Consider the following 72,089-nt stretch of genomic DNA (forward strand, 5'->3'; position numbering starts at 1 on the left):
GCTTCTTTCCAGATTTCATCTGAGGATATTTCCTTTTTCACCATAGCCCTCTATGGGCTTCCAAATATCACTTGGCCAATTCCACAAGAACTGTCTTAGCGAAAGGCTTCTTGAGGGGAAAACTGTATCTCTGTGAGATGATTTCACAGAACACAAAGAAGTTTCTCAGAAAGCTTCTTTCTCTTTGTTATCGGAGGATATTTCTTTTGGCCTTATAGTCTTCAAAGGGATCCGAAATATCTGTTCTCAGATTCCACAGAAATAAGGCTAGCAAAGAGATCCACGAAATACAGATGTAACTCTGTGATTGTAAGTCACACATCACAGAGCAGTTTCTCAGAGAGCTTCTTTCCAGATTTCATCGGAGGATATTTGCTTTTTCACCATAGCCATCTATGGGCTTCCAAATATCACTTTGCCAATTCCACAAGAACTGTCTTAGCGAAATTCTACTTGTGGGGAAAGCTGTAACTCGGTGAGATGATTTCACAGAACACAAAGAAGTTCCTCAGAAAGCTTCTTTCTCTTTGTTATCGGAGGATATTTCCTTTGGCCCTATAGTCTTCAAAGGGATCGGAAATATCTGTTCTCAGATTCCACAGAAATAAGGCTAGCAAAGAGATCCAGGAAACACAGATGTAACCCTGTGAGTGGAAGCCGCACATCACAGAGCAGTTTCTCAGAAAGCTTCTTTCCAGATTTCATCTGAGGATATTTCCTTTTTCACCATAGCCCTCGATGGGCTTCCAAATATCACTTTGCCAATTCCACAAGAACTGTCTTAGCGAAAGGCTTCTTGAGGGGAAAGCTGTAACTCTGTGAGATGATTTCACAGAACACAAAGAAGTTTCTCAGAAAGCTTCTTTCTCTTTGTTATCGGAGGGTATTTCCCTTGGCCCTACAGTCTTCAAAGGGATCCGAAATATCTGTTCTCAGATTCCACAGAAATAAGGCTAGCAAAGAGATCCACGAAATACAGATGTAACCCTGTGAGTGGAAGTCACACATCACAGAGCAGTTTCTCAGAGAGCTTCTTTCCACATTTCATCGGAGGATATTTCCTTTTTCACCATAGCCCTCAAAGGGCTTCCAAATATCATTTTGCCAATTCCACAAGAACTGTCTTAGCGAAAGGCTTCTTGAGGGGAAAGCTGTAACTCTGTGAGATGATTTCAGAGAACACAAAGAAGTGTCTCAGAAAGCTTCTTTCTCTTTGTCATCGGAGGATATTTCCTTTGGCCCTATACTCTTCAAAGGGATCCGAAATATCTGTTCTCAGATTCCACAGAAATAAGGCTAGCAAAGAGATCCATAAATACAGATGTAACTCTGTGAGATGAATTAACAGAACACTAAGCAGTTTCTCAGAAAGCTTCTTTCCACATTTCATCTGAGGATATTTCCTTTTTCACCATATCCCTCTATAGGCTTCGAAGTATCACTTTGCCAATTCCACAGGAACTGTCTTAGCGAAAGGCTACTTGAGGGGAAAGCTGTAACTCTGTGAGATGATTTCACAGAACACAAAGAAGTTTCTCAGAAAGCTTCTTTCTCTTTGTTATCGGAGGATATTTCCTTTGGCCCTATAGTCTTCAAAGGGATCGGAAATATCTGTTCTCAGATTCCACAGAAATAAGGCTAGCAAAGAGATCCAGGAAATACAGATGTAACCCTCTGAGTGGAAGTCGCACATCAGAGAGCAGTTTCTCAGAAAGCTTCTTTCCAGATTTCATCTGAGGATATTTCCTTTTTCACCATAGCCCTCTATGGGCTTCCAAATATCACTTGGCCAATTCCACAAGAACTGTCTTAGCGAAAGTCTTCTTGAGGGGAAAACTGTATCTCTGTGAGATGATTTCACAGAACACAAAGAAGTTTCTCAGAAAGCTTCTTTCTCTTTGTTATCGGAGGATATTTCTTTTGGCCTTATAGTCTTCAAAGGGATCCGAAATATCTGTTCTCAGATTCCACAGAAATAAGGCTAGCAAAGAGACCCACGAAATACAGATGTAACTCTGTGATTGTAAGTCACACATCACAGAGCAGTTTCTCAGAGAGCTTCTTTCCAGATTTCATCGGAGGATATTTCCTTTTTCACCATAGCCCTCTATGGGCTTCCAAATATCACTTTGCCAATTCCACAAGAACTGTCTTAGCGAAAGGCTTCTTGAGGGGAAAGCTGTAACTCTGTGAGATGATTTCACAGAACACAAAGAAGTTTCTCAGAAAGCTTCTTTCTCTTTGTTATCGGAGGATATTTCCTTTGGACCTATAGCCTTCAAAGGGATCCGAAATATCTGTTGTCAGATTCCACAGAAATAAGGCTAGCAAAGAGATCCACGAAATACAGATGTAACTCTGTGAGATGAATTAAGAAAACACTAAGCAGTTCCTCAGGAAGCTTCTTTCCAGATTTCATCTGCGGATATTTCCTTTTTCACCATAGTCCTCTATTGGCTTTCAAAAATGACTTTGCCATTTCCGCAAGAACTGTCTTAGCGAAAGGCTTCTTGAGGGGAAAGCTGTAACTCTGTGAGATGATTTCACAGAACACAAAGAAGTTCCTCAGGAAGCTTCTTTCTCTTTGTTATCGGAGGATATTTCCTTTGGCCCTATAGTATTCAAAGGGATCCGAAATATCTGTTCTCAGATTCCACAGAAATAAGGCTAGCAAAGAGATCCACGAAATACAGATGTAACTCTGTGAGTGGAAGTCACACATCACAGAGCAGTTTCTCAGAAAGCTTCTTTCCAGATTTCATCTGAGGATATTTCCTTTTTCACCATAGCCCTCTATGGGCTTCCAAATATCACTTTGCCAATTCCACAAGAACTGTCTTAGCGAACGGCTTCTTGAGGGGAAAGCTGTAACTCTGTGAGTTGATTTCACAGAACTCAAATAAGTTTCTCAGAAAGCTTCTTTCTCTTTGTCATCGGAGCATATTTCCTTTGGCCCTATAGTCTTCAAAGGGATCCGAAATATCTGTTCTCAGATTCCACAGAAATAAGGCTAGCAAAGAGATCCACGAAATACAGATGTAACTCTGTGAGATGAATTAACAGAACACTAAGCAGTTTCTCAGAAAGCTTCTTTCCAGATTTCATCTGAGGATATTTCCTTTTTCACCATAGCCCTCTATGGGCTTCCAAATGTCACTTTGCCAATTCCACAAGAACTGTCTTAGCGAAAGGCTTCTTGAAGGGATGCTGTAACTCTGTGAGATGATTTCACAAAACACAAAGAAGTTTCTCAGAAAGCTTCTTTCTCTTTGTTATCGGAGGATATTTCCTTTGGCCCTATAGTCTTCAAAGGGATCCGAAATATCTGTTTTCAGATTCCACAGAAATAAGGCCAGCAAAGAGATCCACGAAATACACATGTAACTCTGTGAGTGAAAGTCACACATCACAGAGCAGTTTCTCAGAAAGCTTCCTTCCAGATTTCATCTGAGGATATTTCCTTTTTCACCATAGCCCTCTATGGGCTTCCAAATATCACTTTGCCAATTCCACAAGAACTGTCTTAGCGAAAGGCTTCTTGAGAGGAAAGCTGTAACTCTGTGAGATGATTTCACAGAACAAAGAAGTTTCTCAGAAAGATTCTTTCCCTTTGCTATCAGAGGATATTTCCTTTAGCTCTATAGTCTTCAAAGGGATCCGAAATATCTGTTCTCAGATTCCACAGAAATAAGGCTAGCAAAGAGATCCACGAAATACAGATGTAACTCTGTGAGTTGAATTAACAGAACACTTAGCAGTTTCTCAGAAAACTTCTTTCCAGATTCCATCTGAGGATATTTCCTTTTTCACCAGAGCCCTTTTTGGGCTTCCCAATATCACTTTGCCAATTCCAAAAGAACTGTCTTAGCGAAAGGCATCTTGAGGGGAAAGGTGTAACTCTGTGAGATGATTTCACAGAACACAAAGAAGTTTCTCAGAAAGCTTCTTTCTCTTTGTTATCGGACGATATTTCCTTTGGCCCTGTAGTGTTAAAAGGGATCCGAAGTGTCTGTTCTCAGATTCCAAAGAAATAAGGCTAGCAAAGAGATACACGAAATACGGATGTAACTCCGTGAGATGAATTAACAGAACACTAAGCAGTTTCTCAGAAAGCTTCTTTCCAGATTTCATCTGAGGATATTTCCGTTTTCACCATAGCCCTCTATGGGATTTCAAATATCACTTTGCCAATTCCACAAGAACTGTCTTAGCGAAAGGCTTCTTGAGGGGAAAGCTGTAACTCTGTGAGATGATTTCACAGAACACAAAGAAGTTTCTCAGAAAGCTTCTTTCTCTTTGTCATCAAAGGATATTTCCTTTGGCCCTATAGTCTTCAAAGGGTTCCGAAATATCTGTTCTCAGATTCCACTGAAATAAGGCTAGCAAAGAAATCCACGAAATACAGATGTAACCCTGTGAGTGTAAGTCACACATCACAGAGCAGTTTCTCAGAAAGCTTCCTTCCAGATTTCATCTGAGGATATTTCCTTTTTCACCATAGTCCTCTATGGGCTTCCAAATATCACTTTGCCAATTCCACAAGAACTGTCTTAGCGAACGGCTTCTTGAGGGGAAAGCTGTAACTCTGTGAGTTGATTTCACAGAACTCAAATAAGTTTCTCAGAAAGCTTCTTTCTCTTAGTCATCGGAGGATATTTCCTTTGGCCCTATAGTCTTCAAAGGGATCCGAAATATCTGTTCTCAGATTCCACAGAAATAAGGCTAGCAAAGAGATCCACGAAATACAGATGTAACTCTGTGAGATGAATTAAGAGAACACTAAGCAGTTTCTCAGAAAACTTCTTTCCAGATTTCATCTGAGGATATTTCCTTTTTCACCATAGCCCTCTATGGGCTTCCAAATATCACTTTGCCAATTCCACAAGAACTGTCTTAGCGAAAGGCTTCTTGAGGGGAAAGCTGTAACTCTGTGAGATGATTTCACAGAACACAAAGAAGTTTCTCAGAAATCTTCTTTCCTTTGTTATCGGAGGATATTTCCTTTGGCCCTGTAGTCTTCAAAGGGATCCGAAATATCTGTTCTCAGATTCCACAGAAATAAGGCTAGCAAAGAGATCCACGAAATACAGATGTAACTCTGTGAGATGAATTAACAGAACACTAAGCAGTTTCTCAGAAAGCTTCTTTCCAGATTTCATCTGAGGATATTTCCTTTTTCACCATAGCCCTTTATGGGCTTCCAAATGTCACTTTGCCAATTCCACAAGAACTGTCTTAGCGAAAGGCTTCTTGAAGGGATGCTGTAACTCTGTGAGATGATTTCACAAAACACAAAGAAGTTTCTCAGAAAGCTTCTTTCTCTTTGTTATCGGAGGATATTTCCTTTGGCCCTATAGTCTTGAAAGGGATCCGAAATATCTGTTTTCAGATTCCACAGAAATAAGGCCAGCAAAGAGATCCACGAAATACACATGTAACTCTGTGAGTGAAAGTCACACATCACAGAGCAGTTTCTCAGAAAGCTTCCTTCTAGATTTCATCTGAGGATATTTCCTTTTTCACCATAGCCCTCTATGGGCTTCCAAATATCACTTTGCCAATTCCACAAGAACTGTCTTAGCGAAAGGCTTCTTGAGAGGAAAGCTGTAACTCTGGGAGATGATTTCACAGAACAAAGAAGTTTCTCAGAAAGATTCTTTCCCTTTGTTATCAGAGGATATTTCCTTTAGCACTATAGTCTTCAAAGGGATCCGAAATATCTGTTCTCAGATTCCACAGAAATAAGGCTAGCAAAGAGATCCACGAAATACAGATGTAACTCTGTGAGTTGAATTAACAGAACACTTAGCAGTTTCTCAGAAAACTTCTTTCCAGATTCCATCTGAGGATATTTCCTTTTTCACCAGAGCCCTTTTTGGGCTTCCCAATATCTCTTTGCCAATTCCACAAGAACTGTCTTAGCGAAAAGCATCTTGAGGGGAAAGGTGTAACTCTGTGAGATGATTTCACAGAACACAAAGTAGTTTCTCAGAAAGCTTCTTTCTCTTTGTTATCGGACGATATTTCCTTTGGCCCTGTAGTGTTAAAAGGGATCCGAAGTGTCTGTTCTCAGATTCCAAAGAAATAAGGCTAGCAAAGAGATACACGAAATACGGATGTAACTCCGTGAGATGAATTAACAGAACACTAAGCAGTTTCTCAGAAAGCTTCTTTCCAGATTTCATCTGAGGATATTTCCGTTTTCACCATAGCCCTCTATGGGATTTCAAATATCACTTTGCCAATTCCACAAGAACTGTCTTAGCGAAAGGCTTCTTGAGGGGAAAGCTGTAACTCTGTGAGATGATTTCACAGAACACAAAGAAGTTTCTCAGAAAGCTTCTTTCTCTTTGTCATCAAAGGATATTTCCTTTGGCCCTATAGTCTTCAAAGGGATCCGAAATATCTGTTCTCCGATTCCACAGAAATAAGGCTAGCAAAGAGATCCAAGAAATACACATGTAACTCTGTTAGTGGAAGTCACACATCACAGAGCAGTTTCTCAGAAAGCTTCCTTCCAGATTTCATCTGAGGATATTTCCTTTTTCACCATAGCCCTCTATGGGCTTCCAACTATAACTTTTCCAATTCCACAAGAACTGTCTTGGAGAAAGGCTTCTTGAGGGGAAAGCTGTAACTCTGTGAGATGATTTCACAGAACACAAGAAGTTTCTCAGAAAGCTTCTTTCTCTTTGTTATCGGAGGATATTTCCTTTGGCCCTATAGTCTTCAAAGGGATCCGAAATATCTGTTCTCAGATTCCACAGAAATAAGGCTAGCAAAGAGATCCACGAAATACAGGTGAAACTCTGTGAGTGGAAGTCACACATCACAGAGCAGTTTCTCAGAAAGCTTCTTTCCAGATTTCATTTGAAGATATTCGCTTTTTCACCGTAGACCTCTATGGGCTTCCAAATATCACTTTGCCAATTCCACAAGAACTGTCTTAGCGAAAGGCTTCTTGAGGGGAAAGCTGTAACTCTGTGAGATGATTTCACAGAACACAAAGAAGTTTCTCAGAAAGCTTCTTTCTCTTTGTTATCGGAGGATATTTCCTTTGGCCCTATAGTCTTCAAAGGGATCCGAAATATCTGTTCTCAGATTCCACAGAAATAAGGCTAGCAAAGAGATCCACGAAATACAGATGTAACTCTGTGAGTGGAAGTCACACCTAACAGAGTAGTTTCTCAGAAAGCTTCTTTCCAGATTTCATCTGAGGATATTTCCTTTTTTACCGCAGCCCTCTATGGTCTTCCAAATATCACTTTGCCAATTCCACAAGAACTGTCTTAGCTAAAGGCTTCTTGAGGGGAAAACTGTAACTCTGTGAGATGATTTCACAGAACACAAAGAAGTTTCTCAGAAAGCTTCTTTCTCTTTGTCATCAGAGGATATTTCCTTTGGCATTATAGTCTTCAAACGGATCCGAAATATCTGTTCTCAGATTCCACAGAAATAAGGCTAGCAAAGACATCCACGAAATACAGATGTAACTCTGTGAGATGAATTAACAGAACACTAAGCAGTTTCTCAGAAAGCTTCTTTCCAGATTTCATCTGAGGATATTTCCTTTTTCACCATAGCCCTCTATGGGCTTCCAAATATCACTTTGCCAATTCCACAAGAACTGTCTTAGCGAAAGGCTTCTTGAGGGGAAAGCTGTAACTCTGTGTGTTGATTTCACAGAACACAAAAATGTTTCTCAGAAAGCTTCTTTCTCTTTGTTATCGGAGGATATTTCCTTTGGCCCTATAGTCTTCAAAGGGATCCGAAATATCTGTTCTCAGATTCCACAGAAATAAGGCTAGCAAATAGATAGACGAAATACAGATGTAACCCTGTGAGTCGAAGTCACACACCACAGAGCAGTTTCTCAGAAAACTTATTTCCAGATTTCATCTGAGGATATTTCTTTTTCACCAGAGCCCTTTTTGGGCTTCCAAATATCACTTTGCCAATTCCACAAGAACTGTCTTAGCGAAAGGCATCTTGAGGGGAAAGGTGCAACTCTCTGAGATGATTTCACAGAACACAAAGAAGTTTCTCAGAAAGCTTCTTACCCTTTGTTATCGGAGGATATTTCCTTTGGCCCTGTAGTCTTTAAAGGGATCCGAAGTATCTGTTCTCAGATTCCACAGAAATAAGGCTAGCAAACAGATCCACGAAATACAGATGTAACTCTGTGAGATGAATTAACAGAACACTAAGCAGTTTCTCAGAAAGATTCTTTGCAGATTTCATCTGAGGATATTTCCTTTTTCACCATAGCCCTCTATGGGCTTCCAAATATCACTTTGCCAATTCCACAAGAACTGTCTTAGCGAAAGGCTTCTTGAGGGGAAAGCTGTAACTCTGTGAGATGATTTCACAGAACACAAAGAAGTTTCTCAGAAGCTTCTTTCTCTTTGTTATCGGAGGATATTTCCTTTGGCCCTATAGTCTTCAAAGGGATCCGAAATATCTGTTCTCAGATTCCACAGAAATAAGGCTAGCAAAGTGATCCACGAAATGCAGATGTAACCCCGTGAGTGGAAGTCACACATCAGAGAGCAGTTTCTCAGAAAGCTTCTTTCCAGATTTCATCTGAGGATATTTCCTTTTTCACCATAGCCCTCTATGGGCTTCCAAATATCACTTTGCCAATTCCACAAGAACAGTCTTAGCGAAAGGCTTCTTGAGGGGAAAGCTGTAACTCTGTGAGATGATTTCAAAGAACACAAAGAAGTTTCTCAGAAAGCTTCTTTCTCTTTGTTATCGGAGGATATTTCCTTTGGCCCTATAGTCTTCAAAGGGATCCGAAATATCTGTTCTTAGATTCCACAGAAATAAGGCTAGCAAAGAGAACCACGAAATACAGATGTAACTCTGTGATTGGAAGTCACACATCACAGAGCAGTTTCTGAGAAAGCTTCTTTGCAGATTTCATCTGAGGATATTTCCTTTTTCACCATAGCCCTCTATGGGCTTCAAAATATCACTTTGCCAATTCCACAAGAACTGTCTTGGAGAAAGGCTTCTTGAGGGGAAAGCTGTAACTCTGTGAGATGATTTCACAGAACACAAGAAGTTTCTCAGAAAGCTTCTTTCTCTTTGTTATCGGAGGATATTTCCTTTGGCCCAATAGTCTTCAAAGTGATCCGAAATATCTGTTCTCAGATTCCACAGAAATAAGGCTAGCAAAGAGATCCAAGAAATACAGATGTAACTCTGTGAGTGGAAGTCACACATCACAGAGCAGTTTCTCAGAAAGCTTCTTTCCAGATTTCATCTGAAGATATTCGCTTTTTCACCGTAGACCTCTATGGGCTTCCAAATATCACTTTGCCAATTCCACAAGAACTGTCTTAGCGAAAGGCTTCTTGAGGGGAAAGCTGTAACTCTGTGAGATGATTTCACAGAACACAAAGAAGTTCCTCAGGAAGCTTCTTTCTCTTTGTTATCGGAGGATATTTCCTTTGGCCCTATAGTATTCAAAGGGATCCGAAATATCTGTTCTCAGATTCCACAGAAATAAGGCTAGCAAAGAGATCCACGAAATACAGATGTAACTCTGTGAGTGGAAGTCACACATCACAGAGCAGTTTCTCAGAAAGCTTCTTTCCAGATTTCATCTGAGGATATTTCCTTTTTCACCATAGCCCGCTATGGGCTTCCAAATATCACTTTGCCAATTCCACAAGAACTGTCTTAGCGAACGGCTTCTGGAGGGGAAAGCTGTATCTCTGTGAGTTGATTTCACAGAACTCAAATAAGTTTCTCAGAAAGCTTCTTTCTCTTTTTCATCAGAGGATATTTCCTTTGGCATTATAGTCTTCAAAGGGATCCGAAATATCTGTTCTCAGATTCCACAGAAATAAGGTTAGCAAAGAGATCCACGAAATACAGATGTAACTCTGTGAGTGGAAGTCACACCTAACAGAGCAGTTTCTCAGAAAGCTTCTTTCCAGATTTCATCTGAGGATATTTCCTTTTTTACCACAGCCCTCTATGGGCTTCCAAATATCACTTTGCCAATTCCACAAGAACTGTCTTAGCTAAAGGCTTCTTGAGGGGAAAACTGTAACTCTGTGAGATGATTTCACAGAACACAAAGAAGTTTCTCAGAAAGCTTCTCTCTTTGTCAACAGAGGATATTTCCTTTGGCATTATAGTCTTCAAAGGGATCCGAAATATCTGTTCTCAGATTCCACAGAAATAAGGCTAGCAAAGACATCCACGAAATACAGATGTAACTCTGTGAGATGAATTAACAGAACACTAAGCAGTTTCTCAGAAAGCTTCTTTCCAGATTTCATCTGAGGATATTTCCTTTTTCACCATAGCCCTCTATGAGCTTCCAAATATCACTTTGCCAATTCCACAAGAACTGTCTTAGCGAAAGGCTTCTGGAGGGGAACGCTGTAACTCTGTGAGGTGATTTCACAGAACACAAAGTAGTTTCTCAGAAAGCTTCTTTCTCTTTGTTATCGGAGGATATTTCCTTTGGCCCTATAGTCTTCAAAGGGATCCGAAATATCTGTTCTCAGATTCCACAGAAATAAGGCTAGCAAAGACATAGACGAAATACAGATGTAACCCTGTGAGTCGAAGTCACACACCACAGAGCAGTTTCTCAGAAAACTTATTTCCAGATTTCATCTGAGGATATTTCCTTTTCACCAGAGCCCTTTTTGGGCTTCCAAATATCACTTTGCCAATTCCACAAGAACTGTCTTAGCGAAAGGCTTCTTGAGGGGAAAGCTGTAACTCTGTGAGGTGATTTCACAGAACACAAAGAAGTTTCTCAGAAAGCTTCTTTCTCTTTGTTATCGGAGGATATTTCCTTTGGCCCTGTAGTCTTCAAAGGGATCCGAAATATCTGTTCTCAGATTCCACAGAAATAAGGCTAGCAAAGAGATCCACGAAATACAGATGTAACTCTGTGAGTGGAAGTCACACATCACAGAGCAGTTTCTCAGAAAGCTTCTTTCCAGATTTATCTGAGGATATTTACTTTTTCACCATAGCCCTTTATGGGGTTCCAAATATGAATTTGCCAATTCCACAAGAACTGTCTTAGCGAAAGTCTTCTTGAGGGGAAAGCTGTAACTCTGTGAGATGATTTCAAGAACACAAAGAAGTTCCTCACAAAGCTGCTTTCTCTTTGTTATCGGAGGATATTTCCTTTGGCCCTATAGTCTTCAAAGGGATCCGAAATATCTGTTCTCAGATTCCACAGAAATAAGGCTAGCCAAGAGATCCACGAAATACAGATGTAACTCTGTGAGTGGAAGTCACACATCACAGAGCAGTTTCTCAGAAAGATTCTTTCCAGATTTCATCTGAGGATATTTCCTTTTTCACTATAGCCCTCTATGGGCTTCCGAATATCACTTTGCCAATTCCACAAGAACTGTCTTAGAGAAAGGCTTCTTGAGGGGAAAGCTGTAACTCTGTGAGATGATTTCACAGAACACAAGAAGTTTCTCAGAAAGCTTCTTTCTCTTTGTTATCGGAGGATATTTCCTTTGGCCCTATAGTCTTCAAAGGGATCCGAAATATCTGTTCTCAGATTCCACAGAAATAAGGCTAGCAAAGAGATAGACGAAATACAGATGTAACCCTGTGAGTCGAAGTCACACACCACAGAGCAGTTTCTCAGAAAACTTATTTCCAGATTTCATCTGAGGATATTTCTTTTTCACCAGAGCCCTTTTTGGGCTTCCAAATATCACTTTGCCAATTCCACAAGAACTGGCTTAGCGAAAGGCATCTTGAGGGGAAAGGTGCAACTCTCTGAGATGATTTCACAGAACACAAAGAAGTTTCTCAGAAAGCTTCTTACCCTTTGTTATCGGAGGATATTTCCTTTGGCCCTGTAGTCTTTAAAGGGATCCGAAGTATCTGTTCTCAGATTCCACAGAAATAAGGCTAGCAAACAGATCCACGAAATACAGATGTAACTCTGTGAGATGAATTAACAGAACACTAAGCAGTTTCTCAGAAAGATTCTTTGCAGATTTCATCTGAGGATATTTCCTTTTTCACCATAGCCCTCTATGGGCTTCCAAATATCACTTTGCCAATTCCACAAGAACTGTCTTAGCGAAAGGCTTCTTGAGGGGAAAGCTGTAACTCTGTGAGATGACTTCACAGAACACAAAGAAGTTTCTCAGAAGCTTCTTTCTCTTTGTTATCGGTGGATATTTCCTTTGGACCTATAGTCTTCAAAGGGATCCGAAATATCTGTTCTCAGATTCCACAGAAATAAGGCTAGCAAAGAGATCCACGAAATGCAGATGTAACCCCGTGAGTGGAAGTCACACATCAGAGAGCAGTTTCTCAGAAAGCTTCTTTCCAGATTTCATCTGAGGATATTTCCTTTTTCACCATAGCCCTCTATGGGCTTCCAAATATCACTTTGCCAATTCCACAAGAACAGTCTTAGCGAAAGGCTTCTTGAGGGGAAAGCTGTAACTCTGTGAGATGATTTCACAGAACACAAAGAAGTTTCTCAGAAAGCTTCTTTCTATTTGTTATCGGAGGATATTTCCTATGGCCCTATAGTCTTCAAAGGGATCGGAAATATCTGTTCTTAGATTCCACAGAAATAAGGCTAGCAAAGAGAACCACGAAATACAGATGTAACTCTGTGATTGGAAGTCACACATCACAGAGCAGTTTCTGAGAAAGCTTCTTTGCAGATTTCATCTGAGGATATTTCCTTTTTCACCATAGCCCTCTATGGGCTTCAAAATATCACTTTGCCAATTCCACAAGAACTGTCTTGGAGAAAGGCTTCTTGAGGGGAAAGCTGTAACTCTGTGAGATGATTTCACAGAACACAAGAAGTTTCTCAGAAAGCTTCTTTCTCTTTGTTATCGGAGGATATTTCCTTTGGCCCTATAGTCTTCAAAGTGATCCGAAATATCTGTTCTCTGATTCCACAGAAATAAGGCTAGCAAAGAGATCCACGAAATACAGATGTAACTCTTTGAGTGGAAGTCACACATCACAGAGCAGTTTCTCAGAAAGCTTCTTTCCAGATTTCATCTGAAGATATTCGCTTTTTCACCGTAGACCTCTATGGGCTTCCAAATATCACTTTGCCAATTCCACAAGAACTGTCTTAGCGAAAGGCTTCTTGAGGGGAAAGCTGTAACTCTGTGAGATGATTTCACAGAACACAAAGAAGTTCCTCAGGAAGCTTCTTTCTCTTTGTTATCGGAGGATATTTCCTTTGGCCCTATAGTATTCAAAGGGATCCGAAATATCTGTTCTCAGATTCCACAGAAATAAGGCTAGCAAAGAGATCCACGAAATACAGATGTAACTCTGTGAGTGGAAGTCACACATCACAGAGCAGTTTCTCAGAAAGCTTCTTTCCAGATTTCATCTGATGATATTTCCTTTTTCACCATAGCCCGCTATGGGCTTCCAAATATCACTTTGCCAATTCCACAAGAACTGTCTTAGCGAACGGCTTCTTGAGGGGAAAGCTGTAACTCTGTGAGTTGATTTCACAGAACTCAAATAAGTTTCTCAGAAAGCTTCTTTCCCTTTGTCATCGGAGGATATTTCCTTTGGCCCTATAGTCTTCAAAGGGATCCGAAATATCTGTTCTCAGATTCCACAGAAATAAGGCTAGCAAAGAGATCCACGAAATACAGATGTAACTCTGTGAGATGAATTAAGAGAACACTAAGCAGTTTCTCAGAAAACTTCTTTCCAGATTTCATCTGAGGATATTTCCTTTTTCACCATAGCCCTCTATGGGCTTCCAAATATCACTTTGCCAATTCCACAAGAACTGTCTTAGCGAAAGGTTTCTTGAGGGGAAAGCTGTAACTCTGTGAGATGATTTCACAGAACACAAAGAAGTTTCTCAGAAAGCTTCTTTCTCTTTGTTATCGGAGGATATTTCCTTTGGCCCTGTAGTCTTCAAAGGGATCCGAAATATCTGTTCTCAGATTCCACAGAAATAAGGCTAGCAAAGAGATCCTCGAAATACAGATGTAACTCTGTGAGTGGAAGTCACACATCACAGAGCAGTTTCTCAGAAAGCTTCTTTCCAGATTTATCTGAGGATATTTACTTTTTCACCATAGCCCTCTATGGGGTTCCAAATATGAATTTGCCAATTCCAAAAGAACTGTCTTAGCGAAAGTCTTCTTGAGGGGAAAGCTGTAACTCTGTGAGATGATTTCAAGAACACAAAGAAGTTCCTCACAAAGCTGCTTTCTCTTTGTTATCGGAGGATATTTCCTTTGGCCCTCTAGTCTTCAAAGGGATCCGAAATATCTGTTCTCAGATTCCACAGAAATAAGGCTAGCAAAGAGATCCAAGAAATACAGATGTAACTCTGTGAGTGGAAGTCACACATCACAGAGCAGTTTCTCAGAAAGATTCTTTCCAGATTTCATCTGAGGATATTTCCTATTTCACCATAGCCCTCTATGGGCTTCCAAATACCACTTTGCCAATTCCACAAGAACTGTCTTAGAGAAAGGCTTCTTGAGGGAAAAGCTGTAACTCTGTGAGATGATTTCACAGAACACAAGAAGCTTCTCAGAAAGCTTCTTTCTCTTTGTTATCGGAGGATATTTCCTTTGGCCCTATAGTCTTCAAAGGGATCCGAAATATCTGTTCTCAGATCCACAGAAATAAGGCTAGCAAAGAGATCCACGAAATACAGATGTAACTCTGTGAGATGAACTAACAGAACACTAAGCAGTTTCTCAGAAAGCTTCTTTCCAGATTTCATCTGAGGATATTTCCTTTTTCAGCATAGCCCTCTATGGGCTTCCAAATATCACTTTGCCAATTCCACAAGAACTGTCTTAGCGAAAGGCTTCTTGATGGGAAAGCTGTAACTCTGTGTGTTGATTTCACAGAACACAAAGATGTTTCTCAGAAAGCTTCTTTCTCTTTGTTATCGGAGGATATTTCCTTTGGCCCTATAGTCTTCAAAGGGATCCGAAATATCTGTTCTCAGATTCCACAGAAATAAGGCTAGCAAAGAGATAGACGAAATACAGATGTAACCCTCTGAGTCGAAGTCACACACCACAGAGCAGTTTCTCAGAAAACTTATTTCCAGATTTCATCTGAGGATATTTCTTTTTCACCAGAGCCCTTTTTGGGCTTCCACATATCACTTTGCCAATTCCACAAGAACTGTCTTAGCGAAAGGCATCTTGTGGGGAAAGGTGCAACTCTCTGAGATGATTTCACAGAACACAAAGAAGTTTCTCAGAAAGCTTCTTACCCTTTGTTATCGGAGGATATTTCCTTTGGCCCTGTAGTCTTTAAAGGGATCCGAAGTATCTGTTCTCAGATTCCACAGAAATAAGGCTAGCAAACAGATCCACGAAATACAGATGTAACTCTGTGAGATGAATTAACAGAACACTAAGCAGTTTCTCAGAAAGATTCTTTGCAGATTTCATCTGAGGATATTTCCTTTTTCACCATAGCCCTCTATGGGCTTCCAAATATCACTTTGCCAATAGAACAAGAACTGTCTTAGCGAAAGGCTTCTTGAGGGGAAAGCTGTAACTCTGTGAGATGATTTCACAGAACACAAAGAAGTTTCTCAGAAGCTTCTTTCTCTTTGTTATCGGAGGATATTTCCTTTGGCCCTATAGTCTTCAAAGGGATCCGAAATATCTGTTCTCAGATTCCACAGAAATAAGGCTAGCAAAGAGATCCACGAAATGCAGATGTAACCCCGTGAGTGGAAGTCACACATCAGAGAGCAGTTTCTCAGAAAGCTTCTTTCCAGATTTCATCTGAGGATATTTCCTTTTTCACCATAGCCCTCTATGGGCTTCCAAATATCACTTTGCCAATTCCACAAGAACAGTCTTAGCGAAAGGCTTCTTGAGGGGAAAGCTGTAACTCTGTGAGATGATTTCAGAGAACACAAAGAAGTTTCACAGAAAGCTTCTTTCTCTTTGTTATCGGAGGATATTTCCTTTGGCCCTATAGTCTTCAAAGGGATCCGAAATATCTATTCTTAGATTCCATAGAAATAAGGCTAGCAAAGAGAACCACGAAATACAGATGTAACTCCGTGATTGGAAGTCACACATCACAGAGCAGTTTCTGAGAAAGCTTCTTTGCAGATTTCATCTGAGGATATTTCCTTTTTCACCATAGCCCTCGATGGGCTTCAAAATATCACTTTGCCAATTCCACAAGAACTGTCTTGGAGAAAGGCTTCTTGAGGGGAAAGCTGTAACTCTGTGAGATGATTTCACAGAACACAAGAAGTTTCTCAGAAAGCTTCTTTCTCTTTGTTATCGAAGGATATTTCCTTTGGCCCTATAGTCTTCAAAGGGATCCGAAATATCTGTTCTCAGATTCCACAGAAATAAGGCTAGCAAAGAGATCCACGAAATACAGATGTAACTCTGTGAGTGGAAGTCACACATCACAGAGCAGTTTCTCAGAAAGCTTCTTTCCAGATTTCATCTGAAGATATTCGTTTTTTCACCGTAGACCTCTATGGGCTTCCAAATATCACTTTGCCAATTCCAAAAGAACTGTCTTAGCGAAAGGCTTCTTGAGGGGAAAGCTGTAACTCTGTGAGATGATTTCACAGAACACAAAGAAGTTTCTCAGAAAGCTTCTTTCTCTTTGTTATCGGAGGATATTTCCTTTGGCCCTATAGTCTTCAAAGGGATCCGAAATATCTGCTCTCAGATTCCACAGAAATAAGGCTAGCAAAGAGATCCACGAAATACACATGTAACACTGTGAGTGGAAGTCACACCTAACAGAGCAGTTTCTCAGAAAGCTTCTTTCCAGATTTCATCTGAGGATATTTCCTTTTTTACCACAGCCCTCTATGGGCTTCCAAATATCACTTTGCCAATTCCACAAGAACTGTCTTAGCTAAAGGCTTCTTGAGGGGAAAACTGTAACTCTGTGAGATGATTTCACAGAACACAAAGAAGTTTCTCAGAAAGCTTCTTTCTCTTTGTCAACAGAGGATATTTCCTTTGGCATTATAGTCTTTAAAGGGATCCGAAATATCTGTTCTCAGATTCCAGAGAAATAAGGCTAGCAAAGACATCCACGAAATACAGATGTAACTCTGTGAGATGAATTAACAGAACATTAAGCAGTTTCTCAGAAAGCTTCTTTCCAGATTTCATCTGAGGATATTTCCTTTTTCACCATAGCCCTCTATGAGCTTCCAAATATCACTTTGCCAATTCCACAAGAACTGTCTTAGCGAAAGGCTTCTTGAGGGGAAAGCTGTAACTCTGTGAGGTGATTTCACAGAACACAAAGATGTTTCTCAGAAAGCTTCTTTCTCTTTGTTATCGGAGGATATTTCCTTTGGCCCTGTAGTCTTCAAAGGGATCCGAAATATCTGTTCTCAGATTCCACAGAAATAAGGCTAGCAAAGACATAGACGAAATACAGATGTAACCCTGTGAGTAGAAGTCACACACCACAGAGCAGTTTCTCAGAAAACTTATTTCCAGATTTCATCTGAGGATATTTCCTTTTCAACAGAGCCCTTTTTGGGCTTCCAAATATCACTTTGCCAATTCCACAAGAACTGTCTTAGCGAAAGGCATCTTGAGGGGAAAGGTGCAACTCTCTGAGATGATTTCACAGAACACAAAGAAGTTTCTCAGAAAGCTTCTTACTCTTTGTTATCTTAGGATATTTCCTTTGGCCCTTTAGTCTTTAAAGGGATCCGAAGTATCTGTTCTCAGATTCCACAGAAATAAGGCTAGCAAACAGATCCACGAAATACAGATGTAACTCTGTGAGATGAATTAACAGAACACTAGCAGTTTCTCAGAAAGATTCTTTGCAGATTTCATCTGAGGATATTTCCTTTTTTACCACAGCCCTCTATGGGCTTCCAAATATCACTTTGCCAATTCCACAAGAACTGTCTTAGCTAAAGGCTTCTTGAGGGGAAAATTGTAACTCTGTGAGATGATTTCACAGAACACAGAGAAGTTTCTCAGAAAGCTTCTTTCTCTTTGTCAACAGAGGATATTTCCTTTCGCATTATAGTCTTCAAAGGGATCCGAAATATCTGTTCTCAGATTCCACAGAAATAAGGCTAGCAAAGACATCCACGAAATACAGATGTAACTCTGTGAGATGAATTAGCAGAACACTAAGCAGTTTCTCAGAAAGCTTCTTTCCAGATTTCATCTGAGGATATTTCCTTTTTCACCATAGCCCTCTATGGGCTTCCAAATATCACTTTGCCAATTCCACAAGAACTGTCTTAGCGAAAGGCTTCTTGAGGGGAAAGCTGTAACTCTGTGTGTTGATTTCACAGAACACAAAGATGTTTCTCAGAAAGCTTCTTTCTCTTTGTTATCGGAGGATATTTCCTTTGGCCCTATAGTCTTCAAAGGGATCCGAAATATCTGTTCTCAGATTCCACAGAAATAAGGCTAGCAAAGACATAGACGAAATACAGATGTAACCCTGTGATTCGAAGTCACACACCACAGAGCAGTTTCTCAGAAAACTTATTTCCAGATTTCATCTGAGGATATTTCCTTTTCACCAGAGCCCTTTTTGGGCTTCCAAATATCACTTTGCCAATTCCACAAGAACTGTCTTAGCGAAAGGCATCTTGAGGGGAAAGGTGCAACTCTCTGAGATGATTTCACAGAACACAAAGAAGTTTCTCAGAAAGCTTCTTTCTCTTTGTTATCGGAGGATATTTCCTTTGGCCCAATAGTCTTCAAAGGGATCCGAAATATCTGTTCTTAGATTCCACCGAAATAAGGCTAGCAAAGAGAACCACGAAATACAGATGTAACTCTGTGATTGGAAGTCACACATCACAGAGCAGTTTCTGAGAAAGCTTCTTTGCAGATTTCATCTGAGGATATTTCCTTTTTCACCATAGCCCTCTATGGGCTTCCAAATATCACTTTGCCAATTCCACAAGAACTGTCTTGGAGAAAGGCTTCTTGAGGGGAAAGCTGTAACTCTGTGAGATGATTTCACAGAACACAAAGCAGTTCTCAGAAAGCTTCTTTCTCTTTGTTATCGGAGGATATTTCCTTTGGCCCTATAGTCTTCAAAGGGATCCGAAATATCTGTTCTCAGATTCCACAGAAATAAGGCTAGCAAAGAGATCCACGAAAGACAGATGTAACTCTGTGAGTGGAAGTCACACCTAACAGAGCAGTTTCTCAGAAAGCTTCTTTCCAGATTTCATCTGAGGATATTTCCTTTTTTACCACAGCCCTCTATGGGCTTCCAAATATCACTTTGCCAATTCCACAAGAACTGTCTTAGCTAAAGGCTTCTTGAGGGGAAAACTGTAACTCTGTGAGATGATTTCACAGAACACAAAGAAGTTTCTCAGAAAGCTTCTTTCTCTTTGTCATCAGAGGATATTTCCTTTGGCATTATAGTCTTCAAAGGGATCCGAAATATCTGTTCTCAGATTCCACAGAAATAAGGCTAGCAAAGACATCCCCGAAATACAGATGTAACTCTGTGAGATGAATTAACAGAACACTAAGCAGTTTCTCAGAAAGCTTCTTTCCAGATTTCATCTGTGGATATTTCCTTTTTCACCATAGCCCTCTATGGGCTTCCAAATATCACTTTGCCAATTCCACAAGAACTGTCTTAGCGAAAGGCTTCTTGAGGGGAAAGCTGTAACTCTGTGTGTTGATTTCACAGAACACAAAGATGTTTCTCAGAAAGCTTCTTTCTCTTTGTTATCGGAGGATATTTCCTTTGGCCCTATAGTCTTCAAAGGGATCCGAAATATCTGTTCTCAGATTCCACAGAAATAAGGCTAGCAAAGACATAGACGAAATATAGATGTAAACCTGTAAGTCGAAGTCACACACCACAGAGCAGTTTCTCAGAAAACTTATTTCCAGATTTCATCTGAGGATATTTCCTTTTCACCAGAGCCCTTTTTGGGCTTCCAAATATCACTTTGCCAATTCCACAAGAACTGTCTTAGCGAAAGGCATCTTGAGGGGAAAGGTGCAACTCTCTGAGATGATTTCACAGAACACAAAGAAGTTTCTCAGAAAGCTTCTTACTCTTTGTTATCGGAGGATATTTCATTTGGCCCTGTAGTCTTTAAAGGGATCCGAAGTACCTGTTCTCAGATTCCACAGAAATAAGGTTAGAAAACAGACCCACGAAATACAGATGTAACTCTGTGAGATGAATTAACAGAACACTAAGCAGTTTCTCAGAAAGATTCTTTGCAGATTTCATCTGAGGATATTTCCTTTTTCACCATAGCCCTCTATGGGCTTCCAAATATGACTTTGCCAATTCCACAAGAACTGTCTTAGCGAAGGGATTCTTGAGGGGAAAAATGTACCTCTGTGAGATGATTTCACAGAACAAAAAGAAGTTCCTCAGAAAGCTTCTTTCTCTTTGTTATCGGAGGATATTTCCTTTGGCCCTATAGTCTTCAAAGGGATCCGAAATATCTGTTCTCAGATTCCACAGAAATAAGGTTAGCAAAGAGATCCACGAAATACAGATGTAACCCTGTGAGTGGATGTCACACATCACAGAGCAGTTTCTAAGAAAGCTTCTTTCCAGATTTCATCTGAGGATATTTCCTTTTTCAAAATAGCCCTCTATGGGCTTCCAAATATCACTTTCCCAATTCCACAAGAACTGTCTTAGCGAAAGGCTTCTTGAGGGGAAAGCTGTAACTCTGTGAGATGATTTCACAGAAAAAAAAGAAGTTTCTCAGAAAGCTTCTTTCTCTTTGTTATCAGAGGATATTTCCTTTGGCCCTATAGTCTTCAAAGGGATCCGAAATATCTGTTCTCAGATTCCACAGAAATAGGGCTAGCAAAGAGATCCATGAACTACAGATGTAACACCGTGAGATGAATTAACAGAACACTAAGCAGTTTCTCAGAAAGCTTCTTTCCAGATTTCATCTGAGTATATTTCCCTTTTCACCATAGCCATCTATGGGCTTCCAAATATCACTTTGCCAATTGAAAAAGAACTGTCTTAGCGAAAGGCTTCTTGAGGGGAAAGCTGTAACTCTGTGAGATGATTTCACAGAACACAAAGAAGTTTCTCAGAAAGCTTCTTTCTCTTTTTTATCGGAGGATATTTCCTTTGGCCCTATAGTCTTCAAAGGTTTCCGAAATATCTGTTCTCAGATTTCACAGAAATAAGGCTAGCAAAGAGATCCACGAAATACAGATGTAACTCTGTGAGATGAATTACCAGAACACTAAGCAGTTTCTCAGAAAGCCTCTTTCCAGATTTCATCTGAGGATATTTCCTTTTTCACCAGAGCCCTCTATGGGCTTCCAAATATCACTTTGCCAATTCCACAACAACTGTCTTAGCGAAAGGCTTCTTGAGGGGAAAGCTGTAACTCTGTGAGATGATTTCACAGAACACAAAGAAGTTTCTCAGAAAGCTTCTTTGTCTTTGTTATCGGAAGATATTTCCTTTGGCCCTATAGTCTTCAAAGGGATCCGAAATATCTGTTCTCAGATTCCACAGAAATAAGGCTAGCAAAGAGATCCACGAAATACAGATGTAACTCTGTGAGATGAATTAACAGAACACTAAGCAGTTTCTCAGGAAGCTTCTTTCCAGATTTGAATCTGAGGATATTTCCTTTTTCACCATAGCCCTCTATGGGCTTCCAAATATCACTTTGCCAATACCACAAGAACTGTCTTAGCGAAAGGCTTCTTGAGGAGAAAGCTGTAACTCTGTGAGATGATTTAACAGAACACAAAGAAGTTTCTCAGAAAGCTTCTTTCTCTTTTTTATCGGAGGATATTTCCTTTGGCCCTGCAGTCTTCAAAGGGATCCGAATTATCTGTTCTCAGATTCCACAGAAATAAGGCTAGCAAAGAGATCCACGAAATACAGATGCAACGCTGTGAGATGAATTAACAGAACACTAAGCAGTTTCTCAGAAAGCTTCTTTCCAGATTTCATCTGAGGATATTTCCTTTTTCACCATAGCCCTCTATGGGCTTCCAAATATCACTTTGCCAATTCCACAAGAACTGTCTTAGCGAAAGGCTTCTTGAGGGGAAAGCTGTAACTCTGTGAGATGATTTCACAGAACACAAAGAAGTTTCTCAGACAGCTTCTTTCTTTTTGTTATCGGAGGATATTTCCTTTGGCCCTATAGTCTTAAAAGGGATCCGAAATATCTGTTCTCAGATTCCACATAAATAAGGCTAGCAAAGAGATCCAAGAAATACAGATGTAACTCTGTGAGTGGAAGTCACACATCAAAGAGCAGTTTCTCAGAAAGCTTCTTTCCAGATTTCATCTGAGGATATTTCCTTTTTCACCATAGCCCTCTATGGGCTTCCAAATATCACTTTGCCAATTTCACAAGAACTGTCTTAGCGAGAGACTTCTTGAGGGGAAAGCTGTAACTTTGTGAGATGATTTCACAGAACACAAAGAAGTTTCTCAGAAAGCTTCTTTCTCTTTGTTATCGGAGGATATTTCCTTTGGCCCTATAGTCTTCAAAGGGATCCGAAACATCTGTTCTCAGATTCCACAGAAATAAGGCTAGCAAAGAGATCCACGAAATACAGATGTAACTCTGTGAGTGGAAGTCACACATCACAGAGCAGTTTCTCAGAAAGCTTCTTTCCAGATTTCATCTGAGTATATTTCCTTTTTCACCATAGCCATCTGTGAGCTTCCAAATATCACTTTGCCAATACCAGAAGAACTGTCTTAGTGAAAGGCTTCTTGAGGGGAAAGCTGTAACTCTGTGAGATGATTTCACAGAACACTAAGAAGTTTCTCAGAAAGCTTCTTTCTCTTTGTTATCGGAGGATATTTCCTTTGGCCCTATAGTCTTCAAAGGGATCCGAAATATCTGTTCTCAGATTCCACAGAAATAAGGCTAGCAAAGAGATCCAAAAAATACAGATATAACTCTGTGAGTGGAAGTCACACGTCACAGAGCAGTTACTCAGAAAGCTTCTTTCCAGATTTTATCTGAGGATATTTCCGTTTTCACCATAGCCCTCAACGGGCTTCCAAATATCACTTTACCAATTTCACAGGAACTGTCTTAGCTAAAGGCTTCTTGAGGGGAAAGCTGTAACTCTGTGAGATGATTTCACAGAACACAAAGAAATTTCTCAGAAAGCTTCTTTCTCTTTTTCGTCGGAGGATATTTCCTTTGGCCCTATAGTCTTCAAAGGGTTCCGAAATATCTGTTCTCAGATTCCACAGAAATAAGGCTAGCAAAGAGATACACGAAATACAGATGTAACACTGTGAGATGAATTAACAGAACACTAAGCAGTTTCTCAGAAAGCTTCTTTCCAGATTCCATCTGAGGATATTTCCCTTTTCACCAGAGCCCTCTATGGGCTTCCAAATATCACTTTGCCAATTGAAGAAGAACTGTCTTAGCGAAAGGCTTCTTGAGGGGAAAGCTGTAACTCTGTGAGATGATTTCACAGAACACAAAGAAGTTTCTCAGAAAGCTCCTTTCTCTTTGTTATCGGAGGATATTTCCTTTGGCCCTATAGTCTTCAAAGGTTTCCGAAATATCTGTTCTCAGATTCCACAGAAATAAGGCTAGCAAAGAGATCCACGAAATACAGATGTAACTCTGTGAGATGAATTACCAGAACACTAAGCAGTTTCTCAGAAAGCCTCTTTCCACATTTCATCTGAGGATATTTCCTTTTTCACCAGAGCCCTCTATGGGCTTCCAAATATCACTTTGCCGATTCCACAACAACTGTCTTAGCGAAAGACTTCTTGAGGGGAAAGCTGAAACTCTGTGAGATGATTTCACAGAACACAAAGTAGTTTCTCAGAAAGATTCTTTCTCTTTGTTATCGGAGGATATTTCCTTTGGCCCTATAGTCTTCAAACGGATCCAAAATATCTGTTCTCAGATTCCACAGAAACAAGGCTAGCAAAGAGATCCACGAAATACAGATGTAACTCTGTGAGATGAATTAACAGAACACTAAGCAGTTTCTCAGAAAGCTTCTTTCCAGATTTGAATCTGAGGATATTTCCTTTTTCACCATAGCCCTCTATGGGCTTCCAAATATCACTTTGCCAATACCACAAGAACTGTCTAAGCGAAAGGCTTCTTGAGGAGAAAGCTGTAACTCTGTGAGATGATTTCACAGAACACAAAGAAGTTTCTCAGAAAGCTTCTTTCTCTTTTTTGTCGGAGGATATTTCCTTTGGCCCTATAGTCTTCAAAGGGATCCGAAATATCTGTTCTCAGATTCCACAGAAATAAGGCTAGCAAAGAGATCCACGAAATACAGATGTAACTGTGTGAGTGGAAGTCACACATCACAGAGCAGTTTCTCAGAAAACTTCTTTCCAGATTTCATCTGAGGATATTTACTTTTTCACCATAGCCCTCTATGGGCTTCCAAATATGACTTTGCCAATTCCACAAGAACTGTCTTAGCGAAGGGATTCTTGAGGGGAAAAATGTAACTCTGTGAGATGATTTCACAGAACAAAAAGAAGTTCCTCAGAAAGCTTCTTTCTCTTTGTTATCGGAGGATATTTCCTTTGGCCCTATAGTCTTCAAAGGGATCCGAAATATCTGTTCTCAGATTCCACAGAAATAAGGTTAGCAAAGAGATCCACGAAATACAGATGTAACCCTGTGAGTGGAAGTCACACATCACAGAGCAGTTTCTAAGAAAGCTTCTTTCCAGATTTCATCTGAGGATATTTCCTTTTTCAAAATAGCCCTCTATGGGCTTCCAAATATCACTTTCCCAATTCCACAAGAACTGTCTTAGCGAAAGGCTTCTTGAGGGGAAAGCTGTAACTCTGTGAGATGATTTCACAGAACAAAAAGAAGTTTCTCAGAAAGCTTCTTTCTCTTTGTTATCGGAGGATATTTCCTTTGGCCCTATAGTCTTCAAAGGGATCCGAAATATCTGTTCTCAGATTCCACAGAAATAGGGCTAGCAAAGAGATCCATGAACTACAGATGTAACACCGTGAGATGAATTAACAGAACACTAAGCAGTTTCTCAGAAAGCTTCTTTCCAGATTTCATCTGAGGATATTTCCTTTTTCACCATAGCCCTCTATGGGCTTCCAAATATCACTTTGCCAATTCCAGAAGAACTGTCTTAGCGAAAGGCTTCTTGAGGGGAAAGCTGTAACTCTGTGAGATGATTCCACAGAACACAAAGAAGTTCCTCAGAAAGCTTCTTTCTCTTTGTTATCGGAGGATATTTCCTTCGGCCCTATAGTCTTCAAAGGGATCCGAAATATCTGTTCTCAGATTCCACAGAAATAAGGCTAGCAAAGAGATCCAAAAAAAACAGATATAACTCTGTGAGTGGAAGTCACACGTCACAGAGCAGTTACTCAGAAAGCTTCTTTCCAGATTTTATCTGAGGATATTTCCTTTTTCACCATAGCCCTCAAAGGGCTTCCAAATATCACTTTACCAATTCCACAGGAACTGTCTTAGCTAAAGCCTTCTTGAGGGGAAAGCTGTAAGTCTGTGAGATGATTTCACAGAACACAAAGAAATTTCTCAGAAAGCTTCTTTCTCTTTTTCATCGGAGGATATTTCCTTTAGCCCTATAGTCTTCAAAGGGTTCCGAAATATCTGTTCTCAGATTCCACAGAAATAAGGCTAGCAAAGAGATCCACGAAATACAGATGTAACTCTGTAAGATGAATTAAGAGAACACTAAGCAGTTTCTCAGAAAGCTTCTTTCCAGATTTCATCTGAGTATATTTCCCTTTTCACCATAGCCATCTATGGGCTTCCAAATATCACTTTGCCAATTGAAAAAGAACTGTCTTAGCGAAAGGCTTCTTGAGGGGAAAGCTGTAACTCTGTGAGATGATTTCACAGAACACAAAGAAGTTTCTCAGAAAGCTTCTTTCTCTTTGTTATCGGAGGATATTTCCTTTGGCCCTATAGTCTTCAAAGGTTTCCGAAATATCTGTTCTCAGATTTCACAGAAATAAGGCTAGCAAAGAGATCCACGAAATACAGATGTAACTCTGTGAGATGAATTACCAGAACACTAAGCAGTTTCTCAGAAAGCCTCTTTCCAGATTTCATCTGAGGATATTTCCTTTTTCACCAGAGCCCTCTATGGGCTTCCAAATATCACTTTGCCAATTCCACAACAACTGTCTTAGCGAAAGGCTTCTTGAGGGGAAAGCTGTAACTCTGTGAGATGATTTCACAGAACACAAAGAAGTTTCTCAGAAAGCTTCTTTGTCTTTGTTATCGGAAGATATTTCCTTTGGCCCTATAGTCTTCAAAGGGATCCGAAATATCTGTTCTCAGATTCCACAGAAATAAGGCTAGCAAAGAGATCCACGAAATACAGATGTAACTCTGTGAGATGAATTAACAGAACACTAAGCAGTTTCTCAGAAAGCTTCTTTCCAGATTTGAATCTGAGGATATTTCCTTTTTCACCATAGCCCTCTATGGGCTTCCAAATATCACTTTGCCAATACCACAAGAACTGTCTTAGCGAAAGGCTTCTTGAGGAGAAAGCTGTAACTCTGTGAGATGATTTAACAGAACACAAAGAAGTTTCTCAGAAAGCTTCTTTCTCTTTTTTATCGGAGGATATTTCCTTTGGCCCTGCAGTCTTCAAAGGGATCCGAATTATCTGTTCTCAGATTCCACAGAAATAAGGCTAGCAAAGAGATCCACGAAATACAGATGCAACGCTGTGAGATGAATTAACAGAACACTAAGCAGTTTCTCAGAAAGCTTCTTTCCAGATTTCATCTGAGGATATTTCCTTTTTCACCATAGCCCTCTATGGGCTTCCAAATATCACTTTGCCAATTCCACAAGAACTGTCTTAGCGAAAGGCTTCTTGAGGGGAAAGCTGTAACTCTGTGAGATGATTTCACAGAACACAAAGAAGTTTCTCAGACAGCTTCTTTCTTTTTGTTATCGGAGGATATTTACTTTGGCCCTATAGTCTTAAAAGGGATCCGAAATATCTGTTCTCAGATTCCACATAAATAAGGCTAGCAAAGAGATCCAAGAAATACAGATGTAACTCTGTGAGTGGAAGTCACACATCAAAGAGCAGTTTCTCAGAAAGCTTCTTTCCAGATTTCATCTGAGGATATTTCCTTTTTCACCATAGCCCTCTATGGGCTTCCAAATATCACTTTGCCAATTTCACAAGAACTGTCTTAGCGAGAGACTTCTTGAGGGGAAAGCTGTAACTTTGTGAGATGATTTCACAGAACACAAAGAAGTTTCTCAGAAAGCTTCTTTCTCTTTGTTATCGGAGGATATTTCCTTTGGCCCTATAGTCTTCAAAGGGATCCGAAACATCTGTTCTCAGATTCCACAGAAATAAGGCTAGCAAAGAGATCCACGAAATACAGATGTAACTCTGTGAGTGGAAGTCACACATCACAGAGCAGTTTCTCAGAAAGCTTCTTTCCAGATTTCATCTGAGTATATTTCCTTTTTCACCATAGCCATCTGTGAGCTTCCAAATATCACTTTGCCAATACCAGAAGAACTGTCTTAGTGAAAGGCTTCTTGAGGGGAAAGCTGTAACTCTGTGAGATGATTTCACAGAACACTAAGAAGTTTCTCAGAAAGCTTCTTTCTCTTTGTTATCGGAGGATATTTCCTTTGGCCCTATAGTCTTCAAAGGGATCCGAAATATCTGTTCTCAGATTCCACAGAAATAAGGCTAGCAAAGAGATCCAAAAAATACAGATATAACTCTGTGAGTGGAAGTCACACGTCACAGAGCAGTTACTCAGATAGCTTCTTTCCAGATTTTATCTGAGGATATTTCCGTTTTCACCATAGCCCTCAAAGGGCTTCCAAATATCACTTTACCAATTTCACAGGAACTGTCTTAGCTAAAGGCTTCTTGAGGGGAAAGCTGTAACTCTGTGAGATGATTTCACAGAACACAAAGAAATTTCTCAGAAAGCTTCTTTCTCTTTTTCGTCGGAGGATATTTCCTTTGGCCCTATAGTCTTCAAAGGGTTCCGAAATATCTGTTCTCAGATTCCACAGAAATAAGGCTAGCAAAGAGATACACGAAATACAGATGTAACACTGTGAGATGAATTAACAGAACACTAAGCAGTTTCTCAGAAAGCTTCTTTCCAGATTCCATCTGAGGATATTTCCCTTTTCACCATAGCCCTCTATGGGCTTCCAAATATCACTTTGCCAATTGAAGAAGAACTGTCTTAGCGAAAGGCTTCTTGAGGGGAAAGCTGTAACTCTGTGAGATGATTTCACAGAACACAAAGAAGTTTCTCAGAAAGCTCCTTTCTCTTTGTTATCGGAGGATATTTCCTTTGGCCCTATAGTCTTCAAAGGTTTCCGAAATATCTGTTCTCAGATTCCACAGAAATAAGGCTAGCAAAGAGATCCACGAAATACAGATGTAACTCTGTGAGATGAATTACCAGAACACTAAGCAGTTTCTCAGAAAGCCTCTTTCCACATTTCATCTGAGGATATTTCCTTTTTCACCAGAGCCCTCTATGGGCTTCCAAATATCACTTTGCCAATTCCACAACAACTGTCTTAGCGAAAGACTTCTTGAGGGGAAAGCTGAAACTCTGTGAGATGATTTCACAGAACACAAAGTAGTTTCTCAGAAAGATTCTTTCTCTTTGTTATCGGAGGATATTTCCTTTGGCCCTATAGTCTTCAAAGGGATCCAAAATATCTGTTCTCAGATTCCACAGAAACAAGGCTAGCAAAGAGATCCACGAAATACAGATGTAACTCTGTGAGATGAATTAACAGAACACTAAGCAGTTTCTCAGAAAGCTTCTTTCCAGATTTGAATCTGAGGATATTTCCTTTTTCACCATAGCCCTCTATGGGCTTCCAAATATCACTTTGCCAATACCACAAGAACTGTCTAAGCGAAAGGCTTCTTGAGGAGAAAGCTGTAACTCTGTGAGATGATTTCACAGAACACAAAGAAGTTTCTCAGAAAGCTTCTTTCTCTTTTTTGTCGGAGGATATTTCCTTTGGCCCTATAGTCTTCAAAGGGATCCGAAATATCTGTTCTCAGATTCCACAGAAATAAGGATTGCAAAGAGATCCACGAAATACCGATGTAACACTGTGAGATGAATTAAAGAACACTAAGCATTTTCTCAGAAATCTTCTTTCCAGATTTCATCTGAGGATATTTCCTTTTTCACCATAGCCCTTTATGGGCTTCCAAATATCACTTTGCCAATTGAACAAGAACTGTCTTAGTGAAAGCCTTCTTGAGGGGAAAGGTGTAACCCTGTGAGATGATTTCACAGAACACAAAGAAGTTTCCCAGAAAGCTTCTTTCTGTTTGTTATCGGAGGTATTTCCTTTGGCCCTATAGTCTTCAAAGGGATCCGAAATATCTGTTCTCAGATTCCACAGAAATAAGGCTAGCAAAGAGATTATCGAAATACAGATGTAACTCAGTGAGTGGAAGTCACACATCACAGAGCAGTTTCTCAGAAAGCTTCTTTCCAGATTTCATCTGAGGATATTTCCTTTTTCACCATAGCCCTCAATGGGCTTCCAAATATCACTTTGCCAATTCCAGAAGAACTGTCTTAGCGAAAGGCTTCTTGAGGGGAAAGCTGTAACTCTGTGAGATGATTTCACAGAACACAAAGAAGTTTCTCAGAAAGTTTCTTTCTCTTTTTCATCGGAGGATATTTCCTTTGGCCCTATAGTCTTCAAAGGGATCCGAAATATCTGTTCTCAGATTCCACAGAAATAAGGCTAGCAAAGAGATCCACGAAACACAGATGTAACTCCGTGAGATGAATTAACAGAACACTAATCAGTTTCTCAGAAAGCTTCTTTCCAGATTTCATCTGAGGATATTTCCTTTTTCACCATAGCCCTCTATGGGCTTCCAAATATCACTTGGCCCATTCCACAAGAACTGTCTTAGCGAAAGGCTTCTTGAGGGGAAAGCTGTAACTCTGTGAGATGATTTCACAGAACCCAAAGTAGTTTCTCAGACAGCTTCTTTCTCTTTGTTATCGGAGGATATTTCCTTTGGCCCTATAGTCTTCAAAGGGATCCGAAATATCTGTTCTCAGATTCCACAGAAATAAGGCTAGCAAAGAGATCCAGGAAATAGAGATGTAACGCTGTGAGTGGAAGTCACACATCACAGAGCAGTTTCTCAGAAAGCTTCTTTCCAGATTTCACCTGAGGATATTTCCTTTTTCACCTTAACCCTCTAGGGGCTTCCAAATATCACTTTGCCAATTCCACAAGAACTGTCTTAGCGAAAGGCTTCTTGAGGCGAAAGCTGTAGCTCTGTGAGACGATTTCAGAGAACACAAAGAAGTTTCTCAGAAAGCTTCTTTCTCTTTGTTATCGGAGGATATTTCCTTTGGCCCTATAGTCTTCAAAGGGATCCGAAATATCTGTTCTCAGATTCCACAGAAATAAGGCTAGCAAAGAGATCCACGAAATACAGATGTAACTGTGTGAGTGGAAGTCACACATCACAGAGCAGTTTCTCAGAAAACTTCTTTCCAGATTTCATCTGAGGATATTTACTTTTTCACCATAGCCCTCTATGGGCTTCCAAATATGACTTTGCCAATTCCACAAGAACTGTCTTAGCGAAGGGATTCTTGAGGGGAAAAATGTAACTCTGTGAGATGATTTCACAGAACACAAAGAAGTTCCTCAGAAAGCTTCTTTCTCTTTGTTATCGGAGGATATTTCCTTTGGCCCTATAGTCTTCAAAGGGATCCGAAATATCTGTTCTCAGATTCCACAGAAATAAGGTTAGCAAAGAGATCCACGAAATACAGATGTAACCCTGTGAGTGGAAGTCACACATCACAGAGAAGTTTCTAAGAAAGCTTCTTTCCAGATTTCATCTGAGGATATTTCCTTTTTCAAAATAGCCCTCTATGGGCTTCCAAATATCACTTTCCCAATTCCACAAGAACTGTCTTAGCGAAAGGCTTCTTGAGGGGAAAGCTGTAACTCTGTGAGATGATTTCACAGAACAAAAAGAAGTTTCTCAGAAAGCTTCTTTCTCTTTGTTATCGGAGGATATTTCCTTTGGCCCTATAGTCTTCAAAGGGATCCGAAATATCTGTTCTCAGATTCCACAGAAATAGGGCTAGCAAAGAGATCCATGAAATACAGATGTAACACCGTGAGATGAATTAACAGAACACTAAGCAGTTTCTCAGAAAGCTTCTTTCCAGATTTCATCTGAGGATATTTCCTTTTTCACCATAGCCCTCTATGGGCTTCCAAATATCACTTTGCCAATTCCACAAGAACTGTCTTAGCGAAAGGCTTCTAGAGGGGAAAGCTGTAACTCTGTGAGATGATTTCACAGAAAACAAAGAAGTTTCTCAGAAAGCTTCTTTCTCTTTGTTATCGGAGGATATTTCCTTTGGCCCTATAGTCTTCAAAGGGATCCGAAATATCTGTTCTCAGATTCCACAGAAATAAGGCTAGCAAAGAGATCCACGAAATACAGATGTAAGTGTGTGAGTGGAAGTCACACATCACAGAGCAGTTTCACAGAAAGCTTCTTTCCAGATTTCATCTGAGGATATTTACTTTTTCACCATTGCCTTCTATGGGCTTCCAAATATGACTTTGCCAATTCCAAAAGAACTGTCTTAGCGAAGGGCTTCTTGAGGGGAAAGCTGTAACTCTGTGAGATGATTTCACAGAACACAAAGAAGTTCCTCAGAGAGCTTCTTTCTCTTTGTTATCGGAGGATATTTCCTTCGGCCCTATAGTCTTCAAAGGGATCCGAAATATCTGTTCTCAGATTCCACAGAAATAAGGCTAGCAAAGAGATCCAAAAAATACAGATATAACTCTGTGAGAGGAAGTCACACGTCACAGAGCAGTTACTCAGAAAGCTTCTTTCCAGATTTTATCTGAGGATATTTCCGTTTTCACCATAGCCCTCAAAGGGCTTCCAAATATCACTTTACCAATTTCACAGGAACTGTCTTAGCTAAAGGCTTCTTGAGGGGAAAGCTGTAACTCTGTGAGATGATTTCACAGAACACAAAGAAATTTCTCAGAAAGCTTCTTTCTCTTTTTCGTCGGAGGATATTTCCTTTGGCCCTATAGTCTTCAAAGGGTTCCGAAATATCTGTTCTCAGATTCCACAGAAATAAGGCTATCAAAGAGATACACGAAATACAGATGTAACTCTGTGAGATGAATTAACAGAACACTAAGCAGTTTCTCAGAAAGCTTCTTTCCAGATTCCATCTGAGGATATTTCCCTTTTCACCATAGCCCTCTATGGGCTTCCAAATATCACTTTGCCAATTGAAGAAGAACTGTCTTAGCGAAAGGCTTCTTGAGGGGAAAGCTGTAACTCTGTGAGATGATTTCACAGAACACAAAGAAGTTTCTCAGAAAGCTTCTTTCTCTTTGTTATCGGAGGATATTTCCTTTGGCCCTATAGTCTTCAAAGGTTTCCGAAATATCTGTTCTCAGATTCCACAGAAATAAGGCTAGCAAAGAGATCCACGAAATACAGATGTAACTCTGTGAGATGAATTACCAGAACACTAAGCAGTTTCTCAGAAAGCCTCTTTCCAGATTTCATCTGAGGATATTTCCTTTTTCACCATAGCCCTCCATGGGCTTCCAAATATCACTTGGCCAATTCAACAAGAACTGTCTTAGCGAAAGGCTTCTTGAGGGGAAAGCTGTAACTCTGTGAGATGATTTCACAGAACCCAAAGTAGTTTCTCAGACAGCTTCTTTCTCTTTGTTATCGGAGGATATTTCCTTTGGCCCTATAGTCTTCAAAGGGATCCGAAATATCTGTTCTCAGATTCCACAGAAATAAGGCTAGCAAAGAGATCCACGAAATACAGATGTAACTCTGTGAGATGAATTAACAGAACACTAAACAGTTTCTCAGAAAGCTTCTTTCCAGATTTCATCTGAGGATATTACCTTTTTCAACATAGCCCTCTATGGGCTTCCAAATATCACTTTGCCAATTCCTCAAGAACTCTCTTAGCGAAAGGCTTCTTGAGGGGAAAGCTGTAACTCTGTGAGATGATTTCACAGAACACAAAGAAGTTTCTCAGAAAGCTTCTTTCTCTTTGTTATCGGAGGATATTTCCTTTGGCCCTATAGTCTTCAAAGGGATCCGAAATATCTGTTCTCAGATTCCACAGAAATAAGGCTAGCAAAGAGATCCACGAAATACAGATGTAACTCTGTGAGTGGCAGTCACACATCACAGAGCAGTTTCTCAGAAAGCTTCTTTCCAGATTTCATCTGAGGATATTTCCTTTTTCACCATAGCCCTCTATGGGCTTCCAAATATCACTTTGCCAATTCCACAAGAACTGTCTTAGCGAAAGGCTTCTTGAGGGGAAAGTTGTATCTCTGTGAGATGATTTCACAGAACACAAAGAAATTTCTGAAAAAGCTTCTTTCTGTTTGTTATCGGAGGATATTTCCTTTGGCCCTATAGTCTTCAAAGGGATCCGAAATATCTGTTCTCAGATTCCACAGAAATAAGGCTAGGAAAGAGATCCACGAAATACAGATGTAACTCTGTGAGTTGAAATAACAGAACACTAAGCAGATTCTCCGAAAGCCTCTTTCCAGATTTCGTCTGAGGATATTTTCTTTTTCACCATAGCCCTCTATGAGCTTCCAAATATCACTTTGCCAATTACACAGGAACTGTCTTAGCGAAAGGCGTCTTGAGGGGAAAGCTGTAACTCTGTGAGATGATTTCAGAGAACACAAAGAAGTTTCTCAGAAAGCTTCTTTCTCTTTGTTATCGGAGGATATTTCCTTTGGCCCTATAGTCTTCAAAGGGATCCGAAATATCTGTTCTCAGATTCCACAGAAATAAGGCTTGCAAAGAGATCCACGAAATACAGATGTAACACTGTGAGATGAATTAAAGAACACTAAGCAGTTTCTCAGAAATCTTCTTTCCAGATTTCATCTGAGGATATTTCCTTTTTCACCATAGCCCTTTATGGGCTTCCAAATATCACTTTGCCAATTGAACAAGAACTGTCTTAGTGAAAGGCTTCTTGAGGGGAAAGCTGTAACCCTGTGAGATGATTTCACAGAAAACAAAGAAGTTTCTCAGAAAGCTTCTTTCTGTTTGTTATCGGAGGTATTTCCTTTGGCCCTATAGTCTTCAAAGGGATCCGAAATATCTGTCTTCAGATTCCACAGAAATAAGGCTAGCAAGGAGATCCACGAAATACAGATATAACTCTGTGAGTGGAAGTCACACATCACAGAGCAGTTTCTCAGAAAGCTTATTTCCAGATTTCATCTGAGGATATTTCCTTTTTCACCAGAGCCCTCTATGGGCTTCCAAATATCACTTTGCCAATTCCAAAGGAACTGTCTTAGCTAAAGGCTTCCAGAGGGGAAGCTGTAACTCTGTGAGATGATTTCACAGAACACAAAGAAGTTTCTCAGAAAGCTTCTTTCTCTTTTTTATCGGAGGATATTTCCTTTGGCCCTATAGTCTTCAAAGGGATCCGAAATGTCTGTTCTCAGATTCCACAGAAATAAGGCTAGCAAAGAGATCCACGAAATACAGATGTAACTCTGTGAGTGGAAGTCACTCATCACAGAGCAGTTTCTCAGAAAGCTTCTTTCCAGATTTCATCTGAGGATATTTCCTTTTTCACCATAGCCCTCTATGGGCTTCGAAATATCACTTTGCCAATTCCACAAGAACTGTCTTAGCGAAAGACTTCTCTAGGGGAAAGCTGTAACTCTGCGAGATGATTTCACAGAACACAAAGAAGTTTCTCAGAAAGCTTCTTTCTCTTTGTTATCGGAGGATATTTCCTTTGGCCCTATAGTCTTCAAACGGATCCAAAATATCTTTTCCCAGATTCCACAGAAATAAGGCTAGCAAAGAGATCCACGAAATACAGATGTAACCCTTTGAGTGGAAGTTACACATCAGAGAGCAGTTTCTCAGAAAGCTTCCTTCCAGATTTCATCTGAGGATATTTCCTTTTTCACCATAGCCCTCTATGGGCTTCCAAATATCACTTTGCCAACTCCCCAAGAACTGTCTTAGCGAAAGGCTTCTTGAGGGGAAAGCTGTAACTCTGTGAGATCATTTCACAGAACACAAAGAAGTTTCTCAGAAAGCTTCTTTCTCTTTGTTATCGGAGGATATTTCCTTTGTCCCTATAGTCTTCAAAGGGATCCGAAATATCTGTTCTCAGATTCCACAGAAATAAGGCTAGCAAAGAGATCCACGAAATACAGATGTCACTGTGTGAGTGGAAGTCACACATCACAGAGCAGATTCTCAGAAATCTTCTTTCCAGATTTCATCTGAGGATATTTACTTTTTCACCATAGCCCTCTATGGGCTTCCAAATATCACTTTGCCAATTCCACAAGAACTGTCTTAGCGAAGGGCTTCTTGAGGGGAAAAATGTAACTCTGTGAGATGATTTCACAGAACACAAAGAAGTTTCTCAAAAAGCTTCTTTCTCTTTGTTATCGGAGGATATTTCCTTTGGCCCTATAGTCTTCAAAGGGATCCGAAACATCTGTTCTCAGATTCCACAGAAATAAGGCTAGCAAAGAGATCCAAAAAATACAGGTATAACTCTGTGAGTGGAAGTCACACGTCACAGAGCAGTTACTCAGAAAGCTTCTTTCCAGATTTTATCTGAGGATATTTCCTTTTTCACCATAGCCCTCAAAGGGCTTCCAAATATCACTTTACCAATTCCACAGGAACTGTCTTAGCTAAAGGCTTCTTGAGGGGAAAGCTGTAACTCTGTGAGATGATTTCACAGAACACAAAGAAATTTCTCAGAAAGCTTCTTTCTCTTTTTCATCGGAGGATATTTCCTTTGGCCCTATAGTCTTCAAAGGGTTCCGAAATATCTGTTCTCAGATTCCACAGAAATAAGGCTAGCAAAGAGATCCACGAAATACAGATGTAACTCTGTGAGATGAATTAACAGAACACTAAGCAGTTTCTCAGAAAGCTTCTTTCCAGATTTGAATCTGAGGATATTTCCTTTTTCACCATAGCCCTCTATGGGCTTCCAAATATCACTTTGCCAATACCACAAGAACTGTCTTAGCGAAAGGCTTCTTGAGGAGAAAGCTGTAACTCTGTGAGATGATTTCACAGAACACAAAGAAGTTTCTCAGAAAGCTTCTTTCTCTTTTTTATCGGAGGATATTTCCTTTGGCCCTGTAGTCTTCAAAGGGATCCGAATTATCTGTTCTCAGATTCCACAGAAATAAGGCTAGCAAAGAGATCCACGAAATACAGATGTAACCCTGTGAGTGGAAGTCACACATCAGAGAGCAGTTTCTCAGAAAGCTTCTTTCCAGATTTCATCTGAGGATATTTCCTTTTTCACCATAGCCCACTATGGGCTTCCAAATATCACTTTGTCAATTGAACAAGAACTGTCTTAGTGAAAGGCTTCTTGAGGGGAAAGCTGTAACTCTGTGAGATGATTTCACAGAACACAAAGAAGTTTCTCAGAAAGCTTCTTTCTGTTTGTTATCGGAGGTATTTCCTTTGGCCCTATAGTCTTCAAAGGGATCCGAAATATCTGTTCTCAGATTCCACAGAAATAAGGCTAGCAAAGAGATCCACGAAATACAGATGTCACTGTGTGAGTGGAAGTCACACATCACAGAGCAGATTCTCAGAAATCTTCTTTCCAGATTTCATCTGAGGATATTTACTTTTTCACCATAGCCCTCTATGGGCTTCCAAATATCACTTTGCCAATTCCACAAGAACTGTCTTAGCGAAGGGCTTCTTGAGGGGAAAAATGTAACTCTGTGAGATGATTTCACAGAACACAAAGAAGTTTCTCAAAAAGCTTCTTTCTCTTTGTTATCGGAGGATATTTCCTTTGGCCCTATAGTCTTCAAAGGGATCTGAAACATCTGTTCTCAGATTCCACAGAAATAAGGCTAGCAAAGAGATCCAAAAAATACAGGTATAACTCTGTGAGTGGAAGTCACACGTCACAGAGCAGTTACTCAGAAAGCTTCTTTCCAGATTTTATCTGAGGATATTTCCTTTTTCACCATAGCCCTCAAAGGGCTTCCAAATATCACTTTACCAATTCCACAGGAACTGTCTTAGCTAAAGGCTTCTTGAGGGGAAAGCTGTAACTCTGTGAGATGATTTCACAGAACACAAAGAAATTTCTCAGAAAGCTTCTTTCTCTTTTTCATCGGAGGATATTTCCTTTGGCCCTATAGTCTTCAAAGGGTTCCGAAATATCTGTTCTCAGATTCCACAGAAATAAGGCTAGCAAAGAGATCCACGAAATACAGATGTAACTCTGTGAGATGAATTAACAGAACACTAAGCAGTTTCTCAGAAAGCTTCTTTCCAGATTTGAATCTGAGGATATTTCCTTTTTCACCATAGCCCTCTATGGGCTTCCAAATATCACTTTGCCAATACCACAAGAACTGTCTTAGCGAAAGGCTTCTTGAGGAGAAAGCTGTAACTCTGTGAGATGATTTCACAGAACACAAAGAAGTTTCTCAGAAAGCTTCTTTCTCTTTTTTATCGGAGGATATTTCCTTTGGTCCTGTAGTCTTCAAAGGGATCCGAATTATCTGTTCTCAGATTCCACAGAAATAAGGCTAGCAAAGAGATCCACGAAATACAGATGTAACCCTGTGAGTGGAAGTCACACATCAGATAGCAGTTTCTCAGAAAGCTTCTTTCCAGATTTCATCTGAGGATATTTCCTTTTTCACCATAGCCCACTATGGGCTTCCAAATATCACTTTGCCAATTGAACAAGAACTGTCTTAGTGAAAGGCTTCTTGAGGGGAAAGCTGTAACTCTGTGAGATGATTTCACAGAACACAAAGAAGTTTCTCAGAAAGCTTCTTTCTGTTTGTTATCGGAGGTATTTCCTTTGGCCCTATAGTCTTCAAAGGGATCCGAAATATCTGTTCTCAGATTCCACAGAAATAAGGCAAGCAAAGAGATTAACGAAATACAGATGTAACTCTGTGAGTGGAAGTCACACATCACAGAGCAGTTTCTCAGAAAGCTTCTTTCCAGATTTCATCTGAGGATATTTACTTTTTCACCATAGCCCTCAATGGGCTTCCAAATATCACTTTGCCAATTCCAGAAGAACTGTCTTAGCGAAAGGCTTCTTGAGGGGAAAGCTGTAACTCTGTGAGATGATTTCACAGAACACAAAGAAGTTTCTCAGAAAGCTTCTTTCTCTTTGTTATCGGAGGATATTTCCTTTGGCCCTATAGTCTTCAAAGGGATCCGAAATATCTGTTCTCAGATTCCACAGAAATAAGGCTAGCAAAGAGATCCACGAAACACAGATGTAACTCCGTGAGATGAATTAACAGAACACTAATCAGTTTCTCAGAAAGCTTCTTTCCAGATTTCATCTGAGGATATTTCCTTTTTCACCATAGCCCTCCATGGGCTTCCAAATATCACTTGGCCAATTCAACAAGAACTGTCTTAGCGAAAGGCTTCTTGAGGGGAAAGCTGTAACTCTGTGAGATGATTTCACAGAACCCAAAGTAGTTTCTCAGACAGCTTCTTCTCTTTATTATCGGAGGATATTTCCTTTGGCCCTATAGTCTTCAAAGGGATCCGAAATATCTGTTCTCAGATTCCACAGAAATAAGGCTAGCAAAGAGATCCACGAAATACAGATGTAACTCTGTGAGATGAATTAACAGAACACTAAACAGTTTCTCAGAAAGCTTCTTTCCAGATTTCATCTGAGGATATTTCCATTTTCAACATAGCCCTCTATGGGCTTCCAAATATCACTTTTCCAATTCCTCAAGAACTGTCTTAGCGAAAGGCTTCTTGAGGGGAAAGCTGTAACTCTGTGAGATGATTTCACAGAACACAAAGAAGTTTCTCAGAAAGCTTCTTTCTCTTTGTTATCGGAGGATATTTCCTTTGGCCCTATATTCTTCAAAGGGATCCGAAATATCTGTTCTCAGATTCCACAGAAATAAGGCTTGCAAAGAGATCCACGAAATACAGATGTAACACTGTGAGATGAATTAAAGAACACTAAGCAGTTTCTCAGAAATCTTCTTTCCAGATTTCATCTGAGGATATTTCCTTTTTCACCATAGCCCTTTATGGGCTTCCAAATATCACTTTGCCAATTGAACAAGAACTGTCTTAGTGAAAGGCTTCTTGAGGGGAAAGCTGTAACCCTGTGAGACGATTTCACAGAACACAAAGAAGTTTCTCAGAAAGCTTCTTTCTGTTTGTTATCGGAGGTATTTCCTTTGGCCCTATAGTCTTCAAAGGGATCCGAAATATCTGTCCTCAGATTCCACAGAAATAAGGCTAGCAAAGAGATCCACGAAATACAGATGTAACTCTGTGCGTGGAAGTCACACATCATAGAGCAGTTTCTCAGAAAGCTTCTTTCCAGATTTCATCTGAGGATATTTCCTTTTTCACCAGAGCCCTCTATGGGCTTCCAAATATCACTTTGCCAATTCCAAAGGAACTGTCTTAGCTAAAGGCTTCCTGAGGGGAAGCGGTAACTCTGTGAGATGATTTCAGAGAACACAAAGAAGTTTCTCAGAAAGCTTCTTTCTCTTTTTCATCGGAGGATATTTCCTTTGGCCCTATAGTCTTCAAAGGGATCCGAAATGTCTGTTCTCAGATTCCACAGAAATAAGGCTAGCAAAGAGATCCACGAAATACAGATGTAACTGTGTGAGTGGAAGTCACACATCACAGAGCAGTTTCTCAGAAAGCTTCTTTCCAGATTTCATCTGAGGATATTTCCTTTTTCACCATAGCCCTCTATGGGCTTCGAAATATCACTTTGCCAATTCCACAAGAACTGTCTTAGCGAAAGACTTCTCTAGGGGAAAGCTGTAACTCTGCGAGATGATTTCACAGAACACAAAGAAGCTTCTCAGAAAGCTTCTTTCTCTTTGTTATCGGAGGATATTTCCTTTGGCCCTATAGTCTTCAAAGGGATCCAAAATATCTGTTCCCAGATTCCACAGAAATAAGGCTAGCAAAGAGATCCACGAAATACAGATGTAACTCTGTGAGTGGCAGTCACACATCACAGAGCAGTTTCTCAGAAAGCTTCTTTCCAGATTTCATCTGAGGATATTTCCTTTTTCACCATAGCCCTCAATGGGCTTCCAAATATCACTTTGCCAATTCCACAAGAACTGTCTTAGCGAAAGGCTTCTTGAGGGGAAAGCTGTAACTCTGTGAGATCATTTCACAGAACACAAAGAAGTTTCTCAGAAAGCTTCTTTCTCTTTGTTATCGGAGGATATTTCCTTTGTCCCTATAGTCTTCAAAGGGATCCGAAATATCTGTTCTCAGATTCCACAGAAATAAGGCTAGCAAAGAGATCCACGAAATACAGATGTCACTGTGTGAGTGGAAGTCACACATCACAGAGCAGTTTCTCAGAAAACTTCTTTCCAGATATCATCTGAGGATATTTACTTTTTCACCATAGCCCTCTATGGGCTTCCAAATATGACTTTGCCAATTCCACAAGAACTGTCTTAGCGAAGGGCTTCTTGAGGGGAAAAATGTAACTCTGTGAGATGATTTCACAGAACACAAAGAAGTTTCTCAAAAAGCTTCTTTCTCTTTGTTATCGGAGGATATTTCCTTTGGCCCTATAGTCTTCAAAGGGATCCGAAATATCTGTTCTCAGATTCCACAGAAATAAGGCTAGCAAAGAGATCCACGAAATACAGATGTAACCCTGTGAGTGGAAGTCACACATCACAGAGCAGTTTCTAAGAAAGCTTCTTTCCAGATTTCATTTGAGGACATTTCCTTTTTCACCATAGCCCTCTATGGGTTTCCAAATATCACTTTGCCAATTCCACAAGAACTGTCTTAGCGAAAGGCTTCTTGAGGGTAAAGTTGTAACTCTGTGAGATGATTTCACAGAACACAAAGAAGTTTCTCAAAAAGCTTCTTTCTCTTTGTTATCGGAGGATATTTCCTTTGGCCCTATAGTCTTCACAGGGATCCCAAATATCTATTCTCAGATTAAATAGAAATAAGGCTAGGTAAGAGATCCACGAAATACAGATGTAACTCTATGAGATGAATTAAGAGACCACTAAGCAGTTTCTCAGAAAGCCTCTTTCCAGATTTCACGTGAGGATATTTCCTTTTTCACCATAGCCATCTATGGGCTTCCAAATATCACTTAGCCAATTCCACTGGAACTGTCTTAGCGAAAGGCTTCTTGAGGGGAAAGCTGTAACTCTGTGAGATGATTTCACAGAACACTAAGAAGTTCCTCAGAAAGCTTCTTTCTCTTAGTTATCGGAGGATATTTCCTTTGGCCCTATAGTCTTCAAAGGGATCCGAAATATCTGTTCTCAGATTCCACAGAAATACGGCTAGCAAAGAGATCCACGAAATACAGATATAACTCTGTGAGTGGAAGTCACACATCACAGAGCAGTTTCTCAGAAAGCTTCTTTCCAGATTTCATCTGAGGATATTTCATTTTTCACCATAGCCCTCTATGGGCTTCCAAATATCACTTTGCTAATTCCAGAAGAACTGTCTTAACGAAAGGCTTTTTGAGGGGAAAGCTGTAACTCTGTGAGATGATTTCACAGAACACAAAGACGTTTCTCAGAAAGCTTCTTTATCTTTGTTATCAGAGGATATTTCCTTTGGCCCTATTGTCTTGAAAGAGATCCGAAATATCTGTTCTCAGATTCCACAGAAAAAAGGCTAGCAAAGAGATCCACGAAATTCAGATGTAACTCCATGAGATGAATTAATAGAACACTAAGCAGTTTCTCAGAAAGCTTCTTTCCCGATTTCATCTGAGGATATTTACTTTTTCACCATAGCCCTCTATGGGCTTCCAAATATCACTTTGCCAATTCCACAAGAACTGTCTTGGCGAAAGGCTTCTTGAGGGGAAAGTTGTAACTCTGTGAGATGATTTCACAGAACACAAAGAAGTTTCTCAAAAAGCCTCTTTCTCTTTTTCATCGGAGGATATTTCCTTTGGCCCTGTAGTCTTCAAAGGGATCCGAAATATCTGTTCTCAGATTCCACAGAAATAAGGCTAGCAAAGAGATCCACGAAATACAGATGTAACCCTGTGAGTGGAAGTCACACATCACAGAGCAGTTTCTAAGAAAGCTTCTTTCCAGATTTCATCTGAGGATATTTCCTTTTTCACCATAGCCCTCTATGGGCTTCTAAATATCACTTTGACAATTCCGCACGAACTGTCTTAGCGAAAGGCTTCTTGAGGGGAAAGCTGTAACTCTGTGAGATGATTTCACAGAACAAAAAGAAGTTTCTCAGAAGGCTTCTTTCTCTTTGTTATCGGAGGATAATTCCTTTGGCCCTATAGTCTTCAAAGGGATCCGAAATATCTGTTCTCAGATTCCACAGAAATAAGGCTAGCAAAGAGATCCACGAAATACAGATGTAACTCCGTGAGATGAATTAACAGAACACTAAGCAGTTTCTCAGAAAGCTTCTTTCCAGATTTCATCTGAGGATATTTCCTTTTTCACCATAGCCCTCTATGGGCTTCCAAATATCACTTTGCCAATTCCACAAGAACTGTCTTAGTGAGAGGCTTCTTGAGGGGAAAGCTGTAACTCTGTGAGATGATTTCACACAACACAAAGAAGTTTCTCAGAAACCTTCTTTCTCTTTTTCATCGGAGGATATTTCCTTTGGCCCTATAATCTTCAAAGGGATCCGAAATATCTGTTCTCAGATTCCACAGAAATAAGGCTAGCAAAGAGATCCACGAAATACAGATGTAACTCCATGAGATGAATTAATAGAACAATAAGCAGTTTCTCAGAAACCTTCTTTCCAGATTTCATCTGAGGATATTTCCTTTTTCACCATAGCCCTCTATGGGCTTCCAAATATCACTTTGCCAATTCCACAAGAACTGTCTTAGCGAAAGGCTTCTTGAGGGGAAAGTTGTAACTCTGTGAGATGATTTCACAGAACACAAAGAAGTTTCTCAAAAAGCCTCTTTCTCTTTTTCATCGGAGGATATTTCCTTTGGCGCTATAGTCTTCAAAGGGATCCGAAATATCTGTTCTCAGATTCCACAGAAATAAGGCTAGCAAAGAGGTCCACGAAATACAGATGTAACTCCATGAGATGAATTAATAGAACACTAAGCAGTTTCTCAGAAAGCTTCTTTCCAGATTTCATCTGAGGATATTTCCTTTTTCACCATAGCCCTCTATGGGCTTCCAAATATCACTTTGCCAATTCCACAAGAACTGTCTTAGCGAAAGGCTTCTTGAGGGGAAAGTTGTAACTCTGTGAGATGATTTCACAGAACACAAAGAAGTTTCTCAAAAAGCCTCTTTCTCTTTTTCATCGGAGGATAATTCCTTTGGCCCTATAGTCTTCAAAGGGATCCGAAATATCTGTTCTCAGATTCAACAGAAATAAGGCTAGCAAAGAGATCCACGAAATACAGATGTAACTCTGTGAGTTGAATTAACAGAACACTAAGCAGTTTCTCAGAAAGCCTCTTTCCAGATTTCATCTGAGGATATTTCCTTTTTCACCATAGCCCTCTATGGGCTTCCAAATATCACTTTGCCAATTCCAAAGGAACTGTCTTGGCTAAAGGCTTCTTGAGGGGAAAGCTGTAACTCTGTGAGATGATTTTACAGAACACAAAGAAGTTTCTCAGAAAGCTTCTTTCTCTTTGTTATCGGAGGATATTTCCTTTGGCCCTATAGTCTTCAAAGGGATCCGAAATATCTGTTGTCAGATTCCACAGAAATAAGGCTAGCAAAGAGATCCAAAAAATACATATATAACTCTGTGATTTGAAGTCACACGTCAGAGAGCAGTTACTCAGAAAGCTTCTTTCCAGATTTTATCTGAGGATATTTACTTTTTCAACATAGCCCTCTATGGGCTTCCAAATATCACTTTGCCAATGGAACAAGAACTGTCTTAGCGAAAGGCTTCTTGAGGGGAAAGCTGTAACTCTGTGAGATGATTTTACAGAACTCAAAGAAGTTTCTCAGAAAGCTTCTTTCTCTTTGTTATCGGAGGATATTTCCTTTGGAACTATAGTCTTCAAAGGTTTCCGAAATATCTGTTCTCAGATTCCACAGAAATAAGGCTAGCAAAAAGATACACGAAATACAGATGTAACTCTGTGAGATGAATTAACAGAACACTAAGCAGTTTCTCAGAAAGCCTCTTTGCAGATTTCATCTGAGGATATTTCCTTTTTCACCAGAGCCCTCTATGGGCTTCCAAATATCACTTTGCCAATTCCACAAGAACTGTCTTAGCGAAAGGCTTCTTGAGGGGAAAGCTGTAACTCTGTGAGATGATTTCACAGAACCCAAAGTAGTTTCTCAGACAGCTTCTTTCTCTTTGTTATCGGAGGATATTTCCTTTGGCCCTATAGTCTTCAAAGGGATCCGAAATATCTGTTCTCAGATTCCACAGAAATAAGGCTAGCAAAGAGATCCACGAAATACAGATGTAACTCTGTGAGTGGCAGTCACACATCACAGAGCAGTTTCTCAGAAAGCTTCTTTCCAGATTTCATCTGAGGATATTTCCTTTTTCACCATAGCCCTCTATGGGCTTCCAAATATCACTTTGCCAATTCCACAAGAACTGTCTTAGCGAAAGGCTTCTTGAGGGGAAAGTTGTATCTCTGTGAGATGATTTCACAGAACACAAAGAAATTTCTCAAAAAGCTTCTTTCTGTTTGTTATCGGAGGATATTTCCTTTGGCCCTATAGTCTTCAAAGGGATCCGAAAGATCTGTTCTCAGATTCCACAGAAATAAGGCTAGGAAAGAGATCCACGAAATACAGATGTAACTCTGTGAGTTGAAATAACAGAACACTAAGCAGTTTCTCCGAAAGCCTCTTTCCAGATTTCATCTGAGGATATTTCCTTTTTCACCATAGCCCTTTATGAGCTTCCAAATATCACTTTGCCAATTATACAAGAACTGTCTTAGCGAAAGGCGTCTTGAGGGGAAAGCTGTAACTCTGTGAGATGATTTCAGAGAACACAAAGAAGTTTCTCAGAAAGCTTCTTTCTCTTTGTTATCGGAGGATATTTCCTTTGGCCCTAGAGTCTTCAAAGGGATCCGAAATATCTGTTCTCAGATTCCACAGAAATAAGGCTTGCAAAGAGATCCACGAAATACAGATGTAACACTGTGAGATGAATTAAAGAACACTAATCAGTTTCTCAGAAAGCTTCTTTCCAGATTTCATCTGAGGATATTTCCTTTTTCAACATAGCCCTCCGTGGGCTTCCAAATATCACTTGGCCAATTCAACAAGAACTGTCTTAGCGAAAGGCTTCTTGAGGGGAAAGCTGTAACTCTGTGAGATGATTTCACAGAACCCAAAGTAGTTTCTCAGACAGCTTCTTTCTCTTTGTTATCGGAGGATATTTCCTTTGGCCCTTTAGTCTTCAAAGGGATCCGAAATATCTGTTCTCAGATTCCACAGAAATAAGGCTAGCAAAGAGATCCACGAAACACAGATGTAACCCTGTGAGTGGAAGTCACACATCACAGAGCACTTTCTCAGAAAGCTTCTTTCCAGATTTCATCTGAGGATGTTTCCTTTTTCACCATAGCCCTCTATGGGCTTCCAAATATCACTGTGCCAATTCCACAAGAACTGTCTTAGCGAGAGGCTTCTTGAGGGGAAAGCTGTAACTCTGTGAGATGATTTCACAGAACACAAAGAAGTTCCTCAGAAAGCTTCTTTCTCTTTGTTATCGGAGGATATTTCCTTTGGCCCTATAGTCTTCAAAGGGATCCGAAATATCTGTTCTCAGATTCCACAAAACAAAGGCTAGCAAAGAGATCCACGAAATACAGATATAACTCTGTGAGTGGAAGTCACAGATCACAGAGCACTTACTCAGAAAGCTTCTTTCCAGATTTTATCTGAGGATATATCCTTTTTCACCATAGACCACAATGGGCTTCCAAATATCACTTTGCCAATTCCACAGGAACTGTCTTAGCTAAAGGCTTCTTGAGGGGAAAGCTGTAACTCTGTGAGATGATTTCACCAAACACAAAGAAGTTTCTCAGAAAGCTTCTTTCTCTTTGTTATCGGAGGATATTTCCTTTGGCCCTATAGTCTTCAAAGGGATCCGAAATATCTGTTCTCAGATTCCACAGAAATAAGGCTAGCAAAGAGATCCACGAAATACAGATGTAACTCTGTGAGTGGAAGTCACACATCACAGAGCAGTTTCTCAGAAAGCTTCTTTCCAGATTTCATCTGAGGATATTTCCCTTTTCACCATAGCCCTCTATGGGCTTCCAAATATCACTTTGCCAATTGAACAAGAACTGTCTTAGCGAAAGGCTTCTTGAGGGGAAAGCTGTAACTCTGTGAGATGATTTCACAGAACACAAAGAAGTTTCTCAGAAAGCTTCTTTCTCTTTGTTATCGGAGGATATTTCCTTTGGCCCTATAGTCTTCAAAGGGTTCCGAAATATCTGTTCTCAGATTCCACAGAAATAAGGCTAGCAAAGAGATCCACGAAATACAGATGTAACTCTGTGAGATGAATTAACAGAACAATAAGCAGTTTCTCAGAAAGCTTCTTTCCACATTTCATCTGAGGATATTTCCTCTTTCACCATAGCCCTCTATGGGCTTCCAAATATCACTTTGCCAATTGAACAAGAACTGTCTTAGCGAGAGGCTTCTTGAGGGGAAAGCTGTAACTCTGTGAGATGATTTCACAGAACACAAAGAAGTTTCTCAGAAAGCTTCTTTCTCTTTGTTATCGGAGGATATTTCCTTTGGCCCTATAGTCTTCATAGGGATCCGAAATATCTGTTCTCAGATTCCACAGAAATAAGGCTAGCAAAGAGATCCACGAAATACAGATGTAACCCCGTGAGTGGAAGTCACACATCAGAGAGCAGTTTCTCAGAAAGCTTCTTTCCAGATTTCATCGGAGGATATTTCCTTTTTCACCATAGCCCTCTATGGGCTTCCAAATATCACTTTGCCAATTCCACAAGAAGTGTCTTAGCGAACGGTTTCTTGAGGGGAAAGCTGTAACTCTGAGAGATGATTTCACAGAACAAGAAGAAGTTTCTCAGAAAGCTTCTTTCTCTTTGTTATCGGAGGATAATTCCTTTGGACCTATAGTCTTCAAAGGGATCCGAAATATCTGTTCTCAGATTCCACAGAAATAAGGCTAGCAAAGAGACCCACGAAATACAGATGTAACTCTGTGAGTGGAAGTCACACATCACAGAGCAGTTTCTCAGAAAGCTTCTTTCCAGATTTCATCTGAGGATATTTCCTTTTTCATCATAGCCCTCAATGGGCTTCCAAATATCACTTTGCCAATTCCACAAGAACTGTCTTAGCGAAATGCTAATTGAGGGGAAAGCTGTAACTCTGTGAGATGATTTCACAGAACACAAAGAAGTTCCTCAGAAAGCTTCTTTCTCTTTGTTATCGGAGGATATTTCCTTTGGCCCTATAGTCTTCAAAGGGTTCCGAAATATCTGTTCTCAGATTCCACAGAAATAAGGCTAGCAAAGAGATCCACGAAATACAGATGTAACTCGGTGAGATGAATTAACAGAACACTAAGCAGTTTCTCAGAAAGCCTCTTTCCAGATTTCATCTGAGGATATTTCCTTTTTCACCAAAGCCCTCTATGGGCTTCCAAATATTACTTTGCCAATTCCACAAGAACTGTCTTAGCGAAAGGCTTCTTGAGGGGAAAGCTGTAACTCTGTGAGATGATTTCACAGAACACAAAGAAGTTTCTCAGAAAGCTTCTTTCTCTTTGTCATCGGAGGATATTTCCTTTGGCCCTATAGTCTTCAAAGGGATCCGAAATATCTGTTCTCAGATTCCAAAGAAATAAGGCTAGCAAAGAGATCCACGAAATACAGATGTAACTTTGTGAGATGAATTAACAGAACACTAAACAGTTTCTCAGAAAGCTTCTTTCCAGATTTCATCTGAGGATATTTCCTTTTTCACCATAGCCCTCTATGGGCTTCCAAATATCACTTTTCCAATTCCACAAGAACAGTCTTAGCGACAGGCTTCTTGAGGGGAAAGCTGTAACTCTGGGAGATGATTTCACAGAACACAAAGAAGTTTCTCAGAAAGCTTCTTTCTCTTTGTTATCGGAGGATATTTCCTTTGGCCCTATAGTCTTCAAAAGGATCCGAAATATCTGTTCTCAGATTCCACAGAAATAAGGCTAGCAAAGAGATCCACGAAATACAGATGTAACTCTGTGAGTGGCAGTCACACATCACAGAGCAGTTTCTCAGAAAGCTTCTTTCCAGATTTCATCTGAGGATATTTCCTTTTTCACCATAGCCCTCTATGGGCTTCCAAATATCACTTTGCCAATTCCACAAGAACTGTCTTAGCGAAAGGCTTCTTGAGGGGAAAGTTGTATCTCTGTGAGATGATTTCACAGAACACAAAGAAATTTCTCAAAAAGCTTCTTTGTCTTTGTTATCGGAGGATATTTCCTTTGGCCCTATAGTCTTCAAAGGGATCCGAAATATCTGTTCTCAGGTTCCACAGAAATAAGGCTAGGAAAGAGATCCACGAAATACAGATGTAACTCTGTGAGTTGAATTAACAGAACACTAAGCAGTTTCTCCGAAAGCCTCTTTCCAGATTTCATCTGAGTATATTTCCTTTTTCACCATAGCCCTCTATGAGCTTCCAAATATCACTTTGCAAATTACACAAGAACTGTCTTAGCGAAAGGCGTCTTGAGGGGAAAGCTGTAACTCTGTGAGATGATTTCAGAGAACACAAAGAAGTTTCTCAGAAAGCTTCTTTCTCTTTGTTATCGGAGGATATTTCCTTTGGCCCTATAGTCTTCAAAGGGATCCGAAATATCTGTTCTCAGATTCCACAGAAATAAGGCTAGCAAAGAGATCCACGAAATACAGATGTAACTCTGTGAGATGAATTAAAGAACACTAAGCAGTTTCTCAGAAATCTTCTTTCCAGATTTCATCTGAGGATATTTCCTTTTTCACCATAGCCATTTATGGGCTTCCAAATATCACTTTGCCAATTGAACAAGAACTGTCTTAGTGAAAGGCTTCTTGAGGGGAAAGCTGTAACTCTGTGAGATGATTTCACAGAACACAGAAGTTTCTCAGAAAGCTTCTTTCTGTTTGTTATCGGAGGTATTTCCTTTGGCCCTATAGTCTTCAAAGGGATCCGAAATATCTGTCCTCAGATTCCACAGAAATAAGGCTAGCAAAGAGATCCACGAAATACAGATGTAACTCTGTGAGTGGAAGACACACATCACAGAGCAGTTTCTCAGAAAGCTTCTTTCCATATTTCATCCGAGGATATTTCCTTTTTCACCATAGCCAACAATGGGCTTCCAAATATCACTTTGCCAATTCCAGAAGAACTGTCTTAGCGAAAGGCTTCTTGAGGGGAAAGCTGTAACTCTGTGAGATGATTTCACAGAACACAAAGTAGTTTCTCAGACAGCTTCTTTCTCTTTCTTATCGGAGGATATTTCCTTTGGCCCTATAGTCTTCAAAGGGATCCGAAATATCTGTTCTCAGATTCCACAGAAATAAGGCTAGCAAAGAGATCCACGAAATAGAGATGTAACCCTGTGAGTGGAAGTCACACATCACAGAGCAGTTTCTCAGAAAGCTTCTTTCAGATTTCATCTGAGGATATTTCCTTTTTCACCATAGCCCTCTATGGGCTTCCAAATATCACTTTGCCAATTCCACAAGAACTGTCTTAGCGAGAGGCTTCTTGAGGGGAAAGCTGTAACTCTGTGAGATGATTTCACAGAACACAAAGAAGTTCCTCAGAAAGCTTCTTTCTCTTTGTTATCGGAGGATATTTCCTTTGGCCCTATAGTCTTCAAAGGGATCCGAAATATCTGTTCTCAGATTCCACAGAAATAAGGCTAGCAAAGAGATCCACGAAATACAGATATAACTCTGTGAGTGGAAGTCACATATCACAGAGCAGTTTCTCAGAAAGCTTCTTTCCAGATTTCATCTGAGGATATTTCCTTTTTCACCGTAGCCCTCAATGGGCTTCCAAATATCACTTTGCCAATTCCAAAGGAACTGTCTTAGCTAAAGGCTTCCTGAGGGGAAGCTGTAACTCTGTGAGATGATTTCACAGAACACAAAGAAGTTTCTCAGAAAGCTTCTTTCTCTTTTTCATCGGAGGATGTTTCCTTTGGCCCTATAGTCTTCAAAGGGATCCGAAATATCTGTTCTCAGATTCCACAGAAATAAGGCTAGCAAAGAGATCCACGAAATACAGATGTAACTCTGTGAGTGGAAGTCACACATCACAGAGCAGTTTCTCAGAAAGCTTCTTTCCAGATTTCATCTGAGGATATTTCCTTTTTACCATAGCCCTCTATGGGCTTCGAAATATCACTTTGCCAATACCACAAGAACTTTCTTAGCGAAAGACTTCTCTAGGGGAAAGCTGTAACTCTGCGAGATGATTTCACAGAACACAAAGAAGTTTCTCAGAAAGCTTCTTTCTCTTTGTTATCGGAGGATATTTCCTTTGGCCCTATAGTCTTCAAAGGGATCCAAAATATCTGTTCTCAGATTCCACAGAAATAAGGCTAGCAAAGAGATCCACGAAATACAGATGTAACCCTTTGAGTGGAAGTTACACATCAGAGAGCAGTTTCTCAGAAAGCTTCTTTCCAGATTTCATCTGAGGATATTTCCTTTTTCACCATAGCCCTCTACGGGCTTCCAAATATCACTTTGCCAATTCCACAAGAACTGTCTTAGCGAAAGGCTTCTTTAGGGGAAAGCTGTAACTCTGTGAGATGATTTCACAGAACACAAAGAAGTTCCTCAGAAAGCTTCTTTCTCTTTGTTATCGGAGGATATTTCCTTTGGCCCAATAGTCTTCAAAGGGATCCGAAATATCTGTTCTCAGATTCCACAGAAATAAGGCTAGCAAAGAGATCCACGAAATACAGATGTAACTCTGTGAGTGGCAGTCACACATCACAGAGCAGTTTCTCAGAAAGCTTCTTTCCAGATTTCATCTGAGGATATTTCCTTTTTCACCATAGCCCTCCATGGGCTTCCAAATATGACTTTGTCAATTCCACAAGAACTGTCTTAGCGAAAGGCTTCTTGAGGGGAAAGCTGTAACTCTGTGAGATGATTTCACAGAACACAAAGTAGTTTCTCAGACAGCTTCTTTCTTTTGTTATCGGAGGATATTTCCTTTGGCCCTATAGTCTTCAAAGGGATCCGAAATATCTGTTCTCAGATTCCACAGAAATAAGGCTAGCAAAGAGATCCACGAAATAGAGATGTAACCCTGTGAGTGGAAGTCACACATCACAGAGCAGTTTCTCAGAAAGCTTCTTTCCAGATTTCATCTGAGGATATTTCCTTTTTCACCATAGCCCTCTATGGGCTTCCAAATATCACTTTGCCAATTCCACAAAACTGTCTTAGCGAGAGGCTTCTTGAGGGGAAAGCTGTAACTCTGTGAGATGATTTCACAGAACACAAAGAAGTTCCTCAGAAAGCTTCTTTCTCTTTGTTATCGGAGGATATTTCCTTTGGCCCTATAGTCTTCAAAGGGATCCGAAATATCTGTTCTCAGATTCCACAGAAATAAGGCTAGCAAAGAGATCCACGAAATACAGATATAACTCTGTGAGTGGAAGTCACACATCACAGAGCAGTTTCTCAGAAAGCTTCTTTCCAGATTTCATCTGAGGATATTTCCTTTTTCACCATAGCCCTCAATGGGCTTCCAAATATCACTTTGCCAATTCCAAAGGAACTGTCTTAGCTAAAGGCTTCCTGAGGGGAAGCTGTAAATCTGTGAGATGATTTCACAGAACACAAAGAAGTTTCTCAGAAAGCTTCTTTCTCTTTTTCATCGGAGGATATTTCCTTTGGCCCTATAGTCTTCAAAGGGATCCGAAATATCTGTTCTCAGATTCCACAGAAATAAGGCTAGCAAAGAGATCCACGAAATACAGATGTAACTCTGTGAGTGGAAGTCACACATCACAGAGCAGTTTCTCAGAAAGCTTCTTTCCAGATTTCATCTGAGGATATTTCCTTTTTCACCATAGCCCTCTATGGGCTTCGAAATATCACTTTGCCAATTCCACAAGAACTTTCTTAGCGAAAGGCTTCTTTAGCGGAAAGCTGTAACTCTGTGAGATGATTTCACAGAACACAAAGTATTTTCTCAGAAAGCTTATTTCTCTTTGTTATCGGAGGATATTTCCTTTGGCCGTATAGTCTTCAAAGGGATCCGAAATATCTGTTCTCAGATTCCACAGAAATAAGCCTAGCAAAGAGATCCACGAAATACAGATGTAACTCTGTGAGTGGCAGTCACACATCACAGAGCAGTTTCTCAGAAAGCTTCTTTCCAGATTTCATCTGAGGATATTTCCTTTTTCACCATAGCCCTCCATGGGCTTCCAAATATCACTTTGCCAATTCCACAAGAACTGTCTTAGCGAAAGGCTTCTTGAGGGGAAAGTTGTATCTCTGTGAGATGATTTCACAGAACACAAAGAAATTTCTCAAAAAGCTTCTTTCTGTGTGTTATCGGAGGATATTTCCTTTGGCCCTATAGTCTTCAAAGGGAAATGAAATATCTGTTCTCCGATTCCACAGAAATAAGGCTAGGAAAGAGATCCACGAAATACAGATGTAACTCTGTGAGTTGAATTAACAGAACACTAAGCAGTTTCTCCGAAAACCTCTTTCCAGATTTCATCTGAGGATATTTCCTTTTTCACCATAGCCCTCTATGAGCTTCCAAATATCACTTTGCCAATTACACAAGAACTGTCTTAGCGAAAGGCGTCTTGAGGGGAAAGCTGTAACTCTGTGAGATGATTTCAGAGAACACAAAGAAGTTTCTCAGAAAGCTTCTTTCTCTTTGTTATCGGAGGATATATCCTTTGGCCCTATACTCTTCAAAGGGATCCGAAATATCTGTTCTCAGATTCCACAGAAATAAGGCTAGCAAAGAGATCCACGGAATACAGATGTAACTCTGTGAGATGAATTAACAGAACACTAAGCAGTTTCTCAGAAAGCTTCTTTCCAGATTTCACCAGAGGATATTTCCTTTTTCACCATAGCCCTCTATGGGCTTCCAAATATCACTTTGCCAATTCCACAAGAACTGTCTTAGCGAAAGGCTTCTTGAGGGGAAAGCTGTAACTCTGTGAGATGATTTCACAGAACACAAAGAAGTTCCTCAGAAAGCTTCTTTCTCTTTTTCATCGGAGGATATTTCCTTTGGCCCTATAGTCTTCAAAGGGATCCGAAATATCTGTTCTCAGATTCCACAGAAATAAGGCTAGCAAAGAGATCCACGAAATACAGATGTAACTCTGTGAGATGAATTAACAGAACACTAAGCAGTTTCTCAGAAAGCTTCTTTCCAGATTTCATCTGAGGATATTTCCTTTTTCACCATAGCCCTCTATGGGCTTCCAAATATCACTTTGCCAATTCTACAAGAACTGTCTTAGCGAAAGGCTTCTTGAGGGGAAAGCTGTAACTCTGTGAGATGATTTCACAGAACACAAAGAAGTTTCTCAGAAAGCTTCTTTCTCTTTGTTATCGGAGGATATTTCCTTTGGCCCTATAGTCTTCAAAGGGATCCGAAATATCTGTTCTCAGATTCCACAGAAATAAGGCTAGCAAAGAGATCCACGAAATACAGATGTAACCCTGTGAGTCGAAGTCACACATCACAGAGCAGTCTCTCAGAAAACTTATTTCCAGATTTCATCTGAGGATATTTCCTTTTTCACCATAGCCCTCTATGGGCTTCCTAATATCACTTTGCCAATACCATAAGAACTGTCTTAGCGAACGACTTCTTGAGGGGAAAGCTGTAACTCTGTGAGATGATTTCACAGAACACAAAGAAGTTTCTCAGAAAGCTTCTTTCTCTTTGTTATCGGAGGATATTTCCTTTGGCCCTATAGTCTTCAAAGGAATCCGAAATATCTGTTCCCAGATTCCACAGAAATAAGGCTAGCAGAGAGATCCACGAAATACAGATGTAACTCCGTGAGATGAATTAACAGAACACTAAGCAGTTTCTCAGAAAGCTTCTTTCCAGATTTCATCTGAGGATATTTCCTTTTTCACCATAGCCCTCTATGGGCTTCCAAATATCACTTTGCCAATTCCACAAGAACTGTCTTAGGGAAAGGATTCTTGAGGGGAAAGCTGTAACTCTGTGAGATGATTTCACAGAACACAAAGAAGTTTCTCAGAAAGTTTCTTTCTCTTTGTTATCGGAAGATATTCCCTTTTTCCCCATAGTCTTCAAAGGGATCCGAAATATCTGTTCTCAGATTCCACAGAAATAAGGCGAGCAAACAGATCCACGAAATACAGATGTAACTCTGTGAGCTGAATTAACAGAACACTAAGCAGTTTCTCAGAAAGCTTCTTTCCAGATTTCATCTGAGGATATTTCCTTTTTCACCATAGCCCTCTAAGGGCTTCGAAAAATCACTTTGCCAATTGAACAAGAACTGTCTTACTGAAAGGCTTCTTGAGGGGAAAGCTGTAACTCTCTGAGATGATATCACAGAACCCAAAGAAGTTTCTCAGACAACTTCTTTCTCTTTGTTATCGGAGGATATTTCCTTTGGCCCTATAGTCTTCAAAGGATCCGAAATATCTATTCTCAGATTCCACAGAAATAAGGCTAGCAAACAGATCCACGAAATAGAGATGTAACCCTGCGAATGGAAGTCACACATCACAGAGCAGTTTCTCAGAAAGCTTCTTTTCAGATTTCATCTGAGGATATTTCCTTTTTCACCATAGTCCTCTATGGGCTTCCAAATATCACTTGGCCAATTCCACATGAACTGTCTTAGCGAGAGGATTCTTGAGAGGAAAGCTGTAAGTCTGTGAGATGATTTCACAGAACACAAAGAAGTTCCTCAGAAAGCTTCTTTCTCTTTGTTATCGGAGGATATTTCCTTTGGCCCTATAGTCTTCTAAGGGATCCGAAATATCTGTTCTCAGATTCCACAGAAATAAGGCTAGCAAAGAGATCCACGAAATACAGATGTAACTCCGTAAGATGAATTAACAGAACACTAAGCAGTTTCTCAGAAAGCTTCTTTCCAGATTTCATCTGAGGATATTTCCTTTTTCACCATAGCCCTCTATGGGCTTCCAAATATCACTTTGCCAATTCCACAAGAACTGTCTTAGCGAAAGGCTTCTTGAGGGGAAAGTTGTAACTCTGTGAGATGATTTCACAGAACACAAAGAAGTTTCTCAAAAAGTTTCTTTCTCTTTGATATCGGAGGATATTTCCTTTGGCCCTAAAGACTTCAAAGGGATCCCAAATATCTATTCTCAGATTCCACAGAAATAAGGCTAGCAAAGAGATCCACGAAATACAGATATAACTCTGTGAGTGGAAGTCACACATCACAGAGCAGTTTCTCAGAAAGCTTCTTTCCAGATTTCATCTGAGGATATTTCCTTTTTACCATAGCCCTCAGTGGGCTTCCAAATATCACTTTGCCAACTCCAAAGGAACTGTCTTGGCTAAAGGCTTCTTGAGGAGAAAGCTATAACTCTGTGAGATGATTTCACAGAACACAAAGAAGTTTCTCAGAAAGCTTCTTTCTCTTTGTTATCGGAGGATATTTCCTTTGGCCCTATAGTCTTCAAAGGGATCCGAAATATCTGTTCTCAGATTCCACAGAAATAAGGCTAGCAAAGAGATCCACGAAATACAGATGTAACTCCATGAGATGAATTAACAGAACACTAAGCAGTTTCTCAGAAACCTTCTTTCCAGATTTCATCTGAGGATATTTCCTTTTTCACCATAGCCCTCTATGGGCTTCCAAATATCACTTTGCCAATTCCACAAGAACTGTCTTAGCGAAAGGCTTCTTGAGGGGAAAGCTGTAACTCTGTGAGATGATTTCACAGAACACAAAGAAGTTCCTCAGAAAGCTTCTTTCTCTTTTTCATTGGAGGATATTTCCTTTGGCCCTATAGTCTTCAAAGGGATCCGAAATATCTGTTCTCAGATTCCACAGAAATGAGGCTAGGAAAGAGATCCACGAAATACAGATGTAACCCTGTAGGTGGAAGTCACACATCAGAGAGCAGTTTCTCAGAAAGCTTCTTTCCAGATTTCATCTGAGGATATTTCCTTTTTCACCATAACCCTCTGTGGGCTTCCAAATATCACTTTGCCAATTCCACAAGGACTGTCTTAGCGAAAGGCGTCTTGAGGGGAAAGCTGTAACTCTGTGAGGTGATTTCAGAGAACACAAAGAAGTTTCTCCGAAAGCTTCTTTCTCTTTGTTATCGGAGGATATTTCCTTTGGCCCTATAGTCTTCAAAGGGATCCGAAATATCTGTTCTCAGATTCCACACAAATAAGGCTAGCAAAGAGATCCACGAAATACAGATGTAACCCTGTGAGTCGAAGTCACACATCACAGAGCAGTCTCTCAGAAAACTTATTTCCAGATTTCATCTGAGGATATTTCCTTTTTCACCATAGCCCTCTATGGGCTTCCAAATATCACTTTGCCAATACCATAAGAACTGTCTTAGCGAACGGCTTCTTGAGGGGAAAGCTGTAACTCTGTGAGATGATTTCACAAAACACAAAGAAGTTTCTCAGAAAGCTTCTTTCTCTTTGTTATCGGAGGATATTTCCTTTGGCCCTAAGTCTTCAAAGGGATCCGAAATATCTGTTCCCAGATTCCACAGAAATAAGGCTAGCAGAGAGATCCACGAAATACAGATGTAACTCCGTGAGATGAATTAACAGAACACTAAGCAGTTTCTCAGAAAGCTTCTTTCCAGATTTCATCTGAGGATATTTCCTTTTGCACCATAGCCCTCTATGGGCTTCCAAATATCACTTTGCCAATTCCACAAGAACTGTCTTAGGGAAAGGATTCTTGAGGGGAAAGCTGTAACTCTGTGAGATGATTTCACAGAACACAAAGAAGTTTCTCAGAAAGTTTCTTTCTCTTTGTTATCGGAAGATATTCCCTTTTTCCCCATAGTCTTCAAAGGGATCCGAAATATCTGTTCTCAGATTCCACAGAAATAAGGCGAGCAAACAGATCCACGAAATACAGATGTAACTCTGTGAGCTGAATTAACAGAACACTAAGCAGTTTCTCAAAAAGCTTCTTTCCAGATTTCATCTGAGGATATTTCCTTTTTCACCATAGCCCTCTAAGGGCTTCGAAATATCACTTTGCCAATTGAACAAGAACTGTCTTACTGAAAGGCTTCTTGAGGGGAAAGCTGTAACTCTGTGAGATGATATCACAGAACCCAAAGAAGTTTCTCAGACAACTTCTTTCTCTTTGTTATCGGAGGATATTTCCTTTGGCCCTATAGTCTTCAAAGGATCCGAAATATCTGTTCTCAGATTCCACAGAAATAAGGCTAGCAAAGAGATCCACGAAATACAGATGTAACCCTGTGAGTGGAAGTCACACATCACAGAGCAGTTTCTGAGAAAGCTTCTTTCCAGATTTCATCTGAGGATATTTCCTTTTTCACCATAGCCCTCTATGGGCTTCCAAATATCACTTTGCCAATTCCACATGAACTGTCTTAGCGAGAGGCTTCTGAGGGGAAAGCTGTAAGTCTGTGAGATGATTTCACAGAACACAAAGAAGTTCCTCAGAAAGCTTCTTTCTCTTTGTTATCGGAGGATATTTCCTTTGGCCCTATAGTCTTCAAAGGGATCCGAAATATCTGTTCTCAGATTCCACAGAAATAAGGCTAGCAAAGAGATCCACGAAATACAGATATAACTCTGTGAGTGGAAGTCACACATCACAGAGCAATTTCTCAGAAAGCTTCTTTCCAGATTTCATCTGAGGATATTTCCTTTTTCACCATAGCCCTCAATGGGCTTCCAAATATCACTTTGCAAATTCCACAAGAACTGTCTTAGCGAAAGGCTTCTTGAGGGGAAAGCTGTAACTCTGTGAGATGATTTCACAGAACACAAAGAAGTTTCTCAGAAAGCTTCTTTCTCTTTGTTATCGGAGGATATTTCCTTTGGCCCTATAGTTTTCAAAGGGATCCGAAATATCTGTTCTCAGATTCCACAGAAATAAGGCTAGCAAAGAGATCCACGAAATACAGATGTAACCCTGTGAGTCGAAGTCACACATCACAGAGCAGTCTCTCAGAAAACTTATTTCCAGATTTCATGTGAGGATATTTCCTTTTTCACCATAGCCCTCTATGGGCTTCCAAATATCACTTTGCCTGTTCCATAAGAACTGTCTTAGCCAAAGGCTTCTTGAGGGGAAAGCTGTAACTCTGTGAGGTGATTTCACAGAACACAAAGAAGTTTCTCAGAAAGCTTCTTTCTCTTTGTTATCCGAGGATATTTCCTTTGGCCCTATAGTTTTCAAAGGGATCCGAAATATCTGTTCTCAGATTCCACAGAAATAAGGCTAGCAAAGAGATCCACGAAATACAGATGTAACTCCGTGAGATGAATTAACAGAACACTAAGCAGTTTCTCAGATAGCTTCTTTCCAGATTTCATCTGAGGATATTTCCTTTTGCACCATAGCCCTCTATGGGCTTCCAAATATCACTTTGCCAATTTCACAAGAACTGTCTTAGCGAAAGGTTTCTTGAGGGGAAAGCTGTAACTCTGTGAGATGATTTCACAGAACACAAAGAAGTTTCTCAGAAAGTTTCTTTCTCTTTGTTATCGGAAGATATTCCCTTTTTCCCCATAGACTTCAAAGGGATCCGAAATATCTGTTCTCAGATTCCACAGAAATAAGGCTAGCAAAGAGATACACGAAATACAGATGTAACTCTGTGAGATGAATTAACAGAACACTAAGCAGTTTCTCAGAAAGCTTCTTTAGAGATTTCATCTGAGGATATTTCCTTTTTCACCATAGCCCACTATGGGCTTCGAAATATCACTTTGCCAATTGAACAAGAACTGTCTTAGTGAAAGGCTTCATGAGGGGAAAGCTGTAACTGTCTGAGATGATTTCACAGAACCCAAAGAAGTTTCTCAGACAACTTCTTTCTCTTTGTTATCGGAGGATATTTCCTTTGGCCCTATAGTCTTCAAAGGGATCCGAAATATCTGTTCTCAGATTCCACAGAAATAAGGCTAGCAAAGACATCCACGAAATAGAGATGTAACCCTGTGAGTGGAAGTCACACATCACAGAGCAGTTTCTCAGAAAGCTTCTTTCCAGATTTCATCTGAGGATATTTCCTTTTTCACCATAGCCCTCTATGGGCATCCATATATCACTTTGCCAATTCCACATGAACTGTCTTAGCGAGAGGCTTCTTGAGGGGAAAGCTGTAAGTCTGTGAGATGATTTCACAGAACACAAAGAAGTTCCTCAGAAAGCTTCTTTCTCTTTGTTATCGGAGGATATTTCCTTTGGCCCTATAGTCTTCAAAGGGATCCGAAATATCTGTTCTCAGATTCCACAGAAATAAGGCTAGCAAAGAGATCCACGAAATACAGATGTAACTCTGTGAGATGAATTAACAGAACACTAAGCAGTTTCTCAGAAAGCTTCTTTCCAGATTTCATCTGAGGATATTTCCTTTTTCACCATAGCCCTCTATGGGCTTCCAAATATCACTTTGCCAATTCCACAAGAACTGGCTTAGCGAAAGGCTTCTTGAGGGGAAAGCTGTAACTCTGTGAGATGATTTCACAGAACACAAAGAAGGTTCTCAGAAAGCTTCTTTCTCTTTTTCTTCGGAGGATATTTCCTTTGGCCCTATAGACTTCAAAGGGATCCGAAATATCTGTTCTCAGATTCCACAGAAATAAGGCTAGCAAAGAGATCCAAGAAATACAGATGTAACCCTGTGAGTCGAAGTCACACATCACAGAGCAGTCTCTCAGAAAACTTATTTCCAGATTTCATCTGAGGATATTTCCTTTTTCACCATAGCCCTCTATGGGCTTCCAAATATCACTTTGCCAATACCATAAGAACTGTCTTAGCGAACGGCTTCTTGAGGGGAAAGCTGTAACTCTGTGAGATGATTTCACAGAACACAAAGAAGTTTCTCAGAAAGCTTCTTTCTCTTTGTTATCGGAGGATATTTCCTTTGGCCCTATAGTCTTCCAAGGGATCCGAAATATCTGTTCTCAGATTCCACAGAAAAAGGCTAGCAAGGAGATCCACGAAATACAGATGTAACTCCGTGAGATGAATTAACAGAACACTAAGCAGTTTCTCAGAAAGCTTCTTTCCAGATTTCATCTGAGGATATTTCCTTTTGCACCATAGCCCTCTATGGGCTTCCAAATATCACTTTGCCAATTCCACAAGAACTGTCTTAGCGAAAGGATTCTTGAGGGGAAAGCTGTAACTCTGTGAGATGATTTCACAGAACACAAAGAAGTTTCTCAGAAAGTTTCTTTCTCTTTGTTATCGGAAGATATTCCCTTTTTCCCATAGTCTTCAAAGGGATCCGAAATATCTGTTCTCAGATTCCACAGAAATAAGGCGAGCAAACAGATCCACGAAATACAGATGTAACTCTGTGAGCTGAATTAACAGAACACTAAGCAGTTTCTCAGAAAGCTTCTTTCCAGATTTCATCTGAGGATATTTCCTTTTTCAAAATAGCCCTCTCAGGGCTTCGAAATATCACTTTGCCAATTGAACAAGAACTGTCTTACTGAAAGGCTTCTTGAGGGGAAAGCTGTAACTCTCTGAGATGATATCACAGAACCCAAAGAAGTTTCTCAGACAACTTCTTTCACTTTGTTATCGGAGGATATTTCCTTTGGCCCTATAGTCTTCAAAGGATCCGAATTATCTGTTCTCAGATTCCACAGAAATAAGGCTAGCAAAGAGATCCACGAAATACAGATGTAACCCTGTGAGTGGAAGTCACACATCACAGAGCAGTTTCTCAGAAAGCTTCTTTCCAGATTTCATCTGAGGATATTTCCTTTTTCACCATAGCCCTCTATGGGCTTCCAAATATCACTTTGCCAATTCCACAAGAACTGTCTTAGGGAAAGGCTTCTTGAGGGGAAAGCTGTAAGTCTGTGAGATGATTTCACAGAACACAAAGAAGTTTCTCAGAAAGCTTCTTTCTCTTTGTTATCGGAGGATATTTCCTTTAGCCCTGTAGTTTTCAAAGGGATCCGAAATATCTCTTCTCAGATTCCATAGAAAAAAGGCTAGCAAAGAGATCCACGAGATACAGATATAACTCTTTAAGATGAATTAACAGAACACTAAGCAGTTTCTCAGAAGGCTTCTTTCCAGATTTCATCTGAGGATATTTCCTTTTTCACCATAGCCCTCTATGGGCTTCCAAATATCACTTTGCCAATTCCACAAGAACTGTCTTCGCGAAAGGCTTCTTGAGGGGAAAGGTGTAACTCTGTGAGATGATTTCACAGAACACAAAGAAGTTTCTCAGAAAGCTTCTTTCTCTTTTTCATCGGAGTATATTTCCTTCGGCCCTATAGTCTTCAAAGGGATCCGAAATATCTGTTCTCAGATTCCACAGAAATAAGGCTAGCAAAGAGATCCACGAAATACAGATGTAACCCTGTGAGTGGAAGTCACACATCAGAGAGCAGTTTCTCAGAAAGCTTCTTTCCAGATTTCATCTGAGGATATTTCCTTTTTCACCATAGCCCTCTATGGGCTTCCAAATATCACTTTGCCAATTCCACAAGGACTCTCTTAGCGAAAGGCTCCTTGAGGGGAAAGCTGTAACTCTGTGAGATGATTTCACAGAACACAAAGAAGTTTCTCAGAAAGCTTCTTTCTCTTTGTTATCGGAGGATATTTCCTTTGGCCCTATAGTCTTCAAAGGGATCCGAAATATCTGTTCTCAGATTCCACAGAAATAAGGCTAGCAAAGAGATCCACGAAATACAGATGTAACTCTGTGAGATGAATTAACAGAACACTAAGCAGTTTCTCAGAAAGCTTCTTTCCAGATTTCATCTGAGGATATTTCCTTTTTCACCATAGCCCTCTATGGGCTTCCAAATATCACTTTGCCAATTCCACAAGAACTGGCTTAGCGAAAGGCTTCTTGAGGGGAAAGCTGTAACTCTGTGAGATGATTTCACAGAACACAAAGAAGGTTCTCAGAAAGCTTCTTTCTCTTTTTCATCGGAGGATATTTCCTTTGGCCCTATAGTCTTCAAAGGGATCCGAAATATCTGTTCTCAGATTCCACAGAAATAAGGCTAGAAAGAGATCCACGAAATACAGATATAACTCTGTGAGTGGAAGTCACACATCACAGAGCAACTTCTCAGAAAGCTTCTTTTCAGATTTCATCTGAGGATATTTCCTTTTTCACCATAGCCCTCTATGGGCTTCCAAATATCACTTTGCAAATTCCACAAGAACTGTCTTAGCGAAAGGCTTCTTGAGGGGAAAGCTGTAACTCTGTGAGATGATTTCACAGAACACAAAGAAGTTTCCCAGAAAGCTTCTTTCTCTTTGTTATCAGAGGATATTTCCTTTGGCCCTATAGTTTTCAAAGGGATCCGAAATATCTGGTCTCAGATTCCACAGAAATAAGGCTAGCAAAGAGATCCACGAAATACAGATGTAACTCCGTAAGATGAATTAACAGAACACTAAGCAGTTTCTCAGAAAGCTTCTTTCCAGATTTCATCTGAGGATATTTCCTTTTTCACCATAGCCCTCTATGGGCTTCCAAATATCACTTTGCCAATTCCATAAGAACTGTCTTAGCGAAAGGCTTCTTGAGGGGAAAGTTGTAACTCTGTGAGATGATTTCACAGAACACAAAGAAGTTTCTCAAAAAGCTTCTTTCTCTTTGTTATCGGAGGATTTTTCCTTTGGCCCAAAAGTCTTCAAAGGGATCCCAAATATCTATTCTCAGATTCCACAGAAATAAGGCTAGGAAAGAGATCCACGAAATACAGATGTAACTCTGTGAGATGAATTAACAGAACACTAAGCAGTTTCTCAGAAAGCCTCTTTCCAGATTTCACGTGAGGATATTTCCTTTTTCACCATAGCCCTCTAAGGGCTTCCAAATATCACTTTGCCAATTCCACAAGAACTGTCTTAGCGAAAGGCTTCTGGAGGGGAAAGCTGTAACTCTGTGAGATGATTTCAGAGAACACAAAGAAGTTCCTCAGAAAGCTTCTTTCTCTTTGTTATCGGAGGATATTTCCTTTGGCCCTATAGTCTTCAAAGGGATCCGAAATATCTGTTCTCAGATTCCACAGAAATAAGGCTAGCAAAGAGATCCACGAAATACAGATATAACTCTGTGAGTGGAAGTCACACATCACAGAGCAGTTTCTCAGAAAGCTTCTTTCCAGATTTCATCTGAGGATATTTCCTTTTTACAATAGCCCTCAGTGGGCTTCCAAATATCACTTTGCCAATTCCAAAGGAACTGTCTTGGCTAAAGGCTTCTTGAGGGGAAAGCTATAACTCTGTGAGATGATTTCACAGAACACAAAGAAGTTTCTCAGAAAGCTTCTTTCTCTTTGTTATCGGAGGATATTTCCTTTGGCCCTATAGTCTTCAAAGGGATCCGAAATATCTGTTCTCAGATTCCACAGAAATAAGGCTAGCAAAGAGATCCACGGAATACAGATGTAACTCTGAGAGATGAATTAACAGAACACTAAGCAGTTTCTCAGAAAGCTTCTTTCCAGATTTCACCTGAGGATATTTCCTTTTTCACCATAGCCCTCTATGGGCTTCCAAATATCACTTTGCCAATTCCACAAGAACTGTCTTAGCGAAAGGCTTCTTGAGGGGAAAGCTGTAACTCGGTGAGATGATTTCACAGAACACAAAGAAATTTCTCAGAAAGCTTCTTTCTCTTTTTCATCGGAGGATATTTCCTTTGGCCCTATAGTCTACAAAGGGATCCGAAATATCTGTTCTCAGATTCCACAGAAATAAGGCTAGCAAAGAGATCCACGAAATACAGATGTAACCCTGTGAGTCGAAGTCACACATCACAGAGCAGTCTCTCAGAAAACTTATTTCCAGATTTCATCTGAGGATATTTCCTTTTTCACTATAGCCCTCTATGGGATTCTAAATATCACTTTGCTAATTCCAGAAGAACTGTCTTAACGAAAGGCTTCTTGAGGGGAAAGCTGTAACTCTGTGAGATGATTTCACAGAACACAAAGACGTTTCTCAGAAAGCTTCTTTATCTTTGTTATCAGAGGATATTTCCTTTGGCCCTATTGATTTCAAAGAGATCCGAAATATCTGTTCTCAGATTCCACAGAAATAAGGCTAGCAAAGAGATCCACGAAATACAGATGTAACTCCATGAGATGAATTAATAGAACACTAAGCAGTTTCTCAGAAAGCTTCTTTCCAGATTTCATCTGAGGATATTTCCTTTTTCACCATAGCCCTCTATGGGCTTCCAAATATCACTTTGCCAATTCCACAAGAACTGCCTTAGCGAAAGGCTTCCTGAGGGGAAAGTTATAACTCTGTGAGATGATTTCACAGAACACAGAGAAGTTTCTCAAAAACCCTCTTTCTCTTTTTCATCGGAGGATACTTCCTGTGGCCCTATAGTCTTCAAAGGGATCCGAAATATCTGTTCTCAGATTCCACAGAAATAAGGCTAGCAAAGAGATCCACGAAATACAGATGTAACTCTGTGAGGTAAATTAACAGAACACTAAGCAGTTTCTCAGAAAGCTTCTTTCCAGATTTCACCTGAGGATATTTCCTTTTTCACCTTAACCCTCTACGGGCTTCCAAATATCACTTTGCCAATTCCACAAGAACTGTCTTAGCGAAAGGCTTCTTGAGGGGAAAGCTGTAACTCTGTGAGATGATTTCACAGAACACAAAGAAGTTTCTCAGAAAGCTTCTATCTCTTTGTCATCGGAGGATATTTCCTTTGGCCCTATAGTCTTCAAAGGGATCCGAAATATCTGTTCTCAGATTCCACAGAAATAAGGCTAGCAAAGAGATCCACGAAATACAGATGCAACCCTGTGAGTCGAAGTCACACATCACAGAGCAGTTTCTCAGAAAACTTATTTCGAGATTTCATCTGAGGATATTTCCTTTTTCACCAGAGCCCTCTATGGGCTTCCAAATATCACTTTACCAATTCCACAAGAACTGACTTAGCGAAAGACTTCTTGAGGGGAAAGCTGTAACTCTGTGAGATGATTTAACAGAACACAAAGAAGTTTCTCAGAAAGATTCTTTCTCTTTGTTATCGGAGGATATTTCCTTTAGCCCTGTAGTTTTCAAAGGGATCCGAAATATCTCTTCTCAGATTCCATAGAAAAAAGGCTAGCAAAGAGATCCACGAAATACAGATATAACTCTTTAAGATGAATTAACAGAACACTAAGCAGTTTCTCAGAAAGCTTCTTTCCAGATTTCATCTGAGGATATTTCCTTTTTCACCATAGCCCTCTATGGGCTTCCAAATATCACTTTGCCAATTCCACAAGAACTGTCTTCGCGAAAGGCTTCTTGAGGGGAAAGGTGTAACTCTGTGAGATGATTTCACAGAACACAAAGAAGTTTCTCAGAAAGCTTCTTTCTCTTTTTCATCGGAGTATATTTCCTTCGGCCCTATAGTCTTCAAAGGGATCCGAAATATCTGTTCTCAGATTCCACAGAAATAAGGCTAGCAAAGAGATCCACGAAATACAGATGTAACCCTGTGAGTGGAAGTCACACATCAGAGAGCAGTTTCTCAGAAAGCTTCTTTCCAGATTTCATCTGAGGATATTTCCTTTTTCACCATAGCCCTCTATGGGCTTCCAAATATCACTTTGCCAATTCCACAAGAACTGTCTTAGCGAAAGGCTTCTTGAGGGGAAAGTTGTAACTCTGTGAGATGATTTCACAGAACACAAAGAAGTTTCTCAAAAAGCTTCTTTCTCTTTGTTATCGGAGGATTTTTCCTTTGGCCCAAAATTCTTCAAAGGGATCCCAAATATCTATTCTCAGATTCCACAGAAATAAGGCTAGGAAAGAGATCCACGAAATACAGATGTAACTCTGTGAGATGAATTAACAGAACACTAAGCAGTTTCTCAGAAAGCCTCTTTCCAGATTTCACGTGAGGATATTTCCTTTTTCGCCATAGCCCTCTAAGGGCTTCCAAATATCACTTTGCCAATTCCACAAGAACTGTCTTAGCGAAAGGCTTCTTGAGGGGAAAGCTGTAACTCTGTGAGATGATTTCAGAGAACACAAAGAAGTTCCTCAGAAAGCTTCTTTCTCTTTGTTATCGGAGGATATTTCCTTTGGCCCTATAGTCTTCAAAGGGATCCGAAATATCTGTTCTCAGATTCCACAGAAATAAGGCTAGCAAAGAGATCCACGAAATACAGATATAACTCTGTGAGTGGAAGTCACACATCACAGAGCAGTTTCTCAGAAAGCTTCTTTCCAGATTTCATCTGAGGATATTTCCTTTTTACCATAGCCCTCAGTGGGCTTCCAAATATCACTTTGCCAATTCCAAAGGAACTCTCTTGGCTAAAGGCTTCTTGAGGGGAAAGCTATAACTCTGTGAGATGATTTCACAGAACACAAAGAAGTTTCTCAGAAAGCTTCTTTCTCTTTGTTATCGGAGGATATTTCCTTTGGCCCTATAGTCTTCAAAGGGATCCGAAATATCTGTTCTCAGATTCCACAGAAATAAGGCTAGCAAAGAGATCCACGGAATACAGATGTAACTCTGTGAGATGAATTAACAGAACACTAAGCAGTTTCTCAGAAAGCTTCTTTCCAGATTTCACCTGAGGATATTTCCTTTTTCACCATAGCCCTCTATGGGCTTCCAAATATCACTTTGCCAATTCCACAAGAACTGTCTTAGTGAAAGGCTTCTTGGGGGGAAAGCTGTAACTCGGTGAGATGATTTCACAGAACACAAAGAAGTTTCTCAGAAAGCTTCTTTCTCTTTTTCATCGGAGGATATTTCCTTTGGCCCTATAGTCTACAAAGGGATCCGAAATATCTGTTCTCAGATTCCACAGAAATAAGGCTAGCAAAGAGATCCACGAAATAGAGATGTAACCCTGTGAGTCGAAGTCACACATCACAGAGCAGTCTCTCAGAAAACTTATTTCCAGATTTCATCTGAGGATATTTCCTTTTTCACTATAGCCCTCTATGGGATTCTAAATATCACTTTGCTAATTCCAGAAGAACTGTCTTAACGAAAGGCTTCTTGAGGGGAAAGCTGTAACTCTGTGAGATGATTTCACAGAACACAAAGACGTTTCTCAGAAAGCTTCTTTATCTTTGTTATCAGAGGATATTTCCTTTGGCCCTATTGACTTCAAAGAGATCCGAAATATCTGTTCTCAGATTCCACAGAAATAAGGCTAGCAAAGAGATCCACGAAATACAGATGTAACTCCACGAGATGAATTAATAGAACACTAAGCAGTTTCTCAGAAAGCTTCTTTCCAGATTTCATCTGAGGATATTTCCTTTTTCACCATAGCCCTCTATGGGCTTCCAAATATCACTTTCCCAATTCCACAAGAACTGTCTTAGCGAAAGGCTTCTTGAGGGGAAAGTTTTAACTCTGTGAGATGATTTCACAGAACACAAAGAAGTTTCTCCAAAAGCCTCTTTCTCTTTTTCATTGGAGGATACTTCCTTTGTCCCTATAGTCTTCAAAGGGATCCGAAATATCTGTTCTCAGATTCCACAGAAATAAGGCTAGCAAAGAGATCCACGAAATACAGATGTAACTCTGTGAGGTAAATTAACAGAACACTAAGCAGTTTCTCAGAAAGCTTCTTTCCAGATTTCACCTGAGGATATTTCCTTTTTCACCTTAACCCTCTACGGGCTTCCAAATATCACTTTGCCAATTCCACAAGAACTGTCTTAGCGAAAGGCTTCTTGAGGGGAAAGCTGTAACTCTGTGAGATGATTTCACAGAACACAAAGAAGTTTCTCAGAAAGCTTCTTTCTCTTTTTCATCGGAGGATATTTCCTTTGGCCCTATAGTCTTCAAAGGGATCCGAAATATCTGTTCTCAGATTCCACAGAAATAAGGCTAGCAAAGAGATCCACGAAATACAGATGCAACCCTGTGAGTCGAAGTCACACATCACAGAGCAGTTTCTCAGAAACTTATTTCGAGATTTCATCTGAGGATATTTCCTTTTTCACCAGAGCCCTCTATGGGCTTCCAAATATCACTTTACCAATTCCACAAGAACTGACTTAGCGAAAGACTTCTTGAGGGGAAAGCTGTAACTCTGTGAGATGATTTCACAGAACACAAAGAAGTTTCTCAGAAAGCTTCTTTCTCTTTGTTATCGGAGGATATTTCCTTTAGCCCTGTAGTTTTCAAAGGGATCCGAAATATCTCTTCTCAGATTCCATAGAAAAAAGGCTAGCAAAGAGATCCACGAAATACAGATATAACTCTTTAAGATGAATTAACAGAACACTAAGCAGTTTCTCAGAAAGCTTCTTTCCAGATTTCATCTGAGGATATTTCCTTTTTCACCATAGCCCTCTATGGGCTTCCAAATATCACTTTGCCAATTCCACAAGAACTGACTTCGCGAAAGGCTTCTTGAGGGGAAAGCTGTAACTCTGTGAGATGATTTCACAGAACACAAAGAAGTTTCTCAGAAAGCTTCTTTCTCTTTTTCATCGGAGTATATTTCCTTCGGCCCTATAGTCTTCAAAGGGATCCGAAATATCTGTTCTCAGATTCCACAGAAATAAGGCTAGCAAAGAGATCCACGGAATACAGATGTAACCCTGTGAGAGGAAGTCACACATCAGAGAGCAGTTTCTCAGAAAGCTTCTTTCCAGATTTCATCTGAGGATATTTCCTTTTTCACCATAGCCCTCTATGGGCTTCCAAATATCACTTTGCCAATTCCACAAGGACTCTCTTAGCGAAAGGCTTCTTGAGGGGAAAGCTGTAACTCTGTGAGATGATTTCACAGAACACAAAGAAGTTTCTCAGAAAGCTTCTTTCTCTTTGTTATCGGAGGATATTTCCTTTGGCCCTATAGTCTTCAAAGGGATCCGAAATATCTGTTCTCAGATTCCACAGAAATAAGGCTAGCAAAGAGATCCAAGAAATACAGATGTAACTCTGTGAGATGAATTAACAGAACACTAAGCAGTTTCTCAGAAAGCTTCTTTCCAGATTTCATCTGAGGACATTTCCTTTTTCACCATAGACCTCTATGGGCTTCCAAATATCACTTTGCCAATTCCACAAGAACTGGCTTAGCGAAAGGCTTCTTGAGGGGAAAGCTGTAACTCTGTGAGATTATTTCACAGAACACAAAGAAGGTTCTCAGAAAGCTTCTTTCTCTTTTTCATCGGAGGATATTTCCTTTGGCCCTATACTCTTCAAAGGGATCCGAAATATCTGTTCTCAGATTCCACAGAAATAAGGCTAGCAAAGAGATCCACGAAATACAGATGTAACCCTGTGAGTCGAAGTCACACATCACAGAGCAGTCTCTCAGAAAACTTATTTCCAGATTTCATCTGAGGATATTTCCTTTTTCACCATAGCCCTCTATGGGCTTCCAAATATCACTTTGCCAATACCATAAGAACTGTCTTAGCGAACGGCTTCTTGAGGGGAATGCTGTAACTCTGTGAGATGATTTCACAGAACACAAAGAAGTTTCTCAGAAAGCTTCTTTCTCTTTGTTATCGGAGGATATTTCCTTTGGCCCTATAGTCTTCAAAGGGATCCGAAATATCTGTTCTCAGATTCCACAGAAATAATGCTAGCAAAGAGATCCGCGAAATACAGATGTAATACCGTGAGATGAATTAACAGAGCACTAAGCAGTTTCTCAGAAAGCTTCTTTCCAGATTTCATCTGAGGATATTTCCTTTTGCACCATAGCCCTCTATGGGCTTCCAAATATCACTTTGCCAATTCCACAAGAACTGTCTTAGCGAAAGGATTCTTGAGGGGAAAGCTGTAACTCTGTGAGATGATTTCACAGAACACAAAGAAGTTTCTCAGAAAGTTTCTTTCTCTTTGTTATCAGAAGATATTCCCTTTTTCCCCATAGTCTTCAAAGGCATCCGAAATATCTGTTCTCAGATTCCACAGAAATAAGGCGAGCAAACAGATCCACGAAATACAGATGTAACTCTGTGAGCTGAATTAACAGAACACTAAGCAGTTTCTCAGAAAGCTTCTTTCCAGATTTCATCTGAGGATATTTCCTTTTTCAAAATAGCCCTCTAAGGGCTTCGAAATATCACTTTGCCAATTGAACAAGAACTGTCTTACTGAAAGGCTTCTTGAGGGGAAAGCTGTAACTCTCTGAGATGATATCACAGAACCCAAAGAAGTTTCTCAGACAACTTCTTTCTCTTTGTTATCGGAGGATATTTCCTTTGGCCCTAAAGTCTTCAAAGGATCCGAAATATCTGTTCTCAGATTCCACAGAAATAAGGCTAGCAAAGAGATCCACGAAATAGAGATGTAACCCTGTGAGTGGAAGTCACACATCACAGAGCAGTTTCTCAGAAAGCTTCTTTCCAGATTTCATCTGAGGATATTTCCTTTTTCACCATAGCCCTCTATGGGCTTCCAAATATCACTTTGCCAATTCCACATGAACTGTCTTAGCGAGAGGCTTCTTGAGGGGAAAGCTGTAAGTCTGTGAGATGATTTCACAGAACACAAAGAAGTTCCTCAGAAAGCTTCTTTCTCTTTGTTATCAGTGGATATTTCCTTTGGCCCTATAGTCTTCAAAGGGATCCGAAATATCTGTTCTCAGATTCCACAGAAATAAGGCTAGCAAAGAGATCCACGAAATACAGATATAACTCTGTGAGTGGAAGTCACACATCACAGAGCAATGTCTCAGAAAGCTTCTTTCCAGATTTCATCAGAGGATATTTCCTTTTTCACCATAGCCCTCAATGGGCTTCCAAATATCACTTTGCAAATTCCACAAGAACTGTCTTAGCGAAAGGCTTCTTGAGGGGAAAGCTGTAACTCCGTGAGATGATTTCACAGAACACAAAGAAGTTTCTCAAAAAGATTCTTTCTCTTTGTTATCGGAGGATATTTCCTTTGGCCCAAAAGTCTTCAAAGGGATCCCAAATATCTATTCTCAGATTCCACAGAAATAAGGCTAGCAAAGAGATCCACGAAATACAGATGTAACTCTGTGAGATGAATTAACAGAACACTAAGCAGTTTCTCAGAAAGCCTCTTTCCAGATTTCACGTGAGGATATTTCCTTTTTCACCATAGCCCTCTAAGGGCTTCCAAATATCACTTGGCCAATTCCACAAGAACTGTCTTAGCGAAAGGCTTCTTGAGGGAAAAGCTGTAACTCTGTGAGATGATTTCACAGAACACAAAGAAGTTCCTCAGAAAGCTTCTTTCTCTTTGTTATCGGAGGATATTTCCTTTGGCCCTATAGTCTTCAAAGGGATTCGAAATATCTGTTCTCAGATTCCACAGAAATAAGGCTAGGAAAGAGATCCACGAAATACAGATATAACTCTGTGAGTGGAAGTCAGACATCACAGAGCAGTTTCTCAGAAAGCTTCTTTCCAGATTTCATCTGAGGATATTTCCTTTTCACCATAGCCCTCAGTGGGCTTCCAAATATCACTTTGCCAATTCCAAAGGAACTGTCTTGGCTAAAGGCTTCTTGAGGGGAAAGCTATAACTCTGTGAGATGATTTCACAGAACACAAAGAAGTTTCTCAGAAAGCTTCTTTCTCTTTGTTATCGGAGGATATTTCCTTTGGCCCTATAGTCTTCAAAGGGATCCGAAATATCTGTTCTGAGATTCCACAGAAATAAGGCTAGCAAAGAGATCCACGGAATACAGATGTAACTCTGTGAGATGAATTAACAGAACACTAAGCAGTTTCTCAGAAAGCTTCTTTCCAGATTTCACCTGAGGATATTTCCTTTTTCACCATAGCCCTCTATGATCTTCCAAATATCACTTTGCCAATTCCAGAAGAACTGTCTTAGCGAAAGGGTTCTTGAGGGGAAAG

This window comes from Macaca nemestrina, chromosome X (genome assembly GCF_043159975.1).
Source record: "Macaca nemestrina isolate mMacNem1 chromosome X, mMacNem.hap1, whole genome shotgun sequence".
NCBI classification, from domain to species: Eukaryota; Metazoa; Chordata; class Mammalia; order Primates; family Cercopithecidae; genus Macaca; species Macaca nemestrina.